Here is a 70830-nt window from a genome sequence, read left to right as displayed (position 1 = left end):
CTGGGGACGCCTGGGTGGCTCAGTTGGTTAAGCAGCTGCCTTCGGCTCAGGTCATGATCCCAGCGTCCTGGGATCGAGTCCCACATCAGGCTCCTTGCTCCGCAGGGAGCCTGCTTCTCCCTCTGACTCTGCTTTCCACTCTGTCTGCCTGTGCTCGCTCTCACTCTCTCTCTCTTACAAATAAATAAATAAAATCTTAAAAAAAAAAAAAAAAAGATGGGGGCGCCTGGGTGGCTCAGTGGGTTAAGCCTCTGCCTTCAGCTCAGGTCATGATCTCAGGGTCCTGGGATCAAGCCCCGCATTGGGCTCTCTGCTCTCTCTCTGCCTGCCTCTCTGCCTACTTGTGATCTCTCTCTGTCAAATAAATAAATAAAATCTTAAAAAAAAAAAAAGGATCCTTAAAAGATGGAAGAGAGAGACAGAAGAGTCAGAGAACGAGAGGTGAGGACAGAAACAGCTACTAGAGGGATAAAGGGCCTTGAGGCAAGGGTTGTGAGCACACTCTAGAAGCTGGAAAAGGCCAGGAAATGGATTCTCACCTAGATCCTCCAAAAGGAAGGTAGCCCTCGTGAAACCTTGATTTTAGCCCAGAGAAATCCCTTTTGGACTTTGGACCTCCAGAAATGTAAAATAATAAATCTGTGTTGTCTTAGCCCACTAAATTTGTGATAATTTGTTTTAGCAACAATAAAGAAATGGATAATGTGGTCTTTTAAATACCTCCCCTCCTCTTTTTCTTAAACAAATGATAGACTACCACATTAGTTTTCTGTACTTTGGTTTTCCCCCTTACTAAAATATCTGGAAGATAATAATAATAATAATAATAATAATAATAATAATACTTATGTATTACTTTTTTTTTCTTTTAAGTAATCTTTATGCCCAACATAGGGTGTGAACTCATGACCCTCAGATCAAAGATCCCCTGCTCTACTGACTAGCCACGCAGGTGCCCCTGAAACCCTGAAAGATAATTAAAATCAGATCAGATAGATCAGCCACATTTATCTAACAGTTGCAGAGTATTCTCTTTATTTTGCCCTATTTTTAAAAATTGTCTTGTGATCTTGTTCTTATTGAATTTCAAGAGCCCTTTATAAAGCAAAGAAACAATACATCTGAAATAAGTTGTAAATATTCACTCTGATTTGTCAATTTAAACATTTGATTATTAATATTTTTCATTATTAGAAATTTTTTCATGTATCAAATTTGTCAGTTCTGCTGTGAATGGGTGGATTTGGATTCTGGAGTTATGTCAAGCTTGGAAAGGCTTTCTCCCTGAGGATATAATTTAAAAAAAAAAATTTTTTTTTAAAGATTTTATTTATTTATTTATTTATTTAAGAGAGAGACAGTGAGAGAGAACATGAGCAAGGAGCTGGGAGCCTGATGCGGGACTCGATCCCGGGACTCCGGAATCATGACCTGAGCCGAAGGCAGTCGTCCAACCAACTGAGCCACCCAGGTGTCCCTTATAAAAAATTTTTTTAATGTTTTTTTCTAGCATTTTTATGGATTCAATGTTAACGTTTAAATCTCTGAGCCACTTGAAATGCAATGTGGTATAAAAAATTAAGGAAGGTAGAGATCCAAGATTTTTCTGACGGCTATCCAGTTGTCCCAGTATCATTTACTGAATAATCCATTTTTCTTGCATTGACTTTATATATTTTTTGTCTATATCTTTTCTTTCTATTCTCTTCCATTGATCTAGCTTAGTTTTACAGCATTATTTATTTATTTATTTATTTATATTTAAAGATTTTACTTATTTATTTAACAGAGAGAGAAATCACAAAGGATCTCACAAAGTAGGCAGAGAGGCAGGTAGAGAGAGGGGGTGGGAGCAGGCTCCCTGCTGAGCAGAGAGCCTGATGTGGCGCTCGATTCCAGGGACCCAACCCTGGGATTATGACCTGAGCCAAAGACAGAAGCTTAACCCACTGAGCCATCCAGGCGCCCCTTTTCAAGCTTTTAAACATTATATCTTTATAATGTTTTAACTTCTGATAATCTGCTCCCTCCACCCATTATCCTTTTTAGAAATTCCCTGACTAAACATGCACATTTCAATTTTCCTGGAGAAAACTGAATTTTATTGGTACATTTGTTGGGTAGAGAATTGCATTATATTTATAGTCTAACTAGAGCATTGATTCTTCATATAATAGTGCCTTCTTTTCATATATTTAAATCAAATTTAAATTGATTTAGATTTATTTGTGCAAGCACACATTGTGTGCTGTGAAATGACATTCATGCAGACTTTGAAAGACATTATTAATCATGGAAATCAAGAGCATTCTCCCCACAAGGTAGCCAGTGGCCTCTGATGTGGCCTTGGTAAAGGGTATAGTCCAAAAATTGATGAGTTACTGGCTAAGTCAATCATTCCCCATCCTGGCAATCTGAATTATAAATGCAGAAACAAAAAACAAATTGTCAGTTGGTGGCAGATTGGGAAAAAGTAGAAACATGGATTGTAAACCAGTCCATATCAATGCAGAGCATAAGGCCCACAAATTCTGCTGCTGATGACTCCGGAGCTGTTTTGAGTCTAGAATCACCCATCAGGTCTCCTTGGGACCTATTTGGCCCTATTAAGGCACCAGTTTTGAAGTTGCTTTGACATTCATTCTCCATTGTTGTTCTATGAGATTGTATTGTTCTATGAGATTGTACAATAATTTCTACTACAAATGACCTGTTGAGTAGATTTATTATTCTTAAAAAAAAAAAAAAAGGATCCAAGAGGAGATACCTTATAATTACATATCAGTTTATAAATGCTTTCTCTTATAGTATCTCATTTATTGTATCAGTAACCTAGTAAACTACTGAGCTTTGGAGATAGAAAATTTTTCGGCCACTTAATCATCAAAAGCAAATAACTTCCAAGGCTGAAAAACCTGAGGCTGACTTTCAGTAATCTGAGGCTGTCTCTGGAGAATGTCTAGAGACAATTTTTTCCCTAATGTCTTCTAAACGTAGTTGGAGGCGAGCGTGAGGTCCCCAAATGTAATAATAGTCAATTTCCCACCACATTGAGGATGAAGCTGGCACAGAAAAAGGCAGATTCAAGGGAAATGTAGAAAAAATGGAGCTGGATTCGTGAATTAAGGCCACCTTGAAACCTTCCCAATTTTGAAACTTCATTTCTGTTGACCAATAAATGTGCTCATTGTTTCAACCAGAAATAGCTTAGTTTTCTGCCATGAGTAACTGAAAGCATACTATCTGACATGGTATCAGTTACATTTTTGCATGTATTCCAAAAGCTGAGAATAGGGTCTTGGGGGAAGAGAAAAGCACCCCTGATTGGGGAAGGAGGGGTCTAGGAAGTCTGGACAAAGAACGCTGCCTTGTCAGTTCACGGTTATGTGTGTAGAAGGGGGTGTAGGGCAACAGACCGACTGGAAGAGGAGGCAAGAGAAGAGGAAGGCGGTCAAAGAAAAATAAAGATAAATTTCATGTACTTAGCCCAGCTCCTTCTAAGTTGTCTGAATACTTTCAACTTTGAAAGGAAACTGAGAGCATCGTCGTCAACCTGCAGATAAAATAGTAACTGCTGGTTTTTATAATTAAATTTTGAATAGCACTGTAGTAAAGCAGTGTTTCTCAAACTCCAGGTTTTCTCATAACATGTTTAAATATTTGTCAAGTCTAAGTCATGTCATGTCTAAGTCCTATTTTTACCTAGTATTTTCTTTTAAATAGGCAGGAAGGCTATTAAAAATCCTATAACACACAACGTGGCCTCCCACACTAAGAATTGTCTGGTCCACAATGTCAGCAGTGCTAAAGGTGAGAAATCCTGATTTAAATCAGCTTATTTTCAGGGTACCTGGGTGACTCAGTTGGTTAAGCATCTGCCTTTGGCTCGGGTTGTGATCCCAGGGTTCTGGGATTGAACCAGGATCCCTGTGTCTGTCAGGGCTCCCTGCTTAGCAGGGGGTCTGCTTCTCTCTCTCCCTCTGCCCCTCCCCCATGCTCAAGCTCTGTCTCTTGCTTTCTCTCTCTCTCATATAAATAAAACCCCCTTAAAAAATCAGCTCATTTCCCCCTAAACTTCATAATACTAACATTTATTGAGCAACAGTGTATTTTGGATATTTTTCCACGTGCCAAATATGCAATATCTCATTGAATCCACACATTAACCTCCTAGGTAAATATGACTATTAAACCTATTTTACAAGTGAGGAGACTGAGGGTTACCTAATGTCCAAGATCTAACAGCTAATAAGTAGATGAACCTGAACAGTATGATGCTAGATTTCCCGAGCTTAATCAATGAGATCTACTTTCTATTGCTACTATAAATGAAAACGACCTTCACAGGCCTCATGTAGTAGAAAAAAATATAAATAAATTCAATAAAAGCACAGTATTATTAAGCGCTAGCTGAATATTTTTGCCTACCGAAGTCTCTGGATCTAAAACCTATGGCTCTCTCTTAAAGCCAGAGACTAAGAGTTAAACAGGTGTTATAAAGACATACTTTCTCCTAGATATAATCAGAAAAAATGAAAACGAATTTAAAGGGGAATAACGTTCCTAATATGTGACTCAATGTTATATAATGCTGTGTTTGCGAACCCCTTAACCAACTTTTCAGTAACACAAAGCCCTGAGACATTTTGATTCTCCATGAATTCGATAGTACCTGGCTTCAAATTCTGAATCTCTTACTTACTACTGGTGTTGTATTAGAGGTAATTTAGTATCTTCATTCATAGAACTGGGACAGTAGCATCTGCCTCAGAGGGGTGTGGTGAGAATTAAATGAGATACAGAGTCTTGCAAGATTCCCCAGAGAATTACACAGCATAAAATAAATATTAGTTCCCCTCATTTCCTGAAGATTCTGTGGTCTCTTTCCAGCCCTGGCTTAGATTTTCATATGCTTCCACTATTATACAAGCTCTCTAAAAGCCATGGCAGGACAGGCAGCCACAGTTGGCTCCAGAGTGTTAAAGCAAACAAAGAGCTGCTTTCAGTTCCATCCAGAGTAGCTACTAAGGCCTCTTGGGAGGCACCGGCCCTTTGAGCCATGCTCTATAGCCACCAACCACCCCTTCCCATCTCCCTGCCCCCTGTGAGGGTTGTTGGTGATCCAGGGAGGATTTATGGAAATTGTAAGCATGAAGGCCCGGTGACAGTGAATTCTAATAGATGTCACAAGTCCCTAGAGGTTGCTGGAGGGAGGAAGGTGGACACAGAGAAGAAGGAGCTTCTGTTCCTAGGAGCAGAGTGTGGTTGCGCAAGTGTGCGAGCACACCCCCCCCCGCCCCCACCAACACACACACCTGCTTCAATTTGAGACCTGCCATTAGACCACGCAGTCGTTGAGTTATATGCTTAAAGACTATACTTTCAATATTCCCAGCACTACCTATAGAATTTAATTTGGAACTCTGTGGTATTGAGTAAAGCAGAGTTCAACAGAGCATTGGAATTCTTTTCTGCTTGGTGGTCAGAAGAACTTTTTTGTTTTTAGGCTGTGACTCTGGAAATTTCTTCACTACTTGATTCCTGATAACTTTACTCTTCTGAAATATTGCTATAATAAGGCTTGAGATTTCGTGCCATAACTAGGGATGATGAAAATACGAATACAACTAGAATTAATGCACTGACAAATTCAGAATATCTCCTCCCCACTAGAATATAAACTTCTGGGGGTCAGGGAGTTGGTCAGGGAGTACGCTACTATACCCCCCTCCAGCGCTAACATAAGTAACTAGCATGTGGTTAGTACTAATAAATATTGTTGAATGAATAAGTGAGTGTTCATATTACAGTCGTTGGTTGTAGCAGTCAACATTTCCTTTGTTTACACGTGTATTTTTTCATGCTTCTGGGTTTTATATCTGCGGCACCACCGTCGCCTTCTCTCTGCCTCCCACTCCTCTATCAACCCTTCCTGCTTTGGAGAACGTCTACTAACTCTCTAAACCTTGCTTCCTTGGCGAGAGTCTCTATGACTCTTATCTTCCTTCTCAAATTTACTCTTTCCCCCGCTGAGCTCCTGTAGCCCTTTGCACACGATCCTGTTAGATTTTGTGCTATAATTATTTGTTTATACGTCTGTCTCTGGCAGTAGAAATGAGCTCCTTGAGGGTTGTAATGTCTTTCTTTTGTATCTTCATCCCTGGCATGGTGACTCGTTTATGGCAGATCTTTAATAAATGTTACTGACTGACAGAATGAATGAATTTTGCAAACGAGGGATCCTCTATCCTGCAGGGCTCTAGAAAGGTCTCAGATCCCTTGTAAGGAGTGCATTACAAGATCACTTTCTTTAAAATGTTTTAGTTTGGACAGGAGATCTTGTTCACTACGGTTTCATTCTATAAAGCCCTTCCCCTGTACTCAAATGGAATGATTAGAGTGGAAACACAGAGTAGAGGCTATAAACAAGGGATCTGGAAAAAGTGGGTCAGATTTCAAGGTGGGACTGATTATCCTGGGCTGCTTCTCCACAGATGCGTCCTGGTTACCCTGACGCCATTCAAACCTTAAAAGTAGTGATATTTTGGGACAGTAGAAATATTTCTCCCAAGAAAAAATAAATGGTTTGACTCTCTGGGCCCAGATTCCTGCTGGTGCAGTACAGGGGAATTGTGTAAAGCAGTATCTCACGTCTCTAGCTATAAGAGGATTGTAGTCTGCTCAGGTTGCTATGGTTGTGACCATGACAACTGTGAAAAACATGAGAGAATGCCAAGAAGAGGGTGCGGTAATGACCATAAGCAAGCGAGAACAAATGGCCAGGACTAGGGACAGCCTAGGGTCCCTAGAGTCCAGTGGTTGTAAAGGCAGGGAGTCAAGACTGTATTGGAAGATCTGACTTCCACATTTCATTGTTCACGTTGATACAAACCCTGAATGGCTCTTAACTGATCTCTATTATTCATCCATTTTGCTTTAAGGAACTCTGAGGAGGGGAATGGAGGTGGGGGGAGCAGCCTAAGAACATTGGGCATAACCCAAAGGGCTTCAGCTCTTGAGAATAGGCACTATTTAATTAAGCCAACTGTGAATTTGTGTGGGTGAAAGTAACAGCTGCTGATTCTTAGGATATTTTTAAGTTGCAGCCAGTTGGGATACTCTCCATGCCTATATATGGTCCTTCATGCTCAAGGACCTCATGGAGATGGGTGGGCTGAAAACATAGACTCCTTGAAACTGTACCATCATCTCTGGGTCTCTGACAGCACATAAGCAGCTTGCTCTCAGGGAAATTTGAGCAAGGTTAAAAGTCAAGCTGCACATCTGACATACTCAGTGGTGACTCTTTCATTCTCCCCCCACCCCCACGCTGTTGCTAGGCCTCTTCGAGGTTAAAAGAGACTTATTTGTTTAGTCCCCATACACTTTCAAGCTGCTTAGCTACCGTGTCTTGTGCACAACGGGCACTCCAGGCAAACAAATTTTAAGGGCACAGCACACTGAAGCGGCAAGCCAGCCTACCAGACCGAGCCCCCTGAGCCCATGTGCTGTACAAAGCAAACCAAAACACAGCTGGTAGAGTTAATTTTAGACTTCCTGACCTTGGCAATGTCCTATCAATTTGGGAAAAGCAGCTTTGAATAGGTTCAGAAAGGACCCTTCCTCTTCCTTCTCCCAATGCAGCTGCCTGGAAAAGTGGCTACATGGTTTAAGTTTAATGGAAAAACAATTAATAATGGCCAATAATAAACCTGACAGATCAAGAAATTCAATATTTATTGAGCAGGTGCAGAGTCCATGCAAGAAATCTTTTATGATTTTTTTTCCCCGCGAACTAAGATTCTAACAATTGTACTGAAAATAACACCTAAAAAGTTCTAAGACTGGCTTCTCAAAAACAAAAATAAATTTCAATGTCACGGGGCTTCAAACCACTAAAAGTGGGCTGGTGATTATAAGAGGGTTAGTAGTTTTATTAAATCATGCTGTTTATAAACATAACAGGATTTAAATGCAAGAAGTAAATATGTACTGATTGTTTCTTTTTTCCCCCCAAGATTTTATTTATTTATTTGAACAGAGAGCGAGAGAGAAAGAGAAAGACCACAAGCAAGGGGGGGGGGCAGAGACAGAGGGAGAAGCAGTCACGCTGCTGAGCAGGGTGCTGGAGGCGGGGCTCAATCCCAGGACCCTGGGATCACAGACTGAGCAGATGCTCAGATCTAAGGCAGATGCTTAACTGACTGGGCCACCCAGGTGTCCCTGTACTATTCGTTTCTGAATTCGCAGGATCCAATTCTCTGACAACCAAAAATAGGTGTCCCCTCAATATATGCTCATATATAACATGGACTTTTCTTTCCTGAAACTTATACAATTTTTAATATTCTTTTAAAGATTTTACTTATTTATTTGACAAAGAGAGATGACAAGTAGGCAGAGAGGCAGGCAGAGAGGGAGGGTGAAGCAGGCTCCCTGCTGAGCAGAGAACCTGATGCAGGACTCAATTCTGACGCAGGGCTCCATCCCAGGACCCCGAGACCACGACCCAAGCCAAAGACAGAGGCTCAACCCACTGAGCCACCAAGGCGCCCCACAATTTTTAATTTTGCTTTTATTTATTTGATTGCCTATATTTCCCAATGACCTACAGGATTCATAATTTTTTTGCTCCCAGAGGCCGTAGTAGACAATAAATTCTTGTTCAGTGGATAAATGATTTGCAGCTCATCATTGTCTTAAATTTAGCCTTCTATTGCGCAAACCTCACCTTCAAAAGAATGAACAGCTTGAAGGGAGGGTATTGGCTTAGTTTTGGAATCAATGGAAGATTTCTTCTTCCATTGTAATACATTAAATAAGCTTTGTGTTTTGATACTTTATGGCTTTTAGTGATAAATGAATGCACTGAAATACACCAAGCTTCATGAACCAATCTTTCATATTTCTATTCTTTCCTATTATATCAGAATAATATATCCTTGAGAAGTATTTTTAACCATACACTGGATTGTGAATAATCATACATGGTTGTTTTTAATGAAGCAAGGTATAGAATTAAAATCTAAAAAGCATTAATAAGGGTTAGGTTAAATTGCTAGGTGTGTTAAGTGGGCTCGTGTAGGATGCCAAAATTCATTTAGCATAGATTCATTCTAATTTAGGTCATCCTGGGAATGGGGGGGAAGGAAATGGGATTTACTGAATTCAGACTGTACTTATTAGCCATATGATTTTGAGCAAATTACATACGTAACCTCTTAGCATTAATTTCCTTAATTATAGATGAAGGAAGTAATACCTAACACCAACCATATGGGGCCAGGTAAGGAATAAATGACATAAACCTATTTATAAACATGGGGGTAAACAGGGACAAAATATGTGAAAAACTTAGCGGAGTGACTAGACCATCAGAAATATTCAAAATATTGGGGCGCCTGGGAGGCTCAGCTGGTTGGGCGACTGCTTTCGGCTTGGGTCATGATCCTGGAGTCCTGGGATCAAGTCCCGTCTCAGGAATCCCTGCTCAGCAGGGAGTCTGCTTCTCCCTCTGACCCTCTCCCTTCTCATGCTCTCTCTCCCTCATTCTTTCTCTCTCTCAAGTAAATAAATACAATCTTAAAAAAAAAGAAATATTCAAAATATTGCAGCTATAAAAACAATCTTATGTAATAAACTAATTAGATGGAATAATTATCACATCAGCCTAGATGTTATATAACCAAAATACTGCTGCACAACAGAATGCGTTTTACAAGTCACTACAGGTTTGTGGCCCAGCTGTACTTTTTCTCGTATTTGCTGTTCAGGTATCAAATTCTTTCACAGTCAGATAACATTCCTGAATCAGAAGGGATCAGCTACCCAAGAAATACGGACGCCCAGATTTAGACACAGGGTTTGAATTCAGTGTTTCTTCTCTCTGATATTGATGGCATTTGCTTTTGCCTTTACATGTAAAAGAATATCTTAATATATAGGCAGAAAAAAACCTGGCTAATATGAGGGCAAGGAAAGAATGCTCCAGTCCAAAGAATCATTGTTTATATCAGCAGATTTTAAGTTCCTATCATTAGTAATACTTTTCTTGGCTTCTTCAAAAGGAGACCTGTTACTTATTTTTCTTTTTTATTATGGAAAGTTTCAAAGCTAAACAAAAGTAGGCAGGAGGGTAGAAGGATCCTGATGTACTTATCTACCTACTTTGACCGCTATCAACTCACCGCCAGTCTCATCTCATCAGTACTCCTAATTCTCTCTTCTGAAGCAAATTCCAGGCATATTATTTCACCTGTAACTATTTCAGCATATATTTATAACACGTATGGACTCTTAAAAAACAAAAACAACATAACTACAACATCATCATCACAACTGGGTAAATGGTGATCAGAAACCAGAGATATCGGGGAAGAGAAGTAAAGAAAGAAAAAACCCAGATGCTTACAGGTAACGCTTTGCTTTGTCTATCCTTATTGGGCATGTAAATTTCTTTTTGGAAGCCCACCTTATGGCTTCAAACACCTTTTGTTTTTTACTTGTAGCAAGAATTACTATCAAACTCCACTCAGTGGGCCAGAGACACTTGTGGTATTAGCAAAAGACTTGCCCCTCGTGTAGCACACCACCTACACTTGTGAGTTCTCTGGCCTGCCAGCCTCAACTCTGAGCTCTAAAATGCGCAGGGCTTCAAATACTGTTTACTTGCTGAGGTCTGCATTCATGTTTCTAGTTCAGATTCCTCCCGCCCCCCCTTGGCACAGTAAACAAAACTCTACTTGACTATTTTGATATCTAATAGACATCTCGAAGCTAACATATCTAAAATGGAACTTTTAGTTTAACCCCCAAATTGTGACTCATATCTTCCCTGTTTCAATAAATGGCTGTTTCCATTAGTTACTAAAGCCAAAAATAATTGGAGTAATTTCCTTTCCCCAACCTCCACAATCTATCACCAAGTGCTGTTGGTTTTACCCTGAGATTATTAATTTCTTCTATTATTAATGACACTACGCTGAACCAAATCACAACTGAGAAACAACTGGACTATTAGAATAGTCTCCTGGTTTCCCTTGTGACTTGTTGGCTCCCCCTGGTCCATTCTCCACAAGAAGGGAGAGTGATCTTTCCAAAATGTTAATCACGGATCATGAACTGATAATTGCTGAAGCTGTAGGATGAGATTCATTATATTAATTTCCTCCCCTTTGTATAGGTTTGAAATTTTCCAAATTAAAAAAAAAAAATGAAACGTTATTCAGATTAGCTAACCCCAGCCTGCCTTCTGTCTCCATGTCCAGCTTTATTTGATGTCATTTTTCTTGCTCACTCTGCCCGGGCCATAACCTTTCGGCTCTAAGAACTCTTTAAGCTCTTTCTTATCTTAGAGCATTTGTGCTTATTACTTCCTCTACTAGAAAATGCTCATTCCCCTCGCTCTTTGCAAGACTGCTTCCTCCTCTTGTTTTAGGTCTTAACAAAAATGTCACCTCCGTAGAGAGGCTTTTCTTAAAAGTATTTTTTAAAAAAGATTTTATTTATGTATTTGACAGAGAGAGAGAGATCACAAGTAGGCAGAGAGGCAGGCAGAGAGAGAGCGGGGAGGCAGGCCCCCCACTGAGCAGAGAGCCCGATGTGGGGCTCGATCCCAGGACGACCCAAGCTGAAGGCAGAGGCTTTACCCACTGAGCCACCCAGGCGCCCCAAGAGTCTTTTCTTAATCACTGCATCTAAATTAGATCCTCTCCCTCCACCATTGCTATTACATTATTCTGTCTACTCCCTGTCTTCCCACAATTTATAACTATCTTGTTTGTTTACATTTACATATATAAATATACTCACTTATAAATTTGAGTGAATCTTTTAAAAAGATATTTGAAGGCATATCCACACATGTTCTATTCCATTCATGTTATAGTATCGATTCTTGGAAAAATTGGTAAATGCAGATTTTAATCATCTTCCTTCATAAATAAAGATTTACAAACAAAATAATTTTGATCAGGGGAGTAACTTCTTGAAATTTGAAGAGGACAGTGATATGAAATATGAATTGGGGAAGGTGAAATTGGAATTAGAAATGTCTATTTGATAATACCCTCTATTGATTCTAAATTCCCAAAGCTTTTGAAGCTGAGTAATTTTAAGTGACAGCCATGGTTTGATTTAAATTTTTAACCTCTGGAATTCTATTCTGTATTATTAATATGACACCTCTATCATTTCTAAGACCAATCTATTTAAGTTTTATCAGCTGTTAATTTCAGCCAGTTCTCCTTGAGATATGAAAAGAACTCAGCAGGTAATTTAGCAGCTTCTCTCCTCTGGCCATCATTATCCTGATTCAGTGTCATAGAATTCATTTAAATTGTGTTACAACAAAAGCAAAGCTACATAAGCCAGCTACCAAATCAGGGAGCAGATGGGAACTGTCCGCCAGACATTTGAAGGATAACTCTGACACAACAGAACTTTAGAACTGGAGGATATCTTACAGATCATGTAAAAATTCAAGGCCCTCATTTTAACAGGGATGAGACTGTTGTAGCAGGTTAACTGATTTACTTCCCAAACATAATTTCCTAATCTGGTAATTCAAGTTTTACTTTCAGAAGACCCTTAGGAATTATATAGTACATTAGTAGTACCAAATCAATATCTGGGCTTCTGTCACAAATCCATTATTTTCACTATATTAAAGTAAATCCTTTCCACCCTTCTGTCCTCCATCTTTTGAGTCTTTAAGTCTTCTCAAATTATTCCAATGACCACTTTTATTTCCGAGATAGTCAAGATTCCAATATTTCCTTCTGTTTGAAAGAAAATGGTTTGATTTCCTGAGGTACTGAACTAATACCGCACCAACTCAACAGACTATATTTCGTATTGGTACTTCTTCCAAGTAACCCAACCCAAGGTGGGTTAACAGCTGTACATTATTTAAGTTCTGTTCCGATACTTTGAGAACTTACTTGTGGATTTGATGGGTGTTGTGAATAAAGAAGATGGACATCTCTTGTGTAAAATAAGTGGGTCCTCGAAGCGGTAAGGTTGGGGTAGGCTGCTCATCAGGGGCAATGCTGATTACGCATTTATGGGGCCCAAGACCATTATAAACATTGGGCCTTCTGCTGCACAAAACACATCCAGTCTCCCTGATTTCACAGAGTCAGGGGGTTCAGGGCCGGGCTTTATAATCTATTTAAGAATGCTCCACAGACCTTGCAAAGGTCCCTACAGCAGTTTCCCCAGCTACTGACGACGGCCTAACCCGCCTGCTGAACCAAGGCTGGACCCTGACCTCTCCTCTCCCAGTTCAGGGTTTTAAGACAGAACCATAAAACCGCGGGGAGCTTGACTCCTTTCTCTATTCTGGCCGAACACCACCCACACATTCCAAACACGTTACACCGCCTCCTGCTTTTATGTACTAGCAAAGGGACTCCATAACCTTTACCGTCCCTTGCTGCACACTTGGAACGGGCAGAAGCCCTCGTGGCGATGCCACCCCTCGCCGCAAACCCAGACATCGCAGAGTGGAGCCCATTCCCTTCCCGACTGCGGAAGCCCAGCCGAGGAGCTCGGAGCGCTCGGCCACGACCCCCAGCTGGGCGGACCGGCCTTCGCGGGCCTGGGGGCCCCCAGCGCTCTGCCTGGGCGCGGTCCCGGGCTTCGAGGACGTCCGCAACTTGGCGGACCCGCAGCCCCGGCAGGACGCGGGTGGGCGCGCGCCGCTCTCGCGAGAACTCGCGCGGCGAGGGCCGCGGGGGGCTAGAGGGTTGGAGAGGCGGGAGGAGGGTGAGGAGGAGGAGGAGGAAGAGGAAGAAGAGGGAGAGGAGGAGGAGAAAGGGGGCGGCGCGGCGAGCAGCTCGGCAGCCGCGGCAGCTGCTCCCCGGCGAGCCGGCGTGCGGCCGTGTCCCCGCCTCCTCCGCCTCCCCCGCCGCCGTCGGCGATTCGGGCCGCGCGCTGCCCACTTCCGCCCGCTCCGCCTGCCCCGGGAACGAGCGAAGCCGAGCAAGTTGCGGCCGCCCGGCAGCCGGCGCGTCCCCGCTCCCTCCTCTCCTCCTCCGCTCTCCTCCCTCCCTCTTCTCCCCGGGCCGCCGCCCGAGCCGCCGCCGCCCGGAGGCCGAGAGACCGCCGAGCGCCCCCAGCCCCCGCCGCCGCCGACATGAGCTTCTTGTTGTGAGTAGCCGGGCCCGGCGCGCGCGGGCTTTGTTCGGGAGACCCGGGCCGCGGGCCTCCGCTCGCCGGGGCCCTCGCTGCCGGGGCCCTCGCTGCCGGGGCCCTCGCTGCCGGGGCCCTCGCTGCCGGGGCCCTCGCTGCCGGGGCCGGGCCTTCCCGTCCGGCAGGGCTCTGGGAGCGCGCGCGGTGCGCGGGCGCTGCCGGACGCCTGTCGCCTCCGCAGCCCGCCTGGAGCTCGCGTGGAGCCTTGCGGCCCCCGCGGAGGCTCTTGCTCCCCGGACCCCACGTCCCGGCACACCCCGGTGTGTGGATTGGTTGCCCTGCCTTTCTCCATCACCCCGATGTCTGTCTTCCCTCCTCTCTTGGGGTTGTGGGTTTAGCCGCCCAGCAGAGATGCCACCCACTCCCCCTTAGGCCCCTTACGCGTCTCCTGCCCGGCGGCTCGGGCTCCGTTTCGCTTGCCCCTCGCGTTTGTCTGGGGCCGAGAACAGAAGGGCGGGCGTTGTACTTTCCCCCGTCACCCCAGCACCCTTTTAACTTCTTAGATTCTAGGAGTGCAGAGTTGGGGTGACAAGTCCCGTGGCTGTAACACCCTTAATGAGGCTGCTTTCGGGTCGGGATCCCATGATGACAGCCCAGGGTCTTGCGGTCTGGAGCAGCTCCTCGCTTCCCCGAGGCGCCCTTCCTCCCCGTGGGCTCCCCCGAAAAGTACGGGCTTTATCTTTTTAGACCACCACCAACTAGAAGTCTGAGGAGTGTGCCCTGGGGTTGATTAGATCCGCTGGGGAGTGGTCTTGCAAATCGTTTGTAAATACCAACTTAACGCCAGATTTAGGGCTGGTCATTATTTCATTTACTTCTCCTTTATTGTAGAGGAATTCGGGGGACGGGCCGAAAGCTGCGATGGCCGCTTGGGGGTATGGAGGCAGCAGACAGCCTCAGGTCGTCGGGAAACAGGCCATAGACTCTTGGAATTCCTCTTTTGAAAGCTTCATTGTGATTCACCTCTGTTTAATCTGTGGTTAGAAAGCTCATAAAAACTCAGATTGAAACTTGCACCCTATACTCCTTTACTGTTGTGGACAGAATAGCATTTTTCTTCACAGCAGTAACAGTAGCAGTTTCGTTCCGATTCTCTTCCTTCCCCACCTGTAATTTTTAGTCCCCACATTGGCACTTGGAGCCCCAGAATTGAACTAACCCCAATTTCACGTGTTCAGATGTAGAATATTAATCCTTTTTTGAGCAGTCCAGCAAAACTGAGTGATCACAGACGGCTAACAGGCAGGCCAGGTTGCTAATGTTTCTCATAGGCTCAGGAGGCCTGGCTTGTGTCCCCTGCCTACCACATGTGAGTGTGCGTCTGTGAAATCTCTTTCTCAGGCTCTAGAAGTTGATTCTCAAAGTTTGTCAGGTAGGTAGTGCTGGGTGAGGGGACCCAGTGACTTCTGCAAGACTTTGTTTCTTATTTTAGATTGAATCAAGATATCCAGGTATCGCTGCTTGAAGCTTCTCATCTTGACTATATTTTACGTTGCTGTTGTTTTATTTCTTCAAGAATTTAAAAGGTGCCTTCAAAATAGCCGTGTAGATGATGTCCGTGACTGTTGCTGATGGGCTTATGACTCTTGGAACTTGCAGCTAAATTGGTTGGAGCAGGGAAGAACCATATTTGGCTGAAACCTAGGGTTGGAGAAGGTTTTGGTGGTATTTTCTGAATACAGATAGAACAGTATCCTTTTTTTTTGCATGGCTCAGTATTTAATAGTTACAGAAATGCAGTGGTTTAGTTCATTTCTCCTGAAGCATTCTAGTTATGTAAGAAAAATCTTGCAGTAACGAATGTATATATGTATAAGCACCTTTCAGGATTTGTACTATTTGGAGCACAATTTATCAGTCAGGTCTCATGTAGCAGTTAATATAGTCCCGAAATATTTAGCCCTTGTGCTTGACAGGCCATAAAAATAAATCCAACTTGCTTTTGGTTTTTGTCCACCTATAGTTTCAAATCTAAAGGGAAGACCTCATAGATAGAAATAATTATCAGACATGAAAGAATAAAGTTTTGGTTATTTCCTCTATATGGTATTTGGTATAGCTTCCTGAATATTATTTCTCTACGGGAAGGTGAGCAGAGAAATTAAGAGTTGCAAGTTAGGAAATAAATATAAATATTTACCTCTAGTTCTTCGAATCCTACTTGTAAGACTACTGGGAGTGGATGGAGCTGAGGAAATAAGAGCCTTGTGAGACAGGTTTATCAAGGTGCTGACTCAGAACTCCCGAGGGCTTTAAGACAGAAGGGAAGAACTATTGATTAAAAAAAATAATTTAGGGGGGCGCCTGGGTGGCTCAGTGGGTTAAAGCCTCTGCCTTCAGCTCAGGTCATGATCCCAGGGTCCTGGGATCAAAGCCCCGCGTCAGGCTCTCTGCTCCAAAGGGAGCCTGCTTCCTCCCCTCTCTCACTCTGCCTGCCTCTCTGCCTACTTATGATCTCTGTCTGTCAAATAAATAAATAAATCTTAAAAAAAACCAAACAAACAACCCATCATTTAATGTACCAGGCACTGAGGTAGGCACTGGGTATCGAGCAAAACCAACAAAAATTCCTGTATTAGTTAAGCTTATGTTTTGATAAGTGATCATAAACAGTGAATACCAGTAAATTATATTGCACGGTAGGAGGATGTAAGTGCTAGGGAACAAAGTAGAGCAGGGTAAAGAGGGTTGTTGTTTTTTTTTTTTTGGTTAGGGAGATGAGGTAGATTAGGTAATCTCCAGAGGCTGCCCAGATAATCAGCAGCAGTGATACCTTTTGTAACTTTTGTCCAAATGCTCAGAATAAATTTGTACAGCATATGGAGATACGGCTGGGACGAAGCTTTGGTTGTGCTGCAGATTGGCCTTTGTGTATCTTCAAGTTAATAAGCTAAACTCCCAAATGTACACAAGGAAACTTCACAGGAACTAATTTGATTTTGTAGACTCAAATCTTTAAACATCCTCAGCACCTGCTGTGTGCTAAGCACGGTGTAAGGCGTGGGACCCCAGCGTAGTTCAGTTCGTAAATGGTCATCTCTAATAGATTGTGATGCGGTCATGGGGGGGTCTGAAGAATGTGGAGCAATTTGTTTTATTTGGGCTGGAGGAAGGCTTCGTGAAAGAAGTGATGGACAGTTAATGGAATCCGTAACAGGGGTTCTCTGAGAGGGTATGGGGAACTGGAAGATTTGTCAGAGGAAGCATCATAGAGATACGAATTGCTTGTGAATTGTCCATTTTCCAGTTTGTCCAAGAGCCTGTGGAGTTGTGGAGCTAGACGGGACCCATCCATAACCTAGCTTGCTAGCCTTTTAGTAAAATGGCAAAATCACCGACATCAGGTCACTGGTATAATTACTGGCTTGGGTTGAATCGGAACACAGCCCTCTCAGGGTTTTTCCCGTCTTGGCACTTTATGCATATCACAACATCCAGGGAAACCTGGGATGAGTTCTCAGCATTCACCCAAAGTGTATTGAGTGTTCCCTATGTTTCTAGTATTTTGAAATTGCTAGTCTCTTCTAACCAATAGAATTTCACAGAAATATTTGACTTGGAAGAGACTGAGGTTTTATTTCCTGATGTAGGGCTTGGTTGGAACAGAGTTAAAACAAATACTTGTAGTTAACTTTAAAACGAAGTCTGGAGGAAAGATGGTTTAGGGATGTGAATGAATATAAACCAGGTCTGTTTCTGTATAGGAAGAAGCAGAGATAGTTTGGGAAAATAAGGAAATGTTTATTGAGGATTGTGCTAGGTAACTTCAATTTATCTTTTTTTTTTTAAGATTTTATTTATTTGAGAGAGAGAGGGCATATGAGGCAGAAATGAGGGGCAGAGAGGGAAGCAGACCCCTGAATTCTGGGTGAGTAGGGTGTCAGATCTGGGGCTGGATCCCGCAACTCCAAGATCATGACCTGAGCCAAAGGCAGACACTTAACGGACTGAGCCACCCAGGCACCGCTAAATTCAGTTTATCTCTTCTAAAATATAGCAGTGTAGGGGACACCTGAGTGGCTCAATCCGTTAAGTGCCTTCTGCTCAGGTCGTGGTCCCAGAGTCCTGGGATCGAGTCCTGCATCAGGCTCCTTGCTTGGTGGAGCGCCTGCTTCTCCCTCTGCCTGCCGCTGCCCCAGCTGTGCTCACTCTCTTTCTCCTTCTCCCTCTCTAAGAGATAAATAAAATCTTAAAAAAAAAAAATAAATAAAAACTAGCAATGTAGGAAAGGAGATGTAGCTGTGTTTGTCTGTCTCTGTCTCCCTCTCCTACCTCTCTTTCTGCCTGCTGCACACCCACCCCCCTAAATAATCCAGCATCATGAAGGCAAGTGAGTTGACTGATTTAAGGGCTTTAGCATCTTTGCCTATAAAGGAAGTTAATAATAGTATGACTACTAATAATACATCTTGGTAAGTATTTACCATGTGCCAGGCACTGTTTCAGATGATTAACTCAATTCAATAAGTAGTAGGAACCCTATTTTACAGATGAAGAAACTCACAAAGAGAGGTTAAGTAATTTGTTCAGTTATGTAGCCATTGATATAATATGGGTCTGAATCCTAGCAGTCTAGATCCAGGGATCCTGCCTCATACTGTTGTATCTATAATTGATAAAATTATATAAAAAGATAGTATTTAAATAGGCCTTGTTTTTAAGAGAAGTGTCCTTTTCCTGGGCACTAATATTTCATAATTCTGTACTGTTTGCTACGGGTCACCAAGAATATAATGGTGGAAGAAAAAAATATAAACTTTTAAATTTAAATAATACTTTAAAATTATTTTTGACTTCCATTTTTAATGTAAAAATAATACACATGTTGGAGAAATCATAATATAGTGCTAAGAAAAGTAAGAAAATAAAAGTCACTCATAATCATTACACCTTCCAAATGACTGTTATTTGTACTTTGTGATAACAGTTTCCTAATCTTTTCTGCCATGTTTCTACTATATATAGACCAGGTTTTTCATGTGGAGATTTTTTATGTTACTAAACATCATTTTGTAAATCATTTCGAACCGCTTTTGAGCAAGTGTTAAGAGTTTTGTTGTCTGACAACCTGATGTAATATGTTAGGCTTTTTTGGAAGGGAAGAAGAAATAGAGTAAGTGTGGTCATCTTTTTGGAACTGCAGTTTGGGAATTGTAGATACAGGTCTGGCTTTAGTTTACTTTTCGTCTCTATAGGATTGCTTTTGCTTTACATTACTGAATGCAAAATAATTACTATGTGATTACTTTTACCAATATTGACTTTTGCCCCCTCTATATAGTGGAAAAGTTTTTGTACCTTTGAATTTTCTAATATAATATACGTACATGTAGTACTTCTTTTCAGCTGTATATTCGGTTAGGAGGTATTGGGGCAGAATAGCTGTGGGTTGCTTGAAAAATATGGTACCTGTTCAGAATGTTGAATTAAGTCCTAGAGAGAATTCCTTTTTTTTTTTTTTTTTAAACTCTCCTTTTCTTTCCGTATTTGTTTTTAAAAATTCAGATATAATTAATGTATAACATTGTGTTAGTTTCAAGTGTACAACTTGCATTTTTGTCTTGTATCAGTTACCTAACTTAAGACCATCTTTAGTTTAGTTAAAGTGGAGCTGTGTGAAGCCTGTTCATTTGCAGAAAGTCATTTTTAAAATTTTTTTTTGAAGATTTTATTTATTTATTTGACCGAGATCACAAGTAGGCAGAGGGGCAGGCAGAGAGAGAGAGAGAGAGAGAGAGAGAGAGAGAGAGGAAGAAGCAGCCTCCCTGCTGAGCAGAGAGCCCAATGCGGGGCTCCATCACAGGTCCCCAGGATCATGACCCGAGCCAAAGGCAGAGGCTTTAACCCACTGAGCCACCCAGGCGCCCCTATTTTTAAATTTTATTTTGAAGGATTTTCAAATTTTTAGAGAAATTGCAAAGAATGGTTAAAAGAATTCCTACATAATTTTTGTCCAGAAAGCCCATTTGGTGTCCTCTGTTGTTCCCATAATGTCACCCTCAGCAGGAGGATCCGGTCTTGAATCACACCCGGTTTTGTTCTGTGTGTGGTCTTATTCAATTGAAATGTTTCCTTAGTTTTTCCTTGTCTTTCAGGACCTTGATATTTTTGAGAATTATAGTCCTGTCATTTTGTGGACTATCCCTCAGTTTGAGTTTGTCATGTTTTCTTGTGGTTACAACTGGTTATGCATTTGGGGCAAAAATACCATAGAGGTGTCATGTGTTTATCTTACAGCTTCTTACCAGGTGCATGTAATGTGTGTTTGTCCATATTGGAAGTGACCCTTTGATTAAACTGTCTACAAAGATTCTCTAGTGTGAAGTTATTAGATCTTTTTTTTTTCCTCCTACTAATTAATATTTTTGGGGAGGTGTTTTGAGACTGTGTGACTGTCTCATTCCTCATTTTGTTTTCACACACTAGTTGTACTGTTCATTGATGTATTTTGTCTGAATTATTATTATGATGGTTGTCTCTGTTATAATTCTGTCATTGCTTTTATCTTTATTATTTGAAATTTTTACTGAGAACTAACTCTTCGTATTTATTTATTTATCAGTGTGGACACTTAGATTTCTATTTTATTTAATGAGTTATAATTTATAACTATATTTGTTTTGGTGCTTATAATGTTTCAGTTTTGGCTAGTGAAGAGTCCCATTCAAGCTGACTTCTGTGTCTCTTTGCTTGGCGCTGCCTTTTTTTTTCTGAGTACTTTGTAACTTTCTGGCACAACCAGATCTTCCAGATTTATCCTACACTTTCTCTGCCCTATCCCTGGAAATGGTCATTTCTCTAAGGATTTTGGTTCTTTTTACTGAGAAATAGTATTTAGGAAACAGGTGGTAAGTATCTAGGTGATAAGTATGCGCATTACCAAGATATGTTTCTGTTCCCAGACCCTCTCAGTGGACAGTGCTAGAAAACAACATAATCCATACAGATTTACACACATAAATATATATAGATATATAGATACAGATTTCGATATCTGCGTATATTGAATGAGTTCACACTAATACCCGTAGTTCTTTATTTTATTTTTATTTTTTCAGTGTTCCAGAAATTCATTGTTTATGTACCACACCCAGTGCTTCATGCAGTACGTGTCCTCCGTAATACCCACCACCAGGCTCACCCATCCCCCTCCTCCCTCCCCTCCACAACCCTCAGTTTGTTTCTCAGAGTCTGCAGTCTCTCATGGTTCGTCTCCCCCTCCAATTTCCCCCAACTCACTTTTGCTTTCCTTCTCCTAATGTCCTCCATGTTCTCTCTTAAGCTCCATGAGTGAGTGAAACCATATGATAATTGACTCTCTGCTTGACTTACTTCACTCAGCATGATCTCTTCCAGTCCTGTCCATGTTGATGCAAAAGTTGGGTAGTCATCCTTTCTAAAGCCTGAGTAATATTCTATCGTATATATGGACCATATCTTCTTTTTCCTTTCGTCTGTTTAAGGGCACCTTGGCTCTTTCCACAGTTTGGGGATTGTGGCCATTGCTGCTATGAACATTCGGGTACATATTCATACCCGCAGTTCTGAGCCAAGTAGCACAGGGTTCATCCTGGCCTTCTCCCTCTACAGGTTTTTCACTTTGTTAGTCTACCAGGCTCCCGTAATCCTCAGCATAATGTATTTGCTCAAACCACTGTATATAGCCATTCTCCAAACCCTTCCTGGCCACGCTTCTTGAATGGGCCTCCGAATGTCATCCAAGTCTCCTGAGCATGTGCTGGCCTCTGCTTTAGCTGTATTATGGTTGAAGGCAGTCTGAGACTCCACTGTGTATGGTTTAAGTGTGTCGGTAATCTGATTTTTTCCCCATGAATCCTGTGTTTTAGGATCAATACCTCAGGTATGATGGTAGGATTAGAGATACTGAATGGAAAAGGCCTGGCTCAGTAAATTCTAGTGAAGTACAGCAGCGATAACTAGTTCATTATCGATAATTCAGCAGTGTCATGATTGCTAGTAGCTGTTATTATTTTTTACTGACATATTCATCGTTTCTGATTACTTAAATCATGGCCAGTTTCTGTAGGTCTATGGTCATATGTATCAGTGCTGCTTTGATTTTCTGCAGTTAGAACTTAAAAAGCAGATGTTTGAAGCGAATATTTGGGGAATAGTCCCCTCCTAGCCAAGTGGCCTTATTATTTATAAAGGGAAGGTTGAATTTTCTTTCATTGCTACTGTTATTTTATCTTTCAGCCCAAGTCCTTTTGTTCTCAAATTGAAATTTGATAGGAATAGTTGGGTAGTTGTAGTATTGAGTGAGTATTAGAGGAATATTTTTTCTGTTTCTTTGTAGAAGTAGATAATTGTATGACAAAAACTTCCTTGGGATATGCCTGGGTTGCTCAGTTGGTTAAGTATCTGCCTTTGCTCAGGTCATGATCCTAGGTTAAGTATCTGCCTTTGCTCAGGTCATGATCCCCATGATCCCAGGTGCATGATCTGGGATTGAGTCCTGCATCAGGCTCCTTGCTCAGGAGGAAGTCTCTTTTTCCCTCTGCCTGCCATTCGCCCCTGCTTGTGCTCTCTCTCTCTCTCAAATAAATAAAATCTTAAACAAACAAAAAAACCCCAAATACATTCTTAATATTCCTTGTAAATACAGGATGATTAGGTAGAAGCAGTAGGGGGTGAATGCCTTTTATGGCAACTTTTCTGGTGTGTTGGTGCCTAGATCGTGTTCAGGCAGAGGAGCAGCAGCTGGCCTTTCTGCTCTTTCTGAAGAATCTGTTTGTTGGGTAGTGCCCTATAGCATTACATTTAACTACTGAAATAGCTCTTTGTTTAAAAACTCGCCACGGTTATAGTTTTTACTCACATATGACTGGTTCCATTCTGTAGCTCCTCCCCACTTCCTGCCAGATATTTAGTGGGCCCTCTTATTTTCAGCTCTTCAGAATTTCACTTTTGAATCCATGAACAACAAACTGATTTGACAGAACCAAATTCTCTCCAGTGGAGCACAGTGTTGTTTTGAGGACTGATGCCAGTGCCGCTTGTCTCTAGTTTATTGTTAAGGACTCCCAAAGGGGTCTTACTGGTCAGCCTTGTCCGTTGTTTTGTTTTATTATTTATTTATTTATTTACTTATTTTTTAAAGTAAATTCTGCCTCCAACATGTGACTCCAACTCTACCCCCTGAGCCAGCCAGGTACTCTAACCTTGCAGTTTTTAATTTGGGAAATGAAAAGTTATTAAGAACCAAAATTAAATTTGTTTTTTCCCCAAACTATAGTTATAGCCAAACTATTCCAAAAGTGCAGTTCTAAGTTGCTAGACATTTGGGAACCAAAATGTGCCTCAATTGAGATGTACTGGTTTTAGCTTTTTTTTTTTTTTTTTAATTTGACAGATAGAGATCGCGAGCAGGCAGAGAGGCAGGCAGAGAGAGAGGAGGAAGCAGGCTCCCCGCTGAGCAGAGAGCCCGATGCGGGGCTCGAACCTAGGACCCTGGGATCATGACCTGAGCCAAAGGCAGAGGCTTTAACCCACTGAGCCACCCAGGCGCCCCAGTTTAAACTTTTGTTAAGTGGGAGTGTAATTTGGGTGTTGGGACTGTATTATCTAGTGATAACTATAGGTTCTAGAGATAACTTTATTATTATTATTATTATTATTGTTTTAAGATTTCATTTATCAGAGAGAGTGGAAGCTGGGGGAGTGGCAGGCAGAGGCAGAGGCAGAGGGAGAAGCATGCTCCCCACTAAGTAAGGAACCTGAAGTGGGACTGGATCCCAGGACCCTGGGATCATGACCTGAGCTGAAGGCAGACCCTTAACCAATTGAGCCACCCAGGTGCCCATTATTACAATTTTTTAATGCCATTCAACATTTAGAAAAAAGTACCACTAACACCATTGGGAAGAAGGTCTGCTTTTGGCTCTCTGGTGACACAGCGCTACCCCTAGGACTGAGGAGATCAGTATCTCTCCATAGTTACAGCTCTTGATAAGTCTACCCTAGATCCTTAAGGGGTGGAGCTTTGGCATCACTTAGAAGTATGTTAGAAATGCAAGATTTCAGGCCCGAAACCTTGAATTAGAATGAATTTTAAGATTCCTACGTGAAAAGCACATTCAGGTTTGAGAAGCTTTAGATGATAGCAAGTGGACAATGCCCGTGTATTGAGTTAGATGATTCAAAACAAGGTCAAGTAGAAAAATCCTTGAGATTCTAAATAGCACTACCTCTGTTCTTGAGACGTTCTGTGAGGCCCTGCCAGATTCAGTGCTTGACCAGACGTTAGTCAGGCTCTAGGAACCTGCTCTGAGGCTCCCCTGCGCACTTCCATGTTAAGTTGCTTTTAGCAGGAACCCGGCTTGTTCAGTTTAACCAGAAGCTCCCTGCCGCAGTTTCAGTATCTGATTTAGCTTCGTTTTGTCCGCCGTCCCTCAGGTGATGTTCGATCACCTGGCCTGTCTTCAGCAAGAATCCTGTTAGGTCACTTTAGCCAGAACCCTTCTAAGCCTGATGTTTTCTCCTGGTAGTTTTCTGTCCGCTCACCCCCGCACCCTGCTCCCACTTGCTGGAAGTCCCACTCACACACTCTATGCTCACATTTGAGCCCCGTTTCCGCCTGTGCCTTGCCCCCCAGTGTACAGTCCCGTTGCACTGGTTCCTGTATTTAGCACATTGTTCTCGAATCAAGTCTGCCGCACCGTCTTTGACAGTTGTCGGTTTTCTTTCTCTAACTTCTCTCAAGGAGGTTAGGTCCCTTGGTTGTCTTGGTACATCTGGGATTGTTTTGATTATTATTTAAGGCTTTTCTCCCCTTCTGGACAGTGAATTTCATAGGGTTTATTGACTGTTTCACTTTGCAGGGTGTTGGGACCATTTTCTTTTTGCAGTTCACTCGGGTCTTTGAGGCGGAGACTGGAGTATGCTGGAAGTGCTTGCGGGCAGTCCCAGGGCAGCCTGTGTGACGTGCTGTTTGCTCACCACTCCCGTCTCTTCGGAGCCTGCCTTCCGTGTCCTCCCCCGCACAGAGCCCAGCTGCTTTATGGGCATTTCTTTCTTTTATTTTTTATTTTGGCGGGGGAGGGGCAGAGGGAGAGGGAGAGAGAGAATCTTAAGCAGGGTTCACGCTTTTTGTGGAGTCCAGGGCTTCACAACCCTGAGATCAGCCAAAATGGAGAGTCACATGCCTAATCCACTGAGCCACCCAGGGGGCCCGATTTGCATTTCTCTTAACATGGCATTTCTCCCTGGTCTGCCTGCATTTTAAATGCTCTTCCTGTTCTGCTGGCTGGACTGCCCTTCTCCTTCCCACCCACACTGCTTTAGTTCAAGAGCCAACTCCTTTTCTCTGCCCTGTGCCCCCTTTCAACTTGTTGACTACCATTTCAGATTCCTTCATGTTCCTTATTATAGCCCTCATCAACAAGATACTGTACTTGTCAGTTTTCAGGCCTTTCTTCATCAGAATGTGTGACCTTGCAATTTCAGAAACTGTTTTTAACTCTGCCATCTAGGGCGCATAGGTGGCTCAAGTGGGATAAAGCCTCTTCCTTCAGCTCAGGTCATGATCCCAGGGTCCTGGGATCGAGCCCCACATTGGGCTTTCCGCTCAGCAGGGAGCCTGCTTCCCCCTCTCTCTCTGCCTACTTGTGATCTCTGTCTGTCAAATAAAGAAATAAAATCTTAAAAAAAAACCCTCTACCACCTAGCACAGTGCCTGGTATATGTTAGATACTCAGTAACAAAAGTTTTGTTTAAATCAGTGACATTTTCAAGTATTTTCATGGCTGTAGATGGAGGTGTGAGTGATTCCTTTTATTCTGCTCTAATTTTGAATTTCAAGAGACTTCTTGGGAAATATACATAGGTGGATTCTCTGCACAGGAAGGTTTAGAACATCTGTTTATTGGATCTTTATCTCACAATTAAAAAAATATTTTAAGATACTAGTCTTTATTGCCCAGCAATTACAAGCATTCAGGCATGTATTTTTCTGCATAACTTATTGTGAGGTGGGGCGCCTGGGTGGCTCAGTGGGTTAAAGCCTCTGCCTTCGGCTCAGGTCATGATCCCAGGGTCCTGGGATCGAGCCCCACATTGGGCTCTCTGCTCCTTAGAGAGTCTGCTTCCTCCTCTCTCTCTGCCTGCCTCTCTGCCTACTTGTGATCTCTGTCTGTCAAATACATAAATAAAACAAAATCTTTAAAAAAAAAAACTTATTGTGAGGTGATCAGTGTTAAATAAAATATTAATTTTCATCATCTGTTTCAATTCATGTCTTCTTGACCAGTTCTTCATTTTTCCTTCTTTTTTTAAATTTTAATTTTTTTTTAAAGATTTTATTTATTTATTTGACAGAGAGAGAGAGATCACAAGTAGGCAGAGAGGCAGTCAGAGAGAGGAAGAAGCAGGCTTCCTGCTGAGCAGAGAGCTGGATGTGGGGCTTGATCCCAGGACCCTGGGATCATGACCTGAGCTGAAGGCAGAGGCTTTAACCTTCTGAGCCACCCAGGTACCCCCATTTTTCCTTCTAATTGCATGCCTTTGAGGCAATGAACAGTTTTAACCACAGTAATGATGGACTTGAATATTCATCTGCATCTACCTCTATGCTCATTATATGCAGTTGTGCTCCTAGTGGTTTTATTACAGCCCTCCTTTGGGGATTTCTGGAAAACATCAGGACAACCTTCAGTCATCTTCATCTCAGAGCTCTGTTGCACCTCAGAGAGCCCAGCGACCGGCAGCAGATGCAGCCACCCGGGCTCCTTGCCGATGGGGACTCGTGCACCCTCCCCCTTCGGTGTCTGCTGGGAAGAGAAAACCATCTCACAGTTTTGTAGACACCTTCTTGTCTTACCCTTTTTTCAGGATCTGTATATGCCAGGCATGTTTCTTCCCTGCACTGTAAATTGCGTTCCAGGAGCAGTGAGTGAGAGTACCCATTTCCTTGCATCCCTACCACCATTTCACTTAAGAAGAATAATCAAGAAGACTTCTTGGTTTTTTGGGCTTTTCATATTAATACCAAGTAAACAAGTTTTTTTTTTTAATTGAAAAGAATTTTTTTAAAGTAGACTCAGTGCCCAGCATGGAGCTTAGCGTGGGGCTTGAACTCAGGACCCTGAGAGTAAGACCTGGGCTGAGATCAAGGGTCGGATGCTTAACGTCTGAGCCACTCAGGTGCCCCCGAAGTAAACAAGTTAGTGGTAAAGATTCTTCCAAAGAATTTCTGTCCCCATTCTTTCCCCTCCTTTTCCCTCCCTTCCCCCACCCCTTCCTTCCTTTCTTTCTTTCAAGATTTTATTTACTCACTTGACAGAGACACTGGCAAGAGAGGGAACACAAGCAGGGGGAGTGGGAGGAGTACTAGGCTTCCCACTGAGCAGGAGCCTGATGCAGGGCTGAATCATGAGCCAAAGGCAGACGTGTCACACTTGAACCACCAGGAGCTCCCCTCTTTATTTCTAACAGAGTAGTTAGGTGCTTGCTTCTATTGCCATCAGTCTTTTTACTCTTTTATTTTAAAAGGGTAAAATAATACTTTTTATGTTATAATTTAGAATGGAGCTCTTTGTTAATAATTGAAATTTAAAACTTAATAGTCATATAAAAAAGAATATAATTAAAAATTTTTTTGTTGTGTGCTTAATGGTCACAGTATAATTTAAAATATTAATAACTTATTAAGAAAATACTAATTTCTCCAAGAGGTGCAGAGATAATAGTCTGTAAGGGGGGGTTTTATAAAATGAAATATTTTTTAATTGAATTTCTTGTTGCTGATATTTTAACGCAGATAATAAACAGATAATTTACTGCAAATAATGAATATGTTTGGGAAGCAGATGGCATACTTGGAGCTGTAAAAATGCCTTGTAGATTCTGAAGCTTATCACCTATTACTTTTAACATATTTATTGCTTTTCTCCTGGAGTCTGAGAGAGAGCTCTGCCAGGGTTTTGCTCTCTGTATTATTTCAAGGTAGAGTTTTTTTCCTAAAATATGAGTAAATAGTAGTGTTTCAGTTGCTGTTGAATCTGAAGTGTATGCTTTTATGACGTGCTTATAGTTTTGAGCATTTATAGGTTGTTTTCAGCATGAGTAAGTTACAACTCAGAACACTTTATTATTTTATTGGTAAATACTTTGCATATTTGTCTATATGAGAAATCCTGGTAACCTTAATACATTTGTTCCTTTTTCTTTTCCTTTTTTTTTTTTTAAAGATTTTATTACTTGACACAGAGAGAGAGATCACAAGTAGGCAGAGAGGCAGGCAGGCAGAGGGAGAAGGAGAAGCAAGGCTCCCAAGGAGCAGAGAGCCCGATGTATTTGTTCCTTTTTCTAATGGCAGTTCTGATACTTACATTTCACTTAGTTCAAAGAAGAAACTGCGGGTGATGAGAGATTTTTGCAGTTTTATGCATTTTTTTTTTCTCCCCTCTTTGGTGGTTTTCACTGATTTGTGTTATCCTTTCACAGTTTTGTTTTTTTTTTTTTTAATTTGCCAGACAGAGATCGGAAGTAGGTAGAGAGGCAAGTGAGGGGAGGGGGAAAGCAGGCTCCCTGCTGAGCAGAGAGCCTGATGAGGGATCCTGGGATCAGGACCTGAGCCTGAGCCAGAAGGCACAGGCTTTAACCCACTGAGCCATTTAGGCGCCCCCCCCTTTCACAGTTTTAAATGGCTGAGGTTGAAGTCCATTGCAGGTACTGGGGAGCATTGCTGAATCCCAGGTAATGCAAAAATGTCATTTTTACAGTATTAGGATTGAAGGGGATTTTTTTTTTTAATTGTACCATGCGTGGAGTTTTATATAGCCCTTTCTCTACCTTCTGTTCCCAGGCTTGGCTGCATCTGATTATTTTCATATGGGCCTTCCTGACATCACACTAGTAACTACAGGCTGTTCTTGTTAGCTTTCATTTAGAGGAAGAATTACCCTGTGCTTGGGTGCCGTAAGCTCATGCTTAGATTACTGGTGATCGGAATTTGATTGCTTTTGGTTTTCTCAAAGACCGTTGTTTTATCAAGTTGATTGAATCTGGCAGTTTCTAAGGTGAATGAATCTTTTTAAAATAATTTGATAGTAGACCTAAGCAATAGCAGCCACTAGCTAGCTAATAAGCCATTAGGATGAGAAGTCTCCATATATATAGGTGATTTTGGTTTACTGATCTGTGGTGTACTATAAATATGAAATCATAAATATATTGCATAGTATGCTTTGATTTTAAAGATAGAGCAGTTTATTAAGATTTCTGTAAACAATCTATTTTATTGCCATGTTTTCATAAGCATTCACTTTTTAATTTAAGCTTTCGTACTTTATAAACAATTTTATTCTTATTATACCTGTCCATGATTTAATTTAGAGTTAAATAGTTATGTAAGTCTTGTCATAAAAACAGCCGCTTTTTCCTGCTTCAGGATATAGCCATTTGAACTCTTTTATCTGATTGTTTTAATTTATCTCTAATTTATTGTTACTTATTTTTTTCATTTCTAGGCATTAAATATTAGATTCTTTCTTTTTTTATTGAAGTATAGTTGACATATATAGTATTAGTTTCAGGTGTGCAACAGACTGGTTCAACATTTGTATACATTGCAAAATGATCACCACTGTAAGTCTAGTTAAACGTGTCATCAAAGCGTGATGCAGTATTATTGACTATATTTCTTATGCTGTATATTACATCCCTATGACTTACTTATTCCATAACTGGAACTTTGAATTTCTTGATCTGTTTGCACTCCCACTGTCGCCCCTTCCTCTGGCAACCACCAATCTGTTTTATATATCTATGTGTCCGGGTTCTGTTTTGTTTTTTAGATTCCACACTTCAGTGAAATCATGTGGTACTTGTCTTTCTCTGACTTATTTCACTTAGCATAATACCCTGTAGGTCCATCCATATTGTGGCAAATGGTAAGGTTTCATTCTTTTTTTATGGCTGAGTAGTATTTGTGTGTGTGTGCACGCTCGTGTGTGAGACATTCTTCACCCATTCATCTACTGATGGACACTTACATTGTTGCCATATCTTGGATATTGTATATCATGCTGCAGTAAATGTAAGAGTGCATCTATCTTGTTGATTTAGTACTGCTTCCCTCCCCCTGAGTGCATAGACACTCAGTAAGTAGTGGAATTGCTGGCTTATTTAATAGTTCTTTTAATTTTTTGAGGAACCGCCATACTTTTCGGTAGTGGCTGTTGCAGATTACATTCCCACCAACAGTGCACGGGGTTCCCTTTTATCCAAATCCTCCACAGTACTGTGATTTCTGATCTTTTTGGTAATAGCCATCCAGACAGATGTAAGGTGATCTCTCATTGTGTTTTTTATTTGCAATTCCCTGTGACTAGTGATGGTGAGTACCTTTTCATATGCTTTTTGGCCATCTATTTGTCTTTTTTTCAAAAATATATATCCAGGTGCTCTACCTGTTTTTTTAATTTTTTTTTGTTGTTATTGTTACTGAGTTGTACGAATTCTTTATGTATTTTGAATATTAACACCTTAATGAATGTATCACTTGCCAATATCTCCTCCCATTCAGTAGGTTGCCTTTAAGGATTATTGATGGTTTCCTTTGTTTTATTATTGATGTTTCCTTTTTAATTTGATGTAATCCCCTTCATTTTTGCTTTTGTTTCCCTTTCTTTTGAGGTCAGATCCAAAAAAAATGTATCGCTAAGACTGACGTCAAGGACTTAAACAACTGTTTTCTTTTAGAAATTTTATGGTTTCAGGTCTTATATTCAAGTCTTTATTTTTTTGTTTTTTAAAAGATTTTATTTATTTGAGAGAGAATGAGGGAGAGAGAGCACGAGAAGGGCGAGGGTCAGAGGGAGCAGCAGACTCACTGCTGAGCAGGAAACCCTAGGCGGGAGTCAGTCCTGGGTCCAGGATCATGATCTGAGCTGAGGGCAGTCACTTTACCCAGCTGGCCCCACAGTCAAGTCTTTAATCCATGTTGAGTTAATTTTTGTGTATGATGTAAGACAGTGGTCGGTTTCATTATTTTGCATGTAGCTGTTCAGTTTTTCCAACACTGGAACCTTGGCATGCCTGTGTGGCTCAGTCAGTTAAGCATCTGATTTCTGGTTTGGGCTCAAGTCATGACCTCAGGTATGTGGAATCGAGCTCCGTGTGGGCTCTGAACTTGTTGTGGACTGATATTGGTACTCTGTCTCTCCTTTCCCTTCCCTGCTTGTATGTGCATGTGTGGGTTCTCTCTCTTTCTCACTCTCAAACAAACAGATAAATAAATAAATATTTTTCCTGTGCCTTTTTAAAAATTTTAATTCAGGGGTGCCTGGGTGGCTCAGTGGGTTAAAATTTTTAATTCAGTTAATTAACGTATAATGTATTACTGGTTCCAGAGGATATGTCTGTGATTCATCAGTTGTAATACTCGATGTTCATTACATCACATGACTCTTTAGTGTCTATCATCCAGTTACCCCTAGTGTCTATCAGCCAGTTACTCCATACCTATACCACCCCTCCCCTCCAGCAACCCTAAGTTTGTTCCCTATGATTAAGAGTCTCTTATGATTTGTCTCCCTCTCTGGTTTTTTTTTTTTTTTTCTTTTTTCCCTCTCTTTTCCTATGATCCTCTGTTTTGTTTCTTAAATTCCACATATCAATAAGATCATATGATAATTGTCTTTCGCTGACTGACTTATTTTGCTTAGCATACCACCTCTAGTTTCAACCACATTGTTGCAAATAGCAAGGTTTCTTTTTTTGATGGGTGTGTAATATTTCAGTGTGTGCACGTGTGTGTGTGTGTCTGTGTGTGTGTGTGTACCACATCTTCTTTATCCATTCATCTGTTGATGAACATCTGGACTCTTTCCATAGTGTGACTGTTGTGGACATACTGTGATAAACATTGCGGGGGTAAGTGCCCCTTTGGATCACTACATTTGTATCTTTGGGGTAAATAACCAGTAGGCAATTGCTGGGTCATAGGGTAGCTCTATTTTCAACTTTTGGAGGAACCTCCATACTGTTTTCCCGAGTGCCTATACCAGCTTGCATTCCCACCAACAGTGTGGAGGTTTCCTCTTTCTCCACATTCTTACCAACATGTGTCATTTCCTGACTGGTTAACTTTAGCCATTCTGACTGGTGTGAGGTGGTATCTCATTGTGGTTTTGATTTGTATTTCCCTGATGCTGAGTGATGTTGAGTGCCTTTTCATGTGTTTGTTGGCCATTTGGATGTCTTCTTTGGAGAAATGTCTATTCATGTCTCCTGCCCATTTCTTGACTGGATTATTTGTTCTTTGGGTGTTGAGTTTGCTAAGTTCTTAATAGATTTTGGATACTAGCCCTTTATCTCATATGTCATTTGCAAATATCTTCTCCTATTTTGCCAGTTGTCTTTTGGTTTTGTCAACTGTTTCCATTGCTGTGCAGAAGGTTTTAATTTTGATGGAGTCCCAGTAGTTCGTTTTTGCCTTTGTTTCCCTTGCCTTTGGAGACTTGTCTAGCAAGAATTCGCTGCAACTGAGGTCAGAGAGGTTGCTGCCTGTGTTCTTCTCTAGGATTTTGATGGATTCCTGTCTCACCTTCAGATCTTTCATCCATTTTGAGTTTATTTTTGTGTCTGGTGTAAGGAAATGGTCCAGTATCATTCTTCTGCATGTGGCTCTCCAAAATTCCCAATACCATTTGAAGAGGCTTTTTCTCTTGGATTTTTTTCCTTCTTTCTCAAAGATTATTTTACCATATTGCTGAGGGTCCATTTCTGGATTCTCTATTCTGTTCCACTGATCTGTGTGTCTCTTTTTGTGCCAGTACCATCTGTCTTGATGATTACAGCTTTGTAATAGAGCTTGAAGTCTGGAATTGTGATGTCACCAGTTTTGGTTTTCTCTTTCAACATTCCTTTGGCTGTTTGGGGTCTTTTCTGGTTCCATACAAATTTTAGGACTGCTTGTTACAGTTCTGTGAAAAAAGTTGATAGTATTTTGATAGGGATTGCATTGAATGTGTAGATTGCTCTAGGTAGCCTACACATTTTAACACTATTTGTTCTTCCAATCCATGAGCACGGAACATTTTTCCATTTCCTTGTGTCTTCCTCAGTTTCTTTCATGAGTGTTCTATAGTTTTCTGAGTAGAGATCCTTTGCCTCTTTGGTTAGGTTAATTCCTAAGTATCTTGTGGTTTTGGGTACAATTGTAAATGGGATTGACTTCTTACTTTTTCTTCTGTCTCCTTGTTTATGTATAGAAATGCAACTGGTTTCTGTTTTTAATCATTTTAATATACTGTTGGATCCTATTGGCTAGTGTTTTGCTGAGAATTTTTGCTGAGAATTACCATATTCATCAGGGATATTGGTCTGTAATCATCCTTTTTAGTGGTGTCTTTGTCTGGTTTTGGAATCAAGGTAATGCTGACCTCATAGAAAGAGTTTGGAAGTTTTCCTTCTATTTCTGTTTTTTGAAATAGGTTATGAAGAATAGGTATTAATTCTTCTTTAAACATTTGTTAGAATTCCCCTGGGAAGTCATCCGGCCCTAGGCACTTGCTTCACTTTCCTTGCAGGTTATGAGTCTGTTCTGGTTTTCTGTTTCTTCCTGTTTCACTTGTGGTAGTTATTCGACTCTAGGAATGCATCCATTTCTTTCATATTGCCTAATTTGTTGGCAGATAGTTGTTTCTAATGTGTTCTTTTTTTTTTTTTTAAAGATTTTATTTATTTATCAGAGAGAGAGTGAGTGAGAGCGAGCACAGGCAGAGTGGAAGGCAGAGTCAGAGGGAGAAGCAGGCTCCCTGCGGAGCAAGGAGCCCGATGTGGGACTCGATCCCAGGACGCTGGGATCATGACCTCAGCCGAAGGCAGCTGCTTAACCAACTGAGCCACCCAGGCGTCCCTCTAATGTGTTCTTAAAATTGTATTTCTTTGGTGTTGGTTGTGATCTCTCCTCTTTCACTCATGATTTTATTTGGGTCCATTCTCTTTTTGATAAGTCTGGTTAGGGGTTTATCGATCCTATTAAGCCTTTCAAAGAACTAGCTCCTAGTTTTGTTGATCTGTTCTGCTGTTCATTTGGTTTCCGTTTCATTGCTTTTTGCTCTAATCTTTATTATTTCTCTTCCCTTGCTGTGGTTGGGTGTTATTTGCTGTTCTTCAACTTCTTTAGGTGTAAGGTTAGGTTGTATATTTGAGGCCTCTCTTGTTTCTTGAGAAAGGCTTGTATTGTTATATACTTTCCTCTTAGGACCACCTTTGCTGCATCCCGAAGATTTTGAACAGTTGTGTTTCATTTTCATTTGTTTCCATGAGCTTTAAAAAATTTTTTTTTAAATTTCCTGGTTGACCCATTCATTCTTTAGTAGGACACTTTCGCCTCCATGTATTTGAGTTCTTTCCAACTTTCCTCTTGTGATTGAGTTCCAGTTTCAAAGTGTTGTGGTCCAAAAATATGCAGGGAATGATCACAATCTTTTGTTACTGGTTGAGACCTGATTTGTGACGCAGGATGTGATCTATTCTAGAGGATGTTCCGTGTACACTCAAGAAGAATGTGTATTCTTTTCCTTTAGGATGGAATGTTCTGAATATATCTTTGCAGTCATCTTCCAGTGTGCCATTCAAAACCCTTGTTTTTTTGTTGATCTTCTGCTTAGGTGATCTGTGCATTGCAGTGAGAGGGTGTTGAAGTCCCCTACTGTTACTGTATTGTTATTAATGCATTTATTTGTTATTAATTGGTTTATAGAATTCACTGCTCCCATGTACAGTTGTTGGATCTTGTTGGATAGATCCTTTAATTATGATAAAGTGCCCTTCCTCATCACTTATTACAGTATTTTGTTTAAAATTTAATTTGTCTGATATAAAGCTTGCCACCCTAGATTTCTTTTAATGTCCATTAGGATGATAAATGGTTTTCCATCCTCTCACTTCATTTATTATTATTTTATTATTCTTTAAAAAGATTGTTTGTTTGTTTATTTATTTATTTATTCATCAGAGAGAGGAAGAGCGAGAGAACACAGAGGGAGCAGCAAGCAAAGGGAGAAACAGGCTCCCCGCTGAGCAAGGAGCCCGATGTGGGACTCCAGATGATACGTCTGGCTTTGTTCCTTTTTAAGGTTATTTTGGCTAGTCAGGGTTTTGAATTTTTTTTTTTTCTCTGGAGATTTTATTTATTTATTTGACAGAGATCACAAGTGGGCAGAGAGGCAGGCAGAGAGAGAGAAGAGGAAGCAGGGTCCCTGCTGAGCAGAGAGCCCGATGCAGGGCTCCATCCCAGGACCCTGGGAACATGACCTGAGCTGAAGGCAGAGGCTTCAACCCACTGAGCCATCCAGGTGCCCCTCAGGGTTGAATTCTTGTAATGCAAGAAAAAAATATCACACCCCTCTCCTATATCACATATATACATACTTTCCATCTGCCAGTTTCTCGGTATGGTTAGTACTATATAAACACTATATTTATTTTTTTACTTTAAAGATTTTATTTATTCATTTCAGAGAGTGAGAGAGAGAGCACAAGCAAGGGTAGAGGCAGAAGGAGAGGGAGAAGCAGACTCCCTGCTGAGCTGGGAACCCTATGTGGGCCTTGATCCCAGGACCTGGAGATCATGACTTGAGCCAAACGCAGACGCTTAATCACCTGAGCCACCCACGCACCCTGTAATTTTTTTTAAACATATTTTATTTATTTGTTTGACAGAGAGAGAATACAAGCAAGGGGAGCAGCAGAGGGAGAGGGAGAAACAGGCTCCCTGCTGAGCAAGAGCCTGATGCAGGGCTTGATCCTAGGACCCTGGGATCATGACCTGAGCCAAAGGCAGCTGCTTAACCAACTGAGCCACCCAGGCGCCCCATATTACAATTTTATTTTTCATTTCCTGAACAACTCTAAACCCGATGTTTTATTTTCTATTACTCATTGTTCTTTTGATCCCCCAGTACTTCCTCCATTAACTTTTAAAAACATTCAGATTCTTTCACTATTTTCTTGAGTAAATGCCTGCTGGAGTTTTTTGGCCTGCTCTAGTCTGTCTGTATTGGCTGATGTTGTCTAGTCTTGCCGGATAGCTGTTACTTTTGGAATCCTTTCACTTCATCCTGAGGATTCCCCCTTGCATGGCTTTTGAATTTCTTGTTTCTTAGATCTTACGTCCTTTTTCTTGGTTTCCTCCCTTACTTTGGTGGAGTAGATCTCTAAAAACTCCCTAGAAATAGTAAGTGGAATGTAAACATTTTGAGACCTTTGGTGTATGGAGATATATTCTACCTTCCTACTTGATATTATTTTTATTATGTCAGAATAGAGAGTTCTAGGTTGCAAATAATTTTTTCACAGAATTTCAATTTTAATTTACATGGTATCTAAGCTCTAGTTGTTTTATAAAGTCCAAATGCCTTTCTGATTCCTAACTTTTTGTATAAAACTTTTTTTGGTCCTCTGGACCATTGTAGGGTCTTTTCTTTGTACATACAGTTCTGGAGTTTCATAATGGTATCTTTTCTTGTGGGTCTGTTTTCATCCACTGAGTTGGTGGTCTCTTACTCTAAAAAGGCATTTTCAGTTCTGGAAAATTTTCTGGTTTATTTCTTTGATAAAATATTTTAATGATAAAATATTTTGTTTTTCTGTTTGTTGTATCTTTTTGGAATTTCTTTTACTTGGATATTGAGCTCTTAGACTGGTTCTTGATTTTTTTGCTTTCCATCTCTTTGTGTCCCAAGAGATTACTTCAAGTTTATTTTCTATTCTATTATGTTCTTCATTTCTGCTACCAATTTTTTAAAAGTTTCAAGTGTCCCATTTAGTTTCTCTTTTGTATGTAGTGCCCTATTCTTTTTTCACAAAGCAATGTTCTTTTTTTCCTGTATTAATAGTTTTTTTGGAATGGGTTCATTTTTATTCCTCTGCATTGTTTATTCAAGTTGCTTTTTTCTATTTTACTGTCTTCTTTCATGTTAGAGGCTTCCTGGAAGTGCCTGGTAACCCTTTTGCTTTCTTCTTTTATTTACAAGTAGGACAATTGAAAAACTAATTGAATTCGTGTGCGTGTGTGTGAAGGGCGTTTCATCTGTGGTATTTGCGAAGGGTGATAAGGCTAGGCTGTTTCCCTGAAGCACTCCTAGTATGAATCTTTTTAGGTCTTTGTGCATGGGTGGTCAGATTTGTCTGGAAGAGCTCTTCTGGTGTTTACTTGGAGATTATTATCCTGGCTGCACGGTTTTTGGGATCCTTTGGTTGGGGGGGTGCAGGTGCAGGGAGGCCAGATAGAGGCCCTGACATTGATTTTCTACGCTTACCCAATGTCCCCGTGTTAGGTATGGTACATTTGCCTGCATGTGTGTGCGTGATCTCCGAAGCCAGACACCCTTTCTGTTTTGCCCTTTTCACAGAGTAACTTTAGCTCCTAGTCTTTTCTTAGGATGGGGATAGTGTTGAAGCCCACTGTGCTGACTGTAGAGGGAATTTGAGTGTGTAATTTCTTAGAACGTGAAAGTCTTATTCCATGTCCATTCCCACTTCCAGAGTACTCTGCTTTATTTCTGAACCTTTTGTGGGATCTGTGGTGTAAGTTAGGTTGCTTCCAAGTTTAGGATTAGGTTTCCTTAGGTATGTTAATTCAGTTATTGATTCATCTACTTTTTAATTTTCAAAATTTCAGTTTTGTCTTTTCTTTCATTCTCTTTGTCCTTATGGGATTATGATTTTTTAAAAATTCGCTTAGGGGCACCTGGGTGGCAGGCATCAGCTTTTAGCTCAGGTCATGATCTCTGGGTCTTGGCTCGAGCTTGTATTGGGTTTCCTGTCTTGCAGGGAGTTTGCTTCTCTTTCTCGCTCCCTCTGTCCCGCCCTACCACTTGTACTCTCTCTCTCTCAAATAAATAAGTAAAATTTTGAAAAAAAAATTCACTTTTTATCATTTTGAGGAGGGAATAGAACCTAGTAGCCTACTGTCTTCAACTATCACTCTTCAGAATAGTCTTATTATAAGTTCTAATTCATTTTATTGCCATATTCTGTTAAGTATCAACAATTGTATGGTGTCTCTAAGTGAAAGGAAATTGTTTTTGTGTTTAGCTATTGTTTTTTGAGTTGTTTTGTTTCAGTCATGTGTTAGTTGGTAGTGAGTCTAAAGGTCCTTTTTCCAGCCAACAGTGTTTAATAACTTATTTTTATAAGAAAACAGGCTAATCCAAATTTGAGCTGTAAGGAACTTTTTAAAAAATTATTATCAGTCTTCACTGATACTCTACATTATTCAGATTATTCTTATGAAGTATGTTTTAGCAAATCTCATTTAAATCTTTGTCTTTGATTTTAATTATGTATTGGTTAAAATATATCTCTAAATCAGGAATGATCTCTGTTTTATTTAAAAACAAATAAAAACCAATCAACTGCATTTGAAATTATATATATTTATGTTTTTAAGGATTTTATTATTTGTTTTATTTGAAGAGAGCACGGGGAGGGATAGAGAGAGAGGGAGACAATCTCAAGCATACTTAGAGCTGAGCACAGAACCTGATATGGGGCTTGATCCCGCAACCCTGAGGTCATGACTTGACTAGAAGCCAAGGGTTGCACGCCTAATTGGCTGAGCCACCCAGGTGCCCCTGAAATTATGTTTATAGGAGAAAGGAGTAAGTGATTTTTAACTTTTGTATTCATGTTTCTGATACCTTTCTCTATCTCCACTAAGTAAAAGAAATAAAGGTTTTTCCCATTTTCCTGGACACTGTCATTTTTCATAGGCAAACATGAACTTCCTTATTTTTCTTAAGACCATTTAATGTGTTGAATTTCTTTTTTTATTTAAAGATTTTATTTGCTTATTTGACAGAGAGAGGTCACAGGTAGACAGAGAGGCCGGCAGAGAGAGAGGGGGAAGCAGGCTCCCTCTGGAGCAAAGAGCCCGATGCGGGGCTCAATCCCAGGACCCTGAGATCATGACCTGAGCCTAAGGCAGAGGCTTAACCACTGAGCCACCCAGGTGCCCCAAGACTGAACCCAATTTTATAAGCCCAGGAAATGAATTTAGCAAACATTGCCAAAATACTTGCTTTACCTTACCATTTTTGGCTTGGAGTCCTTTATTGGTTTAGCTCAGCAGACATTTGTCAAAGATCTCTGTTTTAGCCTATGCCTTCTGCTAGGTTCCGGAGATGCAGTATTGTCTTTGAGACAATAGTTCTTGCCTTTGAGAAACTCATGGTATGTTGTAAAATAGAGATGTGTGATAATGTCCTTGTGAACACAGAGGAGGCTTCCTTAACCCAGTTTATACTATCAGGGAAGCCTCCTGAGGAAAATGATACCTGAATTAATTATCTCGGGATGACTAGACAACCAGTGGGGAAAAAATGTTCAGTTAACAGTACATGGGATAAGGAAAGTAGGCTCTCATTTTGACTTCATATTTTTTTTATTTCCCTAGTCAGTCTGGCGTTATTATAAGAATTTAATTTCCTAGCATTTAGACCATAAATCTGCTGTAATTTGCATTGTATACCTATTGCTTTACTGCTTTGTATTTATAGGCAAATGGTAGGCTATAGGAATTTTAGGTGAATCTTTGCTCTAGTGTTTACTTGGGATCTATATCTGATACAAAAATTGTTCCAGGGGATACATGGTGGCTCAGTTGGAAGAGCACGTGACTCTTGATCTTGGGGTCGTCAGTTTGAGCCCCATGTTAGGCATGGAGCCTCCCAGAAAAAAAGAGAAAAGATTGTTCCATTACTGCCAAGGCTGAAGACTTGATCCTTTATTGCACCCTTTAAGATGGGTCATAGTATTGAATTGAATACCTGAGTAATTCTGCTGTTTTGCTTTGGAAAAAAAGAAAAAAGAATCCTATTATTGCAAGGAAGTGCCTGTTAGCTTTTAAAGTATGGTTAAATTACTTTAAAGTCTGGGAGAATATGGAAACCTGTTCAGTTATTAAGAAAAAAAATATATATATATGAATATATCACAGAGGTAAAAAGTACAGTGTGGAGAATATAGTCAAAATTATTGACTTACTTTGTTATTTTGTAATAACATATGGTGACAGAATGGTGACTACACTTACTGTGGTGAACATTGAGTAGCACATAGAATTGTTGAATCCATATGTTGTACACCTGAAATTAATATAACGATGTATATCAATTATATTTCAGTAATTTACAAAAGTATAAAAACTACTTCCTCCTTTCCCTCTCCCTCAGTGGGAGGAGTAAGCTTGCTTAAAATTGCTGAGATGTCTTGCTTTGATTGACGAGTTTTTAAACCAAGGTTTAAAGTATGGCTGGACTACAAAGGGCCCAAGACTGAAAATGAAATTTTGGTATCAGGATTAGCAACTAACCCCAATCCATCTGCTGCTTCTTTTGTTGCAGTTAAAATCTTTTAGATTTCTTGTGCCAAATAAAGACAATGGACCAGTTTTTTTTTTTCTTTAATATTGGGAACAACTGCTCCTTGCAATAGGAACATTTTTTTTCTCCCCTTTCAACATCATTATTTAAAGTTACGTAAACATTTAATAGGTATCTGTTACATCCCAGGTTCTGTGTTAGGTACTTGGGATTCAAGGGTGACTAAGACATGATCTATATATATACTTGACTAACTCATATTCTATTGTAAAATGCAAACAAATAAGCAAGAGAGGGAATGTTTTAAGTGGACCCTTTATGGATTAGTATAAGTGTGACAGTAGAATTGCTGTGCTCTGGATGTGTACCCCCAGATTCATATGTTGAACTCCTAATGCCTACTGTAATGGCATTAGGATGTGAGGCTTTTTGGAGGTCATTAGGTCATGAGGGCTCTACCCTCATGCCTGGGGTTAGTACCCTTATTAAAAACAAACAAACAAACAAACAAACAAAATAACAACAAGCCGGAGAGCTCCCTAACTCCTTCCAGCATATGAAGAGAAATCGGCAGGCAGCAAACCCAGAAGAGGGCCTTCACCAGTACCTGACAGTGCTGGCACCCTGTTCTTGAACTTTCATCCCTGAAACTATGGGAACTAAACTGGTATTATTTATTAGCCACTCAGTCTGTGATATTTTGTTACAGCAGCCTGAATAGACTAAGTCAGGGATGAAGTGATTGGTGTTTATTTATACATACGTGTATATACATGCATGTGAGTGTGAATATACAAACTCATATACATACTCATTCCCTAAGCATTTTAAAGCTGTCAGTTCCTATATTGTGCGGATGCTGTGTGACAGCTACCTTAAAACGAAGTTTCTCTTTTTAAGATTGTATTTATTTGTCAGAGAGAAGGAGAAGGAGAGAGCATACAAGCAGAGGCAAGCAAAGGCAGAGAGAGAAGCAGGCTCCCTGCTGGGCAAGGAGCCCGATGCGGGGCTTGGTCCCAGGACTCAGATCATAATCTGATCCGAAGGTAGCAGCTTAACCCACTGAGCCACCCAGGCGTCCCTGTATTCACTCATTTAATTATCATAATAATCCTGCATAATTGGTGATATAATCTCCAGGATACTAACAAATGCAAAAGTACACACATAAAGTATTAGAGGTGCATTAAGCTATAGTAAAGCACAAGAGAGGATGGACAGTTTTTCCTGGGAGGTTAAGAAAAAATTTTGTAAAAGAAGTGTTGTTTAAGCTCCCTAGATGTTTCTTGGTTGAAACACCAGTATATTTGGAATTACTGCCAACTCAGGTGCTAGATTCATGTTTATTCTGAGCTCTGCACAAGCAAATTTCAGTTTCTTCTTTTAACAGCGCAAATTGTATAGGATCTTGAAAATGGAGTCACTGCTGCCGCATGGAAATCACCCAGATACTCGACTCTGGGTACTTATAAAATCTCCTGTGGTTTCAGTACCTGTTTACTGACTGGGATAATGAACGCAGTGCTGGGCAAAGGAAGCTGCGGTCTGTATCCCGCTCAGAAGCTAAGACGTGATTGGAGATGTTTAGTGTCTTCACCTATAATTGAGATAATGCCTCAGATTACTTCACAGGTGTGGAAACTAATTGGCCTTCGTGTGTGAAGTGCTTTATTATTTTTTAAGGGTTAGATTATAAAATGTCATGGGGCATTAAATAGTGAATTGATCAACCCTCTGCTTATTCTTTACGAAGTCACTGAATTATACTTTTTAAGGTTCTAAGTGTTGTGAACCTGCTTTACACTGAGAGGCAACCCAGTTATCCGTTTAATACACTGGTGATATATTCCCTATAATAGTTAAAGAGCACGATGTTAAAATGTGGAAGAAAAGTTTCCATGACTAAAGATGTTTGGGAAGCCCTGGGCTAAATCATAAACAATTTTCTTTACTACTGTAGGACTTCTCATAGCTTATAAAATGCTCATTTAATAATACACTTGTGCATCTTTTGGCATTGTGCTAGCCAGTGAAGATAACAGAATTACCTGTTACCTTTAGTTTCATCTTTCCTCGAAGCCCGAGTCTTGGAAATACAGCTGTCTACCTAACATACGAATGTCTGACAGGTGTCTCAGGTTAATATGTCCCAAACCCATCTCAATAAATGGTCTGTCTTCTACCTACTTAAGACTAAAAACATAGGAATCCTTGATTTTTCACCACTTTCCACAAATCATGAAATCAAATAGTGAGTCTTGCTGGTTCTGCTACAAATACTGGAATCTGTCTTCTTTTCTCCATCCCTGCCGTGAGATTAGGGATCTTGTCTTTGTTGCTCAATGCCGTGTCTCAGGGCTTAGAAGAGTGCTACCTAGAACATAGATGGTGGTCAGAGGATGTTATTGGGAAGACAGAGTGTAAGAGTGGGTAAGTGGATAAAAGAAACTCACTTATTAAGGTGGTGAGGAGCATTTTTTTTTTCCTTCTTTTTTCCTTTCTCTTCATTTTAGGAGCATTACTTTTTAATAATAAGCATTATTCTTTGAAAAATGTAAAATGTGGAACTATAATTCATACCCTAAAACTCCTTTAAAATGTATAATTTTGTGGATTTTTAACAAAGTTGCACAATCACCCTGGCTATTTAATTCCTAAACATTTTCTTTTTTAAAAGATTTTATTTATTTATTTGACAGAGATCACAGGTAGGCAGAGAGGCAGGCAGAGAGAAGCAGGCTCCCTGCTGAGCAGAGAGCCGGATGCGGGGCTCCATCCCAGGATCCTGAGATCATGGCTTGAGCTGAAGGAAGAGGCTTAACCCACTGAGCCACTGAGGCGCCCCAATTCCTGAACATTTTCATCGAACCCTGGAAGAAACCTAATATCATTAGTAGTCACTCCTCCAGTTCCTTCTCTCCAGCCCTAGTTTCTGTTGCTGTGGATTTACCTATTCTGGTCATTTCATATAAATGGAGTCATACAATATGTGATACTACATATTTTGTGTCTGGGTTCTTTGCACTAGCATAGTATTACCAAGATTCACTCATGCTATACCATGTATCACTGGGCACGTCCTAGGCTAGGTTTTTTATTTATTTATTTGCCAGAGTGAGACTGAGAGAGTGTGAGAGTACAAGCAGGGGGAGCAGCAGGCAGAGGGAGAGAGGAAGAAGCGGGTTCCCCACAGAGCAAGGAGCCTGATGCGGGACTCGATCCCAGACTCTGGGATCAGACCTGAGCTGAAGGCAAACACTTAGCCCATTGAGCCACCCAGACATCCTTTTTTTTTTTTTTTTTTTAATAAAGATAGACTTTCTCTGTTAGTGTATCTCATCAACATTTTTTTTAATCTAGTTTTTTTAAATTGAAGTGTAATTGACATATAATATCCTCCTGGTTGCAGGTATATTTTCATCAGCTTTTTAATCTTACCAGAATTCCTCAATTGCTGGTCTGCTGATAGCCTTCTTTCAGGGTTTCTAACAATGTTAAGGACTTTTTACTTTCCTAACATTAACCATAGCTGCAGTAGTACCACTCTGTGGTAATAGTGACTTAAAAAGAATGTTAGACATGGGGTGCCGCAGTGGCTCAGTCGGTTGAATGTCCCACTCTTGGTTTTGGCTCAGGTCATGATATCAGGGGTCCTGGGGTCAGCCCCTCGTCGGGCTCCGCGCGCCGCAGGGAGCCTGCTCGAGGTTCTCTCCCTCCGCCCCTTCCCTTGTGTGTGTGCGCTCTCTCCCTCTAAAATCAATCTTTTTTAAAAAGAAAAGAATGTTTGAGTGAGACAGAAATGTAGGTAGGTATGTTTGTTTAGATTGCTAACTTTCTTTAATGAAGATGGTCTCTTCGATATTCAAAGCTTTTAGCCTATAGCCTTTAGCTTTATTATTTTTAGAACATGTACTACTTGATTTTGGTAATTTCTAACACTTTTTGCTGGTACATATATGCCTTTCTGAAAGCATTAGTATGTTTGTCAACCTTTTGAGAGAAATTGCTCTCTGTTGGGATTTTATTTTTTCCTTAATGGTAGTACTAAATATTCATATAAATTAGAAGAGATATGAGGAGAAGAAATGGAATTAAGTAGTTGGAATATTGTTTTAAAAATGTGTCTGATAACTCCCTCAGTATGAATTAGTCTTGTGCTTTTTCATAAGTGGCTTGATTAAAACTTTGGTGACTTAGGAAGAAAATTGTTTGAAATAATTGAATGGAAGATAAAGGTAAATAAGCATCATGTAGTCTTTGGTTATGGGTGAAAGAATGGGCTTTAAATATTTAAATCCTAGATTTAAATTCTGGCTCCTTTATCTACCACTCTTATAATCTTGAGCAAATTATGTAAGTTCTTTAAGCCTCAGTTTTGTTATCCATAAAATAAAATAATAGTCTGTACATCATAGAGTTAAAAGGATTAAATGAGATATTACATGTAAAATACTTCTGAGCACAAAGCCTGCAGTAAATGTTAGTTAATATTAATTACCATCATTACTGTCCTGATGTAGGAGTTCTTAGCCTGAATTTCATTGGAACTATCCATTAACAAGTGTTTATCAGGTACCTGATCTTTAGTATTGGACTTAGACCTATGGAAGGAGCTGCTGATGTGAGTAACAGGCTGGTACCTAGAGTTGGAACAAAGAAAATGAATATTAGTGATTCAGTAGTGAGGTAGGTATTATTATTCCCGTTTTATAGATGAGGAAGCTGAGGCTTGGTAATCTTAAGTAACTCGTTCAAGATAATTGACATGTTCTTCAGTGTCAAAATACACAGATATCTATTCTAACCCATCTTAGTGCCCCAGTTTTAAGTTCTCTATGTATCTCCCCTTTGCCCCATTTCCTTTAGTCTTAAGATTTTCCTATCCAAATTTGAAAGTATCATAGTTGGATTGGACGATAAAGGATTAAAATTAAGGGTAATAATGTATGTGACACTGTTGAGATGGTAGGAAATGGTTTATGGGAATTAACCTAGGTATCACTGTGGAGCTAATCAATTCTTTAGGTTCTCAAGGACGAAATAAATAATGCTCTTGAAACTTAAAAAAGGTAAATCAAATTGGATGACTAATTAATTATAAGGGAGGTGGGTTCAGGGTTTTCCCTTAGGACACAGTTATTTGTCAAGCCAACATGTCTTGCTCTAGAAAATGATTGGCCTTCTGATGTGACTAAGAGAACCGGCCAGGACAAACAACCCCGTTGTTGTTTACTTGGAAAGAAAAGACCTCAGGATAATGCCATGAATTATCAAAAAGGGAAATTCATTCCCTTACGTGTAATGTATCATTCACATAGAAAGCCCCAAATTCTCATAAAGTTATGATACTGTGTTAGGAGCTGTACGAGAATAAGTAGAATCGTTTTCCTCTAAGACTGAAAATGTGCATAGGCATTTTCATACATTGTTAATGGGACTGTGAAAGGGTACAACTTATTTGGGGAAAAATAGGTTTATATAAGATCTAAAAATGTGAATATAATTTAGCACAGCAATTTTATTTTTAGTGATTTATTCCTCATATATGCATGTGCAGGAGGATACTTACTTCAGTGTTGTAATAACAAACGACTGGAACAGCCTAAATGCTTATCATTAAGTGACTGATTAAAATGTATTATACACTTATATAAGGAAGTACTATTGAATCTTAAAAAGAAGAAGTTAGATCTACTTCTATCTTAATATACAACCATCTCCTGGATATATTAAGTGAAAAACATTATTTAGTATGTATAGCATGCAACGATTGTGTTAAAACAAAAAACAGGCCCAAGTGTTTTTGGCCTTGTTTAGACATAGACTCTTTGGAAGGATATACAAGATAATTCCTCTGAGATTCTTCTGATACACAGTTCTCTTCTAAGGAGGGTGGGAGGCAGTGTACTTTCTGTTATTGAAGATGTTTTTGAATATTTGCATCAAATGTCTTAAAATGTCATGTGAGATATATGCATTTGGCCATACATTGTTTTTATAAGAGCTTTACTCATTGATAAGGACTTTTGCATGTATGCTTTCATATTTGTGCTTTTGAACTTGAGGACTCTGTCATTGGTCTTTTTGACCTAGAAATGGGAAGCAGTACTGAACTTCCAGAGGTAGGGTGGATACTGGTGGAAGTTTCAGGTTGAAAAAGCTGAATGTGGGTTCTAAAAATAATATTTAAAAAAATATAGAGTATGGAAATGGTTAGGTTATTCTGCCTGAATAAAGCAGAAAGGTTAGAGAGAAAGAAAACTAAAGGACTTGAGAACATTTCAGAAGTTTGAGTGTGCATGGAAAAGAGGAACAGAGAAAGGAGTCAACAGTTTTAAAAACAGTTTTAGGGGGCGCCTGGGTGGCTCAGTGGGTTAAAGCCTCTGCCTTCGGCTCAGGTTATGATTCCAGGATCCTGGCATCCAGCCCCGTAGCCTTGGGCTCTCTGCTCAGCAGGGAGTCTGCTCCCCCCACAGCCCCCCACCTGCCTCTCTGCCTACTTGTGATCTCTGTCTGTCAAATAAATAAATAAAATCTTAAAAAAAAAACAGTTTTAGTTTTTAGAAACTAAAATCATTTTATAAACATTATCTCATCTCTTAAATTATGCCCTTTTATAAAAAGTTATTTTCCAGACTTTCGAAAGACGAAATAAAGACGTTGAAGCCCAGATGATAATTTGTGGTTTCTTAAGTAACGTGAGAAGAAAATGGCAAAATGAGGAATAGAACCTTGTTTTCTTAATTTCTAGTCTAGCCCCACAATTAGCATTAGATCACCTGAAACTTGTTATGGGAATAGCATCAAAAAACAAAACAAAAATTTTAAAACTTCTTTTGTAAACTTGATGTGTAAAAGCATTTGTTTCCAAAGTTAAGGTTATGTTTGCTGCAGTGTTAGGAAAAGAGGATGGGAATCGTGGTTGAATAAAACTTCGGGTATTGCTCTACCATTTCCTTTGTTACTCTGTCATTCTGGTTCAGCAACAGGAAGACAATAAAAAAAACCTAACATTTTATTTGCACAGCATTTTACAATTTTAAAAACTTTTTCACATATATTTTCTCGTTTTGCAGCAGATTTAAGATACAGATACTGCTGATGTTTCGTTATTTTTATTAGGCTTTCACTGTTTAAGAAAGAATAGACTCAGGAAAATTGGGGTATTTGCTCGCGATTACATACCTTGGCCCTCACAAAATCGAACTCAGGGTTTTTTTTTCCTTTCTACTCAAGAATTAAGTCTTATGAGGCAGGTTTATTTAGCTTTGTGGAAGACCAGTTCTGGAGAGGACACCAATCTAAAAGCATTTGGAAGCCTAAAATTTCGTGGTAGAGTGATTCAGTACATAGGGGGCAGGTGAGGCTCTGACCCTTCTCAGAGTGCAGGCACAGCTGATGGCCCTGTAACTTTCAACAATTTGTCGCATCCTCAGTTGCTGTATTAGTCTGAAGAGTGGCGAATTAAAGGGAGTGTACTTAATTTACACCCTGCCTGAAGACATGTACCAGATTACTCCTAGGAGTTACGTTTGTAATTAATCACACATAAATTAATGAAATTTTTATAAACAAAGGGTGAGAAGGGTGGGAAAATGAAGTAAGTCTTAAGCTTGGTGCAGCCACAATGATCCTTTCTGTGTTTTTATATTTTAGAGACGCTGGGAGAGAATTTGGTGTTTAGTGCATTACCGGATTAGACTGAAGATGAGTTTCTGCTCTCTAGTGGTGGTCTAGGGACGTACTGTGTCTGACGTTTTGACATGTCTGTTTACTCTGAGAGCAATGGGAAAACCACTGAGTGGTTTTAAGCAGAGGAGTTATGTCCGGTCAGGGCTTTTAATGATACTTTGTTAGGTAGAGATAACTGGCAGAGAGAGGGGGCCAGTGTTAGAGTTGAAGACCCTGTTTACTCCAGTTGAACACTTGGGGAAAGACCCATGTGAAGAACGCTGTTGCCTTAGAAATGCAAAATACTACGCATTTGAATTGAATATTTGGGTTGACTGGTGGATTCTTAGTTTATCTCAGGATCCTTAGTATTTTTTGAAAGCATATCGGGTGATTGTACTATGTAACCAACATTGAGAACTACCCTTTATCTTGGGGAAGACAGGAGACATCATGCGGTTAAGCTTGGGAGAAAGGGGGTAGTGAGTGAAAAGTTACGGAGAGCTTGGGAAGTATAATGGTGGTTGTTCTTTTTGGAATTCCCTTTTCATATTCGTAAGCTCCACGAGTCTGAAGACTTTGGTGGTATGGATTTAGTAATATTAAACTTTACAGGGTTCCCACTTACCCACCTTCCTCTAATTCATTCTTTCTTAACTGTTCCTTTTTATATGAAGAGAAGAAAAGGGAAGTATTAAGAAGGGATGACTGGAGTATAATACAGTTTGATAAGAATTTGATAACATTAACAGAAGGATCCATCTCTTAAAAACTCTTAAACTCTAAGACTAGTTTTACTTGACCCATTGAAAAAAAATGCATCTATATATCCACACAAATTCAGAAATTTTAGCGAGACAACCATATTAAGGTCTAGCTACTTATCTGCATATGTGGAATTCTGCATTAAGATTGCTGCTGCTTCCTCTAATTGGGCAGAACGTAGAACATGTAGCTTCTCTTTCTCACTCTAGAATTTTTATGTTTTATTGATGTAAAACTATTATCTTTAATGAAGGAAATAAATTATTTTTACTAGAACAAGAGACATAATAGGGGTGAAAAGGAATAAAATGACTGAAAACAATCACAGAAATACTTTGTTTTTATAGACTACAACCTATAATTCTAAATCACTAATTTATGGTGAAAAGCTGGATTAATTATAGCTAAAAATTCACTTTCTCCTTGGAAGTTGTAGTAGGGAATGTAGAGAAAGTTTGTAGGAGTTTTGGGTATCAAACATAGTAGCTACAACCTTATTTTGCTGGGATTTAATGTTGCAGGTACAATTTAGGGCTCTTTATTTGTGGACTTTAGGATCACCTCAGTGTTAATTTAGTAGTACAGCGCGGTGTACTCTGTTGAAAGTCATGCCTTAAATATTGAGGTTCTTTTTTTCTCTTCTATTCATAGTGGTAGCCGCTCCTCTAAAACTTTTAAACCAAAGAAGAACATTCCGGAGGGTTCTCACCAGTATGAACTCTTAAAGCACGCAGAAGCCACGCTTGGCAGTGGCAATCTCCGGATGGCTGTCATGCTTCCTGAGGGCGAAGATCTAAATGAATGGGTTGCAGTGAACAGTAAGTAGCCTGTCTGTTTCTAGTGGACTCTAAGTTATGTTAGTAGACTAATTGTAGGTGAGTGCTGGCATGTTGTCTGTTCAAGGATCTAGTTACCGACCTAATGCCACAGTTACAGTGATAACCTCAGGCCACTTTAGCCTTTATGTTATTTTATTGTGAGTATGGAGTTTTATGAAATTTTTGTCTCCTGTTACAATGTAATACAGAGAATAGATTTACCATCTTCAGTAGAAAAAAAATGATAATGATGACAGCAGTTAATATTTATGGAACACTAATTCTGTGTCTGGCTCTGCATGGATTATTTATATTTCATCTTGACAGTCTTGTGATGTAGGTACTATTATTATTTCAGTTTAATATAGATAAGGTGAGACAGAAAATTAGTAATTTGCCTAGGTCATACAAATGGTAGAACCTGGGCTCAAATAAATAGAGCTTTAGGATTTTAGAGACTGCGCTTTTTTGTTTTTTACGTTTTTATTTTAATTCCAGTTAGTTAACATACAGCGTTGTATTAGTTTCAAGTGTGTGATATAGTGATTCAGTACGTCCACGAGTCACCCAGTGCTCACCAGGACAAGTGGAGACTACCCTTCAGCCGCTGTGCTAAATTGCTTCTTTCAGTAGCATTCTCAATTATTTGTCTACATTATGCCCTTTTTTTCCCCCCCAAAAGGAAACCAATAATGATCTTGTGAAGTTAGTAAAATACGTTTATGAGATACTCTTATTTTGGGGTAGACTTATAAAAAATTTTCAAATCAGTGTAGTTAATACGCAGTGTTGCATTAGTTTCAGAAGTACAATAGTGTTTCTCCGATTCTGTACGTTACTCGGTGCTCATCCAGGTCCGGGTACTCCGAATGCCCTTTGCCTTTCACCCTTCTCCTCCCCCTTCCCACTGCCTCCCCTCTGGCCACCACTCACTTGTTCTCTATAGTTTAGAGTCTGGTTTTTGGTTTGTCTCTTTTCTTTGTTTTGTTTCTTAAATTCCATATTGGACTGAAACCATACGGTGTTTGTCTTTCTCTGACTCCCTTATTTCACTTAGCCTTATACCCTCTAGATTCATCCACACTGTTGCAGGTAGCAACAGTAGTTGCGTAGGGCTCAATCCCAGGACCCTGAGATCATGACCAGGGCGGAAGTCCAGAGTTGGATGCTTAACTGACTGAGCCACCCAGGCGCCCCAAATTTGTGTTGGCTATATGTGTTGCAGAGAATTTCTCCCATTCTGTGCTTGTTTTTTTACCCTCTTAAGAGAGTCGCTTAATAAACAGAAGCCCCTAATTTCAGAGTAGCCAAATATTGTGATTTCTGTGTATGCTTTTGCCTCTTCTTTTTAGAGGAAAGAATACTGATAATATGATTCTGCTTGAGTAAAATTAAAATTTAATTCTTTTCTTATAACTAATGCTTGCCTTGCAGCTGTGGATTTCTTCAATCAGATTAATATGCTTTATGGAACAATCACAGATTTCTGTACAGAGGAAAGTTGTCCAGTGATGTCAGCTGGCCCAAAGTAAGACATGGTTTATGATCAATTCTCATTTTTACTTAAACGTTCTTAGATAAGAAGAAAGTTTCTGACCATATGATTTCTCTATTCAGCATCTCCTTCAGTGGTTCACTAATGGCTGATAAGTATTAAGTCCAGACTTCTAAGCCCGAGCTTCATGGCCCTCCCTGTATAATCCGCTTTCCTCCTTTCCTCGCTTTGCTTATGAATCTCCTCTGGTCTGTCCAGACTATGTAGATTACTGGCAGTGCCTCACTATTCCCTCCATTACTTCCACTCTGAAAACTTGCTCATTCCATTATTCTTTTGGATATTTTTCTTCTCTTCCCATCCCCCTCCAGTCATTATCTGGTAATATTTCAAAAATTCTTACCCATCTGCAAGGCCTAAATCAAATGCTTCTTATGAAATCTTTTGATTTTTTTCATACTAGACCTGATCTATTTAACTTTTTTGTCTTTGTGATTACATTTCTTTATTTTATATTATACTTACACTATTTATACATGTCTTATTTAACCTATTAGATTCCTTCTTCATTTAAATCCTTTTGGTGCAAAAACAGTGCCTGCCACCTAGTTAGCACTTGGTAAATGTTTGCTTGGATCAATAAATTTTTGAAACTGGATTTTATTATTTCTATGGCTGATAATGACTGCTGCCATTTATTTAGTGCTATCTAAAATGTTAGGACTTTCATACATTTCATCTTTTACTTCATAAAGCAAGCCTATGACATAAGAAAAGAAATTGAGTCTGAGAGAGGTTAAGTAACATGTCCAAGGTCCTATTATCTAGAAGCTGGAGAACCAGAATTGAAATCTAAATGGCTTTGATTCTAGTGCTTCCACTCTTACTTGGTACATTGTATTATTATTTTACTATTATAAGCTATATTAATTGATATTTACAAGACATTAAGAAAAGTTTTAATTTTTAGTGCTGACTTTATAAAAAGTCATATATCCTACATATACATATATAAAAAGTCATATACCCTAAACCCTTATCATATAATGGTCTAAACATCAAAATAAAGCAAAACAGGGGTGCCTGGGTGGCTCAGTGGGTTAAGCCTCTGCCTTCGGCTCAGGTCGTGATCTCGGGTCCTGGGATCGAGCCCCATGTTGGGCTCTCTGCTCTGTGGGAGACAGCTTCCCCCCATCTCTCTGCCTGCCTCTCTGCCCACTTGTGATCTCTGTCAAATAAATAAAATCTTAAAAAATAAAGCAAAACAGCACTGCCCAGGCTTACGAGTGCTTGGGAGTATTATCATTTTAAGTTGTGGCCTTAGATTGCTAATCACTTATTGTAGACTATTTTTGGTGACTTTTAAATAGTGAGATTATTGACTACCCAAGAGATTCAGTGTTACTAGTTCATAGTCATACTTTATTTTTTGAGCAGATTCACATATTGAGCAAGTATTACCTACTTGGAGTTGTTTTTCTTATCCTTCAAATTAATTCCAAATGAGTTTAGGTGTTTCTTGGAATCCAGGACTTTTAAAGAGGGCTGACAGTTTGCCATCATCAGAGATGTTCAAAAGAATATGATTTTAATATTTCCTAAGGTAATTTTTTTAAATAAAGAACATATTTTAAGACTATTTCAAACTTTGAAACTTCCAGTAATTTTAGGTGTACAGAAAAGTTACCAGAAGAGCATGAGGAGCTCCCATATTTCTTTGGCAGCAAATTCCTCAATTATTAATGTCTTAGTGCATTTGCTTCATCACCTACTCTGTGTGTATACTCATTAATGTTAATTTTTTCTAAACCTTTTGAGCAAGTTGTAGACATTAATGCCTCTTCCCCCTCATATTCAACTGTGTATTTTCCAAAAACTAGGTTACTCTTCTATGTAATCGGCATATAGACTGTCCAGATCACTTCTTGTGATTTGGACACATACACATTAAATAATTGCTTCAGCAGTATCTCAGTTTTCCCTTTCTGGTCCAGGATTCAGGATCCTATCTAGGAATATATATTGCATTTATTTGATTTCTCTCTTTACGTACCTATAATTTAGAATAATTTTTCAGTCTTTTTCTGGTATTGCCCTTTACATGGAAAAGAGTTAACATAGCAGGCCTGTTACCTCTTGAAAGACCTGTTAAAAGTTGCTATCTTTGTGGACAGCCAGCTGGGAAGTTGGATTTCTTTTTCTTTTCTTTTCTTTTTTTTTTTTTTTTTTTAAAAGATTTTATTTATTTGACAGCGAGTGAGAGCACAAGCAGGTGGTGGTGAGAGAGGGAGAAGCAGGCTCCTCTTTGAGCAGGGAGCCTGAAGCGGGAGGGGGGGGGGCTCAATCCCAGGACCCTGAGATCATGACCCTAGTGGAAGGCAGACACTTAACCAGGTGCCCCAGGAATTTGGATTTCAAAAGGGTTCCTACCTCCCTAACTCAAGACTGGGTCACTGTGCCTAAACTCTTTGTACAAACAGTATGGCCAGTGCTTTCCTTCTGGGAATCTAGAATTGTAATATGTGCCACCCAAAGGGTGTCTACTTGATCATGCCCCAGTAACTAAAACCTGTACACCGAGTCTCTGATGAGCTGGCCTGGTAGACAGTACTTAACGTGTGCTATCATTACTGAGTCTTGGGGCAATTTAAATGTGTCCCTGTGACTCCAGTGGGAAAAGACTCTTGGTTTCCTCTGGCTTCGCCCCATTTGTTTTTTCTTTTTGCTGGTTTTGGTTTGTGTTCTTTTACGGTTGTAAACAATAGCTTTGAGTACAACTATGTGCTGAGTTCTCTAAGTTCTTTTAGCAAATCATCAAACCTGGTAGTGATCTTGGGGACCTCTTCCTTATACTGTCTGTCTGATGTTTCCTTATGACCACATTCAGACTGTGCATTCTTGGCAGGACACCATAGAAATGCTCATTTTTTGGTCAGTGAATAATATCAGGGGCACACACTGTCAACCATCCCATCACTGTGATGTTAACCCTGATTACTTCATCGTCTTAGTGTGTGCAAGGTTTCTTTACCTCAATTTGCCATTCCCCCCTTGAAATTGACTAGTATTCGCTGTGAGGTTTTCTGATATTATACCAATACCTGTGAATTAGGGAGAATTACTGCCACGCAGAATACTGCTGTGATCGCTTTCTCAGAGAAACCTTATCTAAATAGCTGATTAGGAAGAACGTATGTAATTCTTCAAAAGTAGCGGGCATAGGATCTCTATAAAGATATTATAAAAACAAAAAACATTCTTCCTTTTCTTCTTCCTTCCAGTCATCTGTCCTTCCTTCTAACGACCTTCCTTTCCTTCTTTCCCTCCTTTTCCTGCCTTCCCTTCCTCCTTCCCGTCTTTCTGCTTTGCCCTCCCCTTAACCTCCCGCCCTTCCTTTTAATTTTGAGAGTCTTAAGCTTTGTCCATTGTTAGTGCTGAGAAGATACAGTTGTCCTCATGCTTTGCCATCTTTAGCAGAAGATGCTTGGCATTGTACCAAGGAGAGGCATTTGTTAGTAGCTTAGTACTGGCCCCTTGCAAAGTGTGACTGAGTGATGGCTCCGGATTTTGTCAGTTATTATTTATTATTACCAAGATTGCAATTTGCAAAATATTTTCTTTTTCTTTTTTAAAGATTGGTATGAACTTATCATGATGACAGAAATACAGTTCAAAGAGAATGGTCTGACAAAAGTGAAATAAAAAAATCAGTGTGGGCAAAATAGAGTTATAGGATGAAGTCATCTTAAGTATAAACATGACAAAAGAAGAAGAATGGGTCAGGAAATATAAGCAGTATATAGTTTTATTTTTATTTTTTTGAATTTATTTTATTTTATTATTTCAGTGTTCCAAAATTCATTGTTTATGCACCATACCCAGTGCTTCATACAATACGTGCCCTCCATAATACCCACCACCAGGCTCACCCAACCCCTTACCCCTAGTTCTGTTTTTCAAAAAGCTTTAGGATATTGAAAGTTAGTATGCTTAAAAAATTGAAAATGATTTTTAGGTCAACTGTGTCTGCTTTTGATTTTTGCATTTAAAAGTGAATATGTAACCCCTGGTCACTAACAATGAAAAATGCGTTTGGGAGGAAGGGAAAAAATTTTCAGGTTTCTTAACATGTGGGAGAAAATATGGATAAGTACCTGTCTTTAAGTGAAGAGTAATTATGGCTAAAAGTTCTACCATTCATGGTCTCTGTCTCTCAAGGATCAAATAAGAACAGGCCTGAGTCCCCCTCAGAACTTTAATTTCAGTTCAGAAAGGATCTCTTGACCATGAAAGTGATGAAGCAGTGGAATAGAATGCCAAATGTTGGGGAATCTCCTCTTGGAGACCTTCAAAGTGAACTTGAGAGTCATCTCTGTTGCCCAGGGTTGGCAGTAAGGTGTGCTGTTAGAATGTTTGTTCAGGTGTATCGTGTTGAGGTTTATTGTTCAGATGTAAGTAGCTGTGATTAAATGGAAAGCTTTGTTATTTAACCCATCTCAAGATCATTTTCATCATTTAAAATACTCTATAATATTTTTCCATTGTATTTCTTTCACCTTCTTCATTAGACACACTGACCTATCATTTTGTCAGTTCAAACTGGAACAAAAACAAATTGGCTTCAAAGAGAGAAGCTAAGTGGTAGAAGTAATCTTTTGGAAACTAAAATACAAAATGATGGTTCAATTTAGAGATTTTTATGCTTTGGAGTTTCAGCTGTGTGCTTATTCCTTGTCTTAAAAATCAGGTTGTGGTTATGAGTGGGTGTGGGCGTGTGTATAACTCTGTTATCATTCTTGCCAGACTGTTTCTACCTACTCATTTACAAGACTATCTCCTCTACTAGTCTATTTTCCTTGACAGTATGGAAAGTGTCTTTTATTTTAGTATCCCTTGGTCCAGAACAGTATTTTATATCACGTGATAGGTGCACATTCAATATTGATTATACCAAAGAATAGTTCTGTTAATACCCAGGTCCTATAGGCGTCTTTATTTGGGTTGCCATTTTTCTTTAAAGGCATATTTAGCTCCTCAACCAAATGTACTTAGTTAGATATTGACTCATTCTGTTCTTGTTGCATGTTACCCTGGAACTTCCATGTCATTCTCTATCCTTAACTCAAAATTTGAAGCCCCAAATTAAAAGAATTGTATTGCATAAGAGAAATGTTTTTCAAAGAAGATAAAAACAACCATAAAGATTAAAGGTGTTTATCAGAGAAGTGGAAACTTAGTTAAGTTTTCTACTATTATGATTCTAAAATATAAATGCTGTATATAAAGAAAGGTTTACAAAAAATGAGTTTGATGGGATCTGCTTAGTTTGGATCATGATAAATGTAAAATAGTTTAGTTACAGTTTAAAGGCTCTAAATTTAAATGCCAAGTGCAAAATATGTTTAGAGGAGCAGATTGTTTAAAACCTGTCCTGTGTATGTACATTCATAATAAATGTACATATATAACACAAAATATATACATTTTGTATAGGTATATACTAATAATCTCTGTCTGTTATTTTTCCAATACAGATATGAGTATCATTGGGCAGATGGAACAAACATAAAGAAGCCTATTAAGTGCTCTGCGCCAAAGTATATTGATTACCTGATGACTTGGGTTCAGGACCAGTTGGATGATGAGACATTATTTCCATCAAAAATTGGTATAATTGTTTTGTATAATTGGAATCCATTGTGATTTATCTAATTTCATGTGTTTTTTAGAGCTTATGGGCTTTCTATTCCAGGAACCATACTAGACTACCATATCTATCAAAATATTTATAATCTTATACATTCAGAAGTATCGTTTTGGGGTGCCTTAGGTGTCTGCCTTCAGCTCAGGTCATGATCCTGGATGTCATCATCCCAGGATTCTGCTGAGCAGGGAGCCTACTTTTTCCTCTTCCTCTGTTGCTACCCCTGCTGTGCTGTCTTGCTCTCTCCGTCAGATAAGTTAAAAAATAAACAAACAAACAAATAAATAAATAAAAGTGTCTTATCTTTTTCACACCAGGTTTATCATGAACATTAAGTGAAAGCTCTCTGTAATCTTAAACAACAAGAAGATTAGTGTATCTTGGTTAGTAACAAAATTTGCCCTGTTTACAGAGAAAAAAGACTGAATGCTAGGTAGGCAGGGAGTGTCATCTGCCACAGTCATATCCATGTCTTGTTTAGGGAAGGAGTTTATAGGACTTATACCCAGTTTTACAGTGTGTTTGTGGCAGAGAGGGAGTTAGAATTCATGAGTACAGTGTGAATCTTAAAGACTGTGGAATCAAGCGAGCTGAGAAGGCAGCAGGATTGAGAGGGGGGCTTGTTATCTACTGAGTGACTTTGGCTTTTTTTATATTTGCTTTTAAGGAAGCTATATTTTCTTTCAAGTGGAAATTGTTCACATCTAGGTAATTCATATGATTTTACCCTCTCAAACTTCTTGTTTTTCTAAAAAACGTTATGTTTTCTGGGAAAAAAAAAAGAATTTGTTCTTCTATCAGACAACTTTTTGACTGTATTTTATGCTTTTAGAGTTTGGAAGAAGGGTGTGGTGGAGGAGTCAGCAATATAAATAGTTACTGTTATGGATTGTTTTTAAACACATTTATTGAATGTTTTAAAGGCTTTGGAGCCTTTGTAATAAAAGATCTGTTTTTTAGGACTGCATCACTTACATACATCATAATCATTTTGGTTAAGTGCTATCACCTTATCTTTTATCTCCCATAATATATTTTATAAATTTCTATTTTGACTGAATTTCAGCCTTTTAGAAAATTTGCAGGAGTTGTGCAAAGAATCCCTGTATATCCTTCTTCCAGAATTTTTTTCTTCTTCCAGACTTTTTAGTGGCTAATGTTTTACCACACTTGTCGTCTTTCTCCTCCCCCAACATCATGTTTTCTTTTTCCTGAACTGTTTGAAAGTAAGTTATATGAATGATGCCCCTTTATCAAAATGTGCTTCAATATACATTTTCTTAGAAAATCAGTGTAACTATCAAAATCAGGAATTTAACAATGATAGAATACTGTTGTTTAATTTACAGATCTTCAGATTTTTCAAATGTTCTCAGTAATATCCTTTATAGTAAAACAAAATCTTTGACATTTGTTTTCATTTACTTGTCATGTTTCTGTAGCTTTCTTTAGTATGTAGTACGTGTACTTTAGTATGTAGTACGTGTCTTTTTTGGTCCTTCGTGACATTGATCTTTTCGAAGAGTATAAGGATACTAATTTATATAGTGTTCCTTCATTTTGGTTTGTCTTCTGTTTCTTTGTGATCTAAACACACACACACACACACACACACACACACACACACACACACGAATGTATTTAAGACTTTTTTTTATAAGTCATCTCTACACCTGACAGGGGACTTTGAACTATAACCCTGACCAAGATTAGGAGTTGCATCAAGGAGCCAGGTGCCCGGTGACCTATAATATTTTTTAAATGAGTGGTAGGCAATGTGATAACACCAAATCCAGAAGTATTAGTACTTGGCTTGTGTTTTACCAATTTGAGTCATTTAGCCAGTTTAACAAAGGACATGGAATTTTTTTTTTCTAGTCTTGTATTTGTTTAGTGCTGTAAAAGTGCTCTTATTTGTAAAACAGTGAGCCTCGTTAAGAGGGACCGTAGCTAATTTCAGAATAAATGTAGAGCTGGAAGTGTAATGAAATAATTTCCATAGAGAAAATATAAAAGAAATATATTGCTAGCATTGTACGCAGAACTGAACAGGGTTAATCCACTGTGTTCAGCAGAGATTTGTATTGAGACTTGATGTTGAGAAATCTGAGGATATGAGTGTGAGTTTTAGATTCACCACCACCTTAGGTATAAATTTATTTCATTTCAGTAAAGTTGTAGGTGAATAAGAGGCTTAAGGGGCTTGCTTATGTCTAGGTTCTTATTCCATAGAAGTTTTAAAGTTTATTTTCATTCATGATGTGTTGAAACCTTCTGAAAAGTACAGTGGATATTTTTTTTTAAAAGATTTTATTTATTTATTTGACACAGAGAGGGAGATCACAAGTAGGCAGGCAGAGAGAGAGGAGGAAGCAGGCTCCCTGCTGAGCAGAGAGCCCGATGCAGGACTCGATCCCAGGACCCTGAGATCATAACCTGAGCCGAAGGCAGAGGCTTAACCCACTGAGCCACCCAGGTGCCCCTGCAATGGATATTATTAGTGATTTACAAGTACTTCTTTTCAGCTTTGTCTTATTAATTTATGTTGCCATTTGTTGACAAACTCATATTGCTTTGTTCTTGTTTCTTGTTAATAGAGGGTGTTGTTTATCTATTTATTAGGTGTCCCGTTTCCGAAGAATTTCATGTCTGTGGCAAAAACTATACTCAAACGCCTCTTTAGGGTTTATGCTCACATTTATCATCAGCATTTTGACCCTGTAATCCAGCTTCAGGAGGAAGCGCATCTCAATACATCTTTCAAGCACTTTATATTTTTTGTCCAGGTAAGTTGAATTAGGAGGTCTTTTTTTCTCAGTAAAGCCAGTTATCTGCAGAGTTCTGAGGTGGATCCTGCATCCATATGGTTAGGATAAAATTTGCATTCTCTCTCTTGTCTTTTATCCATACCATGATGATAAGGCCTTTTGTTTCTGAATTCCATTCATCTCCAAGTTGGTGGCATGCAAGTCTCATAAAATAGATCTGAGGGGTCTTTGCTTCATTTAACAGGCCATATGAGGACTGAGTTAGGAACCTGACTAGTTTAGAAGGTCTATAGATGAACTTGATACCTTTAGCATATTAGCATTCCTTCTAATCATCTGAACCCTCAATTTCTGCCTACCCTAGATTTTTTAAAAGTCATATTCTATCCTGGAAGTGGACTTTGCGTATAATACCTTTTTTTTTTCTCCTTTCTGAAAACATATTCTGAGTAGCTTTTAAGTTAGGTACTACTCATTATATCCACAGAGTTGCTATTCCAGAGGTCCCTTAGTCATTTTTTCTGGCTCTGGTTCACCTCCTCCTCCTTTTCCCTTTAGTTCTCAGAGGTGTAGACTAGGAGAAGTTGGGTGATTGCATCCTGCTGTATAATAATTAGGAAGGAGTGAAAAAGAGGTGGGAAATGGTTAAGCTGACCAGCTCTTTTTTGGTGGAAATTGAGAGGGTCGATGATATAGGCAGAAGTCCAAGTCTTGAATCGGTGTATCTTTTTTTTACATATCTATGGGCATATGCTTATAAATGCCCTCTCCTCACCCTCTCTCCACTAAAGAAAAATGGGTCTATTTTTCCCTGCATACTTAACCTCTTATACTGAACACACACATTTTGTATCTTTTTTTTTTTTTAAAGACTTTATTTATTTATTTGACAGAGATCACAAGTAGACAGAGAGGCAGGCAGAGAGAGAGAGAGAGGGAAGCAGGCTCCCTGCTGAGCAGAGAACCTGATGCGGGACTCGATCCCGGGACCCTGAGATCATGACCGGAGCCAAAGGCAGAGGCTCCAACCCACTGAGCCACCCAGGTGCCCCACACATTTTGTATCTTAATTTCACCTGTATAAACACATTTTAGGAGATCTTAACTTGCCAAAACTATTGCTCTGAGCAGTTACTTTACCATGGAATACCATTTGTAGACACCCATAGAAACAAAGAAAATGTTATCTCAAAGTTGTCTTCTGTGCTTTGGCTTAGGCAGAACATGATTGCCAGTGTTCAGGTTTTAGTGATGTAGAGGATATTCTTCCACCAGCGGGTTAGTTTTATCTTACTGTATGATCTTATCATATTTTTTTTAGGACTTTTATTTATTTATTTGAAAGAGGGACAGAGCATGAGTAGTGGGAGAGGGAGAGCAGAGGCAGACTCCCTACGGAGTGTAGATTCCGTCACGTCACAGGGCTTGATCCCAGAACCCTGAGATCACAACCTGAGCTGAAGTCAGATGCCCACCCAACTGAACCATCCAGGCACCCCTGTTTGATCTTATCTGAAAGTACAATGTTATCTCTCAGCTCTTAGCAAATAGTAGTATTTGCTAGTATTTATTGATAAATAAAGCATTTACCACATCCGAGCCTTTTTATATCTCAAGACACTGTGACCATCTTAAAGGTAAGTCCATTAGTTACACAGTCACTTCTTGACTGAGCAAGAGGGGCCTCTGCCCTGGGCCATACTATTTAGAGAATCCTATTTTTACCCTTCTCTAGCTGTACTCCCCACAGGGCAAAGAACTTATCTGCTAGATTCCACTGGTTTGTGCTAAGGTACCTGACACTTCAGAATTTCCTTTCCACATGGTCCCATTTTTAGTTCCAGTGCCTGTATGGACCTTATCCTTGGGCCCATTCTTTCAAGGGAAGGTCATATCTCTGATATGTGTACCTCTAGATCTAGGGGGTAGTCAGATGGCAGCAGTTTATGAGGGTATGTGGTCTGTTAACTCTTTTTACTCTTCTTAAAATCCTGAAATTGCCTGAGATGCTAGATTTTTTGGTTCCCCACCAGGTTAACTATATTTGAATGACACTCAGGGTATTCCCTTTTAACAAGAAGCAACACTCACAGGGAGCCTGGGTGGCGCAATCGTTAAGCGTAGTTGGGCGTCTGCCTTCAGCTAAGGTCCTGATCCCAGGGACCTGGGATCAAGCCCCCATATGGGGCTCCCTGCTCCATGGGAGGCCTCCTTCTCCTCCACCACTCCCCCTGCTTGTGTTCCCTCTCTTGCTGTGTTTCTCTCTGTCAAATGGATAAGTAAATCTTAAAACAAACAAACAAAAAAAGCATTCCCACTTACTGAGTTATCACTTTATGCCAGGGATTACATGAAGTGGTTAGCACACAGGATCACATTTAGTTCCCACAGTAATTTTATGAGGTAGGGGGATTTACTCAAAGGTTATTATAGACATGTACAACATAATATCCGAAGTGCTTAAATGATTTGTTTACGGAGAACATAGCTAGGGAAGAGAAAAACTTTTTTTTTTTTTAAAGATTAGACTTTTATTGATCTTGAAAGCTAATTTCCAAAAAGTGTTAATAGAAATCTGCTTTGGAATGAGATGTAAATAATATATCTTCACTATTTTTTCCTGTCTTTGACATGTGTAGGAATTCAACCTTATCGATAGAAGAGAACTTGCACCACTCCAAGAACTGATTGAAAAACTCACCTCAAAGGACAGATAAAAGGATGAAGAGCTGTGCAAGTTGTTACTCAGATGAAGTGTGTTGAGTGTATATGGATTTTGTGGTGTTTTATTTTTATCTCAGTCATTTTTGTCCTAGGTTTGGGGGGCTTGTTTGGGTTTGATTTTCTTTATTCTGAATAAATGAAACCATACTCTGTTGCTAGAGGAAGCCAAGAACCATTCTCTATATATTTGATAGGGGTAAATTTTGTCTTAGTGGCTGGCATACGGTTTTTGTTTTTTTACTTGGTTTGATTACTTGCAGACTTTTTGATAATACTGTGTGTTGAAAGAAAATGCTTACTTGATTAGATTGCTGATGGATGGGGTTCTGTGTTGTGTAAATTGTGGCCAGTTTTTGAAGTCCCCAAGAGACTTAAGTTTTTAAGTGCCTTGGCAGGCTCACTTCTGAGGTGCAAAGCACAGACATAGAACTGAACAGGGCTTGAAATATTAGGAATACTACCCAGGGCACTTACTGATGCATGTTTTAAAACATCTGTGATAAAAGCCATAGTTTACCTAAATTGGTGATCTCCAGCTTTTACTACATTGAAGAAACACAATTTGTAAAGCTGTGCATGTAGAACATAAAAAAGTAGTATTATTTGTTGATATTGGTGGTAATTCTGTTCAACAAATGTTTAAAGTTCTACAAGCAGGTCTTTTTCCATCTGTTGGTATCTGTGATATTAAAACTTGAGGATGTTGAAGTGTAATACCTATTGTATTTTAGCTTCTTTCCACGTGTTAACTGCACTGTAGGTGTAAAATTTCAGGTTATTATTAGGTTTGCCATCTTCAGAGGTGATGCTGAACTGTGAGGTTTTCTTAGCAATTGCCAAATGAGCCATAAGTCTACAGAATTCCCTTCTGTTTTGAAGAGGAGGGGATGGATAGGAGTGTGTGCTTGGTTGGGAGAGTTCATTTGTATGGGGAGCTATAGATGGGGTAAGTATGCTGAGTCAAGTTCAAAAGGTCTTGTCTTAAAATCCTTGAATAGAGTGGCATGAAGATTTTAATCAATTTCTTGTAAACAAAGTCTTAGAGACTTCCTTTTACGAATCAACTTCCATGAGAAGTTAAAAATAAATTATTAATTTTAGGTGTAGACATTAATCACGAAATTTAAGGACCGTTTGGAGGAATTGATCACCCTCCAGCATTTCCATTCAGTGAATGGAGCTGGTGTTCGCCTGTCATTTTAAAATGATATAGTATCTTCTTTGCTTATGATAGGCCCAATGTGAAGCATTCTGACTTCTGATTTTTCCACTGTGAAAGGAAATCTTTTTTTTTGCAGTGATATCAAACAATGAAAGTGCTAATTTGGTAGTATTAACTTTTACATTTTATTTGTTATGACTTTCTAGTGAATTCTTCCCATGAGTAAAAAGTTCAGAAACTTAGTTTTAAAAATAATTTTAGCATTTTTTACTTCAGTTTTATTCTCAAAAAGTATGTTTTTCAGGCTTCCAGTTTTAATTTTGTAATTTCTAGTAAATTTCATTCCTTCAGTTACCTCTCTATAGTCTTCCCTCAGTTTGAAATACATACCTTTTTCCTTGTAGAATAGAAATCTTGTTCTGAAATTATATATACTAAAAATGGTCAGTAGGAAAGAATCTAAAATGAAATCACTTTGTTTTTGCCATTAACAAGGAGAGCAGTGATACAATTTAATGCCATTGCAATTATGATAATTAGGAACTGCCTTTTTCTCCATTTCATTTCTAACAATCATTCTCCAAGTACCAATAGTAGAAGTAACAGGAAATCCTGGCAGAGGCAAATATATTGGACACTTATTGGTAATGTTTCTTCACAGATTGCAGTGAGAACAAGCTGACTTCCTTAAAACAAATCTTTTATTACCCAGATAGGTAGTATCAGCCACTATGGTTGATTCAAAAATAAACTTTAGTGTCAAATAATTTTGGGTCCTGTTTATTTATGAAAACAAAGCACATGATTTTTCAAGTAGTCTTCCATACTGCATTTGACTTTATATCAACCCAGTAACAGAGGGGTTGCAATAGCCATGTGTAGAGAATAGTGAAAAATTGTTCTTGCTCTTTTTAAGCCTTACACACTAGTTCACTGTAAAAATGGAAAAATGTTTCTGTAAATTAATGTTTAGTAGTAGGCCCTATTTCTACTGTATGTAGATAGGAGTTGTCACTGTGTCAGAATCTCAGGTGCCTGCTTCTGAGTATTCCTTTCAACAGAGGTATTATTAGGAAGTAAGGAGATGTGTAAGTGTATATATGGTAACAAAGTAGAGAAGTTCTCCCAGGGAGAGGCCTGGAATTGTACATGGTATTACATGACTGTAGGTAAGGAACACTCACCGGAGCATGTGAGAAATAACTGATTGAACAGAACGTTGCTTTGATTAGTTCCCATGAGCATTTAGATGCCCCTTACAGAATAAGGATTAAATCTTGGTTTTACAGCAGAGTTTGCTTATGGATGTGTCTTAGATTCTTTCCAGATCTCTTAACTTAATTTATAAATAAGCAAGATAATGGTTTTCCCCCTTGTTCTTTATACAGAGATATAAAGCAAAAGTTGGTTTTCTCAACCACTTAATTAAAGCTTCAAATATAAAATAGTAAGTTAACGGAGAATTATTGTCACAATGCTTTGGTAAATGTTGAAATGAAGCAAGTTTTAGGAATGATTTTAAATGATGGAGTGATGGTGGTGGAGAGAAATTAATAACAAAGAGTGAAAATCTTTCACTAAGCAGTAGATGGTGCTGCTGGATTTCATTTGCTGACTTGATTATTTTATTTCCCATAAAAACCATGACATTAGACTGCATTAAAACAGTAGCATGTGTTAGTTTAGCTGGTAGAGGCTTTGGTGGTCAGTTTACTTTAAATTGAAAGATTTTAGATTGCTCTTTCTACTTTTGTCATTTGCAAATTCTAAAGGGTCAGCATAAAATGTATTGGGTGGGAGAAGACAGGTTTAGTGTATAATAGATCTCAGACTGAGTTACTGCCTGGTTATCAGGAACGATAGAACACTACAATCTCTTATCTTCAGGAAATACAGATGATGTGGATACTTATATTTTACATGTAATCACCAAACTCCGTTTTATGTATTAGCATTTTCCTTGCTTACGGGAAAATAGCAAAATGACATTTGTTTTATACCTTGTGTACACCCTCTCTGAGAGAGGTTTTGATAACCACTGAAATGGTAAAATATGTGAGATACAGTTATTAAGTTGTAGGACTTTCTTTTAAAATAAGTATGTCATACCTTAAATATCCTAATGAGAGTTGATCTTCAGAGTGGTTCCTGGGGGAGCACTATTCTTTCCAGCCATGTTTTGAAGGTTTCATGTTTTTAGAACACTTAGTGATACCTGAGAATTGGTTTATGACTATGCAAGAAAATTCATCATTTTAGTTGCACTGAAAACTTTTGGCAGCTTGATGTGACCTATCTCAGTCACCAAACTAACTTTACTTTGCTGTCTTTTTAGAACTAAACTATTAGGGAAGTTCAAAAGACTACCACAGGTTCTGAATTTGTAGAAGAAAATGTTTTGAAGCATTGGTAGCATCATTTAATAAAGGAGTAGTGCCTGATGTCACTACTTTGAAGTAGACAGTATCATTTGGATGTATAGGTTTTATTTAATTTTTAAAAATTTAGTTTAATTACCTTACAGCTAAATATAATTAAAAAATCAAAGTCTATCTCTTGTTTTCTAATTTTATTTCTTTCCCTGATAGCTTTTGTATTTTATCTCAACTACTGTAGGATATTTTTGGTTGAAGGGATAGTAAGAAAAAAATGGATCCAATATTTAAGATAGAAGTAGCTTAAAGTAAAAACAGCCTTTACTTTTAAAACATATTTTCACTCAAATGAACAGTAAGAATTTAAAGACTGCAGATCATTGTACAAAGAAATTGAAATAAATTTTATATAATAATTATGCTGAGTTTTATGCCTGCATATCACAGATAAAATATTTAAAATTGTATAATCATTTCATATATCATTTATAACTTTAAAATTTTCAGTGTCTTTTTAAAAGATGTGGGACTTGTAATTTGTACTTTGTAATTTGAAAATGTGACTGTATACCAAGGAGAAAACTGATTTTGCAACTTAATCTGCAATACTAAAGAATAGACCCAATTTTTACAAATAGTATGCTGGGTCAGCACTTGAAGAACCACTCCTAAAATAACTTAAATATTGGAGTTTTGTCATAATATTAACATTCATCCATAGGAATTACTCTTTTTTTTGTATTGGTTTAATGTTGTATGAAATTAATATTTATAGGTAAAGATATGTCAAGATTTCATGGAAAAGTTTAATTTTAAGATACAACAATTCTGAAAACAATTTGAATTTTTAAGATGTTCCTAATGAGTTAGTCATAGAGAATAATTTATTTTAAAGGTATGATACTGTGTTCCATGTCTTCCATTTATAGCTGGACTGGTACTTAAATTTTGACAAAAGAGAGAAAATACAGATTAAAATACTGAATAATCTCAGTTTTTCAAGTATGATGCAAATTCTTTTGGGGCATGTAATGCTGTGCAATAGAAAATTTTAGATTATAATTCTCAAAGCTACTGAAATCACTGGCCTTTTTTCACTCTGTTTGTCATCTCCTTTTCCTTAAGCTATTGACTTACCACCTCCTGACCCCCCGTTGCACTAAGAAAACAAGACAGATAGGTTTATTGTTCAGGTCCTCCTTGTTACTGATTGTGAAGTACTTTCTGTCAGTACATTGGCAGAAGTGTAGGAAGGTGCAACTTATGTAAGTATTTTTGGGTTGTTTTTGGTTGACAGCTTCATTTAAATTATGTCACTGAACCAGAGATTATTAGTGATATAAAATTTTTGTTAATATTTAATTTTTCTTCTGTGTTATTAAATTCTTATGTTGGTGTTTTGCACATGTTTTCATTTTTATTTTGTTCTGAAATACTTGTGCAAATTGTAAAATAGATTAGCACATTTTCATGTTAAGAACATGTTTCTCCTTAAATTGTTCTACAGAAATAATTATTTTTAGGGGAAATAGTTTTTTACAGCCACTAGATTGTATTTGTTATTTTTGTACATGCATAACTAAGGTGATAAGGACCCTAATCCTGTGGAGAACACTTAACGTTTGTTCTGTTTGAAATTTTCCTATACATTATTACTGAAAATTATGAAGGAACTGTCATGAAATCTAGTTGAGAGAGAATACAGTAAACATGACAAGACTTAAAAGTTGAGTAGAGATCATTTCTGAGGACAAAAGCTGAATATTGCCAGTACCAAAAAATGGAAACACAGTGGCAGCATTCACACTGTGTAAATATTGCAGAGAATACAAAAGACAGGCATCCTGCTCTCATGGAGATACACAGTTTTTCTCTATTTTAAGTAGCTGGATGGGGAAAAATGGTCTAAAATATGAAATGCAACATGAACACTATATTGAAAACTGTGCCAAGATTACTCAAATTCTAGTTATTAATCATCAAAGTTTAATTGCTCCATCATTTTATTTTAAAAGGGGATACTGAATGTCAGAAAATCTGTAATATGTTTGAGAGATGTAAATAACGTATATAGACTTGTATGTGATGGGATGGGAAATATTTAAATTCTAGGGTTTTTTTTTTTTAAAGGAAGAAACTGAATGTTTATTTAAAAAATTAATAAATAGTTATGTTTGGCCATGAATCCTGACTTGGCATTACTGATTATTTACTGTAGATGTTCCCACATTACACACATTACTAGAGAAATATTGAAAGTATGGAATATGTTGGACATATGAGATTTGTTAGGCATTATTTTAAAGATTTATTTATTTTAGAGAGAGAAGAGCACACAAATATGTGCATGTGAGTTGGAAGACAGGCAGAGAGAATCTTGAAGCAGACTCCCTGCTGAACTTGGAGCCTGACGTGGAGCTGCATCCCACAACCTGTGAGATCATGACTTGAGTGAAACCAAGAGCTGGTCACTTAACCACCTCAGCCACCCAGGTGTCCGTTAGGCCTTATTTTTAATAAGGTTCACAACAACCCCAGAGCTTTCTATCTCATTGACTTACATACTAGAAAACTGAAACCCAGGAATTGTATAAGTCACTGATGAGGACCAAGATATAAAAACCCAAATAGGCTTGACCTTGAAGCTAGTGCTTTTGTTTGTTTTCTTTAAATATTCTGCTGCCATGAGAATGGTTAGCAACATAATGTTGGCCTTTCTATCAAGCTTTTACCTATTATTTTATTTTCGTTATAGACCAATAAGGAATATTAATAAACAGTTTTGGAGGATCTTCATTTTGCCCTGATACCTAAATTCCAGAAGGAATTGTGTGTGTTAGAGTATTCTCAGAGTCATTATTTAGAGATATTTATGTTTAGAGGCATTTTGTGTTTGGACCATCAAGTCACCACAGTTGCCCAGTGTCACTAATTGATATTTATAGAAAAGATAGGAGTGGAAGAAATACTAGTCCAAACTGATAAGATTTGTGCCTGTAACTTTAATGAAAATACCTTGTTATTTTGCACGTATAGTATCTACAAAGCATCCATTGTGTATAAAGAAATAAACACCCATGTAAAAATTAACTATATTTTCATAATTAAGTTCACTTGCCTCTACTGTACTAAATTTAAATAGTTAATTCTTCACTATATAATACTATTTGGAATGATGCATTTTGGTATCAAGTTCTAAATATTCCTTTAAGTAACCATGTTTAATAAATGTTAAACTCCTGTGTTAAGTAGCCTATTGAGTACAGTGTCACATTTTCTTGATGACCTAGCATGCAGCATAATATATTTTCCTTTGATAAGGAGCTGTATGGGATCCATGGCTCCCTGTTCATGTCCTTCTAGCAAGTTATGCTGTTGCACTTCAGACTTGCTAGAAGTACCCTGACTCCCCGCTCTTGCTTTTATGATGGCTTCTGCATTCGTATGTTTCTCAGCAATAATGACGGTTGCAAGGAGTAATTTATAACCAAGCTTATTAAGTCAATAAATACCATTTTACAGAAGTTGTTAGATTGCTGTATACAAATGCATGGGCTGTAATCACTACTTATCAACGTTCAGGGACTCCCCCCCCCACCCTTTGTTCTCATTTTCTGAGTTGCTTTAGAGTTTTCTTAACCTATATGTCAAGATCCTGTCTTTTTTTTTTTTTTTTTTTTAAGATTTTATTTATTTATTTGACAGACAGAGATCACAAACAGGCAGGGCAGGGAGGCAGGCAGAGAGGAAGGGAAGCAGGCTCCCTGCTGAGCAGAGAGCCCGATTCAGGGCTAGATCCCAGGACCCTGAGACCATGACCTGAGCCTAAGGCAGAGGCTTAACCCACTGAGCCACACAGGTGCCCCAAGATCCTGCTTTAGTTATACCAGCATTCCCACAGAAGAAAAGGAATTCCCAAATTGAAGGAGTTGTAAAATTTCTGGCAAAGAAGGGTGAAAATGGTAGCATGGTCACAACTGACTGGGTGTTCCAACAACCTTTCTTTTATCTGCAATTCAAGAATCTGAAAAGCTTGCAAGACTGCAAGTATTTTCTTGAATTTGGTGCAAACTTAACCCAATCTGGAGTAAACCTGTTTTCAATCCCACTTAATGTGAAATCTGTGTTTCACTGCAAATTATCTGTATATTTAGTTTAACACCTGCAGGAGGGTGAGGGATGGTTACATACATATGTACTACACGACTGGATGTTTCTAAAATCCCAAAATTTTTGCATTCTGAAACATCTGGCTACAAGGGTTTCAGATAAGGAGTTGTAGATAAAAATGAAGGAGTTTTTTGTTTGTTTGTTTGTTTTTTTATTATTTATTTTAGAGAAAGCCGTGTGAGTAGAGGGAGGAACAGAGGGGAAAGAATCTCAAGCAGACTCTGACCCAAGCCCAGAGCTCAGTGCAGGGCTTGATATCACAGCTCTGAGATCAGGGCCCTGAGATCACGACCTGAGCTGAAACTATGAGTTTGGTGCTTAACTGACTGAATCACCCAGGCACCCACAAAATCAAGGATATTTTTTAAAAGCGCTTTTCTCTTACCTCTTTCTTGTATTATCCAAAGATAATTTAGGAAAATAGTCAATTATGCTGAATCTGATGCCAAGAAAGCTAGGTTTCCCTCTTTCCCCCATCTACTTCATGTTTTTAAGGAACACTTAAGCTTTGGAGAACTCAAGTTTTCACAGCCCAGAATCTGGCGGAGCTGGAATCTGAACCTAGTCTTTGATTTTCCACTGCTTAAACCTCTCAATCTCGGCATTATACTACTTTTCTTCTGTGGAA

General features: G+C 39.0%; 1 protein-coding gene across 3 annotated transcripts; it reads left to right on the top strand.

The window, feature by feature from the left end:
• Positions 1-13555: 13555 nt before the first annotated feature.
• On the top strand, positions 13556-68217 carry MOB1B (MOB kinase activator 1B). 3 transcript variants are annotated; one of them, XM_082726326.1, is made up of 6 exons: positions 13556-14151; positions 49638-49804; positions 51239-51332; positions 56834-56967; positions 59626-59789; positions 62411-68217. In XM_082726326.1, exons 1-6 carry the CDS (start codon positions 14138-14140, stop codon positions 62486-62488), a joined length of 651 nt encoding a protein of 216 aa, XP_082582452.1. In that variant the 5' UTR covers positions 13556-14137; the 3' UTR covers positions 62489-68217. The 3 variants fall into 3 exon arrangements, with proteins under 3 accessions (XP_082582452.1, XP_082582453.1, XP_082582451.1); XM_082726327.1 differs by having other exon boundaries at positions 13672-13689; XM_082726325.1 differs by having other exon boundaries at positions 13708-14453.
• Positions 68218-70830: the final 2613 nt, after the last annotated feature.

The sequence above is a fragment of the Mustela nivalis genome (genome assembly GCF_964662115.1).
Source record: "Mustela nivalis genome assembly, chromosome: 4".
NCBI lineage: Eukaryota > Metazoa > Chordata > Mammalia > Carnivora > Mustelidae > Mustela > Mustela nivalis.
The sequence above is the reverse complement of the archived record's forward strand: the minus strand, read 5'-3'. Positions and strand labels throughout refer to the sequence as shown.

Coding starts and splice junctions, on each gene's coding strand:
- MOB1B (XM_082726326.1), top strand. Junction 49,805..51,238: donor TGAATGGGTTGCAGTGAACA/GTAAGTAGCCTG, acceptor CTTGCCTTGCAG/CTGTGGATTTCTTCAATCAG. Junction 59,790..62,410: donor ACTTTATATTTTTTGTCCAG/GTAAGTTGAATT, acceptor TGACATGTGTAG/GAATTCAACCTTATCGATAG.